Here is a 71,421-nt window from a genome sequence, read left to right as displayed (position 1 = left end):
ATGGTGCCATTTTAAACACTTGAAATAAAATGGAAGAATGGCAATCAAATTTTTAAAAGAGTAAAACTGGACAAGGCTGGATTGCATAAAGTGGCAGTAAATTTAATCTAGATCTAGATTAAAAATGATCTCCAGATTAAAATTATTCCCACCCATGTACCAAAGCCCAGGTTTACAAAGGTCCACTCAACTATCTCTTTTCTTTTTAAATCCGTACCGATAACTCATCTTACACTAGACTTTGGAAGAATCATTTTTCCCCCTTTAAAACCCACAAACCAGTTATCTAGAAAAAGGGTGTTTTGGGAAGATATTCCATTATCTTTTAACTGTCTCCCTCCTCCTGTTACAATAACCAAAGCTGTCTTTGCACGCTTGTATAAGCATTAGATAATTAGCCAGCAGTTGGCAAATTAAAACACACAGAGGTAGAAAACAAAGATGGGAAACTCTAAATGGCTACAAATTCACTAGAACAGGAGAATTAAATGGCAGCCTTTATTACAACATAATCTTCTGAGATGGATGAGTTTATCACTCATCAAATCTTCCTGCATAGATTCAGTGGCTTATGATAATTAAGCTCCAGACCTGCTGATGAAGCTCCCCTTTAATAAGAAACAGTGTAATTCAAAGAGTTCCTCTGAGGATGTAGCGACCGCTAACCTCTTAATTTAATTTTGCTCAAGTTTTGCCCATCAGCAGAAATGGTTATTAACCTTCCTCTGCAACCGGCCAGCCCCCTATTTCTTCTTCCTTTTTTGCCAATCTCTCAGATTTACAAGCCACCACCTGCAATATTATTTAATCTACCCTGTGACCTTAGCTCAATAAATTGGGTTTAATCTCCCTCAATAATCTCGTAATATCGCTCAACAAAAAAAAAACCCGACAAATGACGGCACTCCAGATAAGACGTGAAATAATGAAGAAATAATTTGCCATCAAAATGCGGGTTGAATTTTCATTGTGAACGGGCTGTTCTTCAGAAGAAGGAAGCGGCTTTTATATTAATCAGACAATAAAATGTATCCTTTGACATCAATGAAATCTAAGTTGGTCATTCTGGTGTAATTGATTTAAGGGAGTCGAAGCATGATTAAGTCTGAATCCAATATATCTTGTCTGTTTCTCTTTCCAATACACTTCTAAAGCCTCATTTTCTTTTGCAAGATGGGCCTTTTTCTCCCCCCCCCCCACTCCCCTCAGTCACAGAATGCCTTAAAAATGCATTTATTTTCTTGTTGGGAAACAAGAACGTTGCTGGTTTTATGTTTCTTTTTTAAAAAAAAATATGGACCTTTCCTCCGGAAGTCTTCTCTTAAAATTTAAATTAAGAGGCAAGCAGATACCATTGCAAACCACAGAAAGGACAATTAGATATTGAAAATTGAATACTGACTTTATACCTTTGAGCTTCTTATATCTAAGAATTTTGTGTCTGCCCACAATTAACACCTCTGATTCCTATTTGGAGGGGGGGGAATCAAACAAGTGAAAATGACTTCTTTTCCATCAAACTAAATGGGTTTTCTCTGCAAAAAAAACAAAACCCGAAAAATAAAATTTCTGCAGAGCGCCTCTTTGTTCAGTGTATTTAGTGTGATTAAATCTTGAACTGATTCCAGTAACTCATTTCCAAACTTTTTTTTTTCTCTCCCCCATTTTAGGTGCCATTCACCACTTTCAGAAAACTTGCCGGAGGACGAGAAACCAAAATGCCAGCCTTACTGGCAGGACAACGATCCCAGTATGCCATTACCTTTCAATCTTGATGATATAATATTTGAACTACAGACAATTCTGGAAGAATAGAAACGCTTTATCAGAAGCTGGGTGGAATTCCACTGCTAAGAAGCAACAAAGAAGAATAATGAAAGCAAAGAAGCCTGTTGACTAATTGTAGATTTGCAGCTGGTTCCAAAGGGCCAGCGCACCCACAGAGAAAGCCCTCCACCTGGGTGTTATCCACCGGCAATCTTTTACCGGCGGTACCCTGAGGAGACCCTCCCTGTGGGAGCGCACAGGACGAAGGGAGCTCGATGCCGGCAGCAGGTGTTCCCTCAGATATCCTGGACCCAAGCCATTTAGGGCTTTATAGGCCATCACCAGCACCTTGAATCTCACCCGGAGGGCAACCGGAAGCCAATGCAGCTCGCGGAGCAGAGGTGTTACATGGGAATATCGGGAAACCCCCATCACAACCCGCGCGGCTGCATTCTGCACCAGTTGAAGCCTCCGAGTGGTCCTCAAGGGCAGCCCCATGTAGAGAGCGTTGCAGTAGTCCAATCGGGAGGTCACGAGTGCATGAGTGACTGTGCGCAGGGCATCTCGGTCCAGGTAGGGCCGCAACTGGCGTACCAGGCGAACCTGGTACGCCAGTGAAATTATATTTTGGCCCAGCAATACTGGGTCACACCTTATTGTGGTCTTTACTGGGAATAGGTAGTTAGAAGAAGTTCTCCCCTTGGTTGTTCTCTTTCCCTTGACCAACCACAAACAGGATTTTGTAGGTCAGAGTGTGGGCTGCATCATCACGCAGCAAAGCACAACGATTAAGCAATTTGGGCTCCACCAAACCATGGCACTGCATATGCCATATGTCTTTCCTGATGAAGACCGAAACTTCCATAAGGAGAACCAGGATCAGATGGCGGACTCCTCTTTTCCCATGATTTTACAGAATTGCAATTGGTACCTTTAGCAAAATCCTGTTTCTGGACTTCGCCCGCATTTAATTTTTCATCATTTCCTGCTGGACAAATGGCAGGGAAATGGCGCACACACAGCCCTTGTGCGTGTGTGTCAAGCTAAATGGATTACTGAAGATACAGATCTGTTTGCCTGTCTGCACTTGCCTTTAGACAATATTCATCAGTTCTACAAAAAGCTCTTGATTAAACAGAGAAGCCAAAGAAATGTCAAGGTTCAAAGCAAAAGGTCCTTTGTCCCTATCTCACAATCCTCAAATCGGACTGAAAGTTGACTTTGCATTAGCAGTAAGTAATTGTCGGCAGAAATTAAATCAGCTCGGGGCTCTGACGATAGGAGAGCTGACAAGGTTGGCAAGGGAAACCTCTCATTTTACTTTTAGAATACAAAACAAAGTTGGAAGGGACCTTGGAGGTCTTCTAGTCCAACTCCCTGCTAAACAGGAGACTCTACTGGAGAAATGGCTGTCCAATTTCTTGAAATCCCCCAGTGATGGAGCACCTATAACGTTTGGAGGCAAGTCGTTCCAATGATAGATTGTTCTCACTGTCAGTAAATTTCTAGGTTGGATCTGTCTCCAATGAAGAAGAAGGAGAAGAGGAGGAGGTGGTCAACTTATTTTCCAAAGCACCAGAAGACAAGACATGAAACAATGGATGGAAACTAATCAAGAAGAGAAACAAACTGGAATTAAGGAGAAACTTCCTAACAGTGAGGACAATTAACCAGTGGAACAGAAGTTGCCTCCAGAAGTTGTAGGGGCTTCATCGCTGGAGGTTTTTAAGAAGAGACTGGACAGCCACTTGTCTCAAATTGTATAGGATCTCCTGCCTGAACAGGGGGTTGGACTAGAAAACCTCCAAGGTCCCTACCAGCTCTATTCTGATGGATTGACCTTCCATCTGTTACTTCTTGCCCTGCCTGCAGAGAATACATTTCGGCTGGGCAACTCCACAAGTCTGCCAAGATTGGACAACCCTGGTTTAGAACATCGCTGGTTTATGAAGGATGGAAAAGACTTAGAACAGGCTTCCTATTAAGTAAGGGACCCGTGGGAGAGGGTTGTTCCTTCTTTTGCCTGTCCATAGCTCACACAGGGCAGCAGTCCTTCTTTTCACGCTGTCGTGGTCTCTGGTTCAAAGTTTCTTCTGCCACTCTGGCTAATGGGGTCAGAGCAATTCTTTTCCTAATAGATTGCCGGTCCCTTGTGTAGCCAGAGTTTTGAAAGACAGGTCAGAACGAGAGGGACTGGCTGTTAAAGAACATTTGATGCCGCTCAGGGGAATGATAATTACAGCAGTTTAGTTAGGATGATTCACGGGTGTAAGAGGCGCATTCCTTCCAGAGGCAGGCTCAGCCCTGACCTTTTGCGAGGAAGTGGGGTCAAAAACCCATCCATTGTCTCTGAAGTTGGCATCTCGGGTCACCTCGGTAAGGTGGGGAAAAGGAGCAGAGGGTAGATAGATGGGGCTTATTCAATCACACCTCCGAAAAAAACAGATTCATGCGGTGATGAGTGAAAGGTAGCAGGAGGCAGTTGAGCCTGTACAATATCAGCCAGACTTGTCCAAGGAGTCCCATAAAAGAAATATCTTGCATCCCGTGGCCCCAGGAAGGTGAGGTGATCTTCCCCAGCTCTTGTTTGAGACCAGTCAAGTAGGGCAGCCTTTCTCCTCCTCCTCCACTCCGCAAACCCCGTCCCCTTCTGTTATTGATGATGTTACCTAGTTTACTAATGAAGTACCTGCAAGAAAACCACGAAGCTTAGAGAGCACCAAGGAGCCCACAGTCATCGTCGTCGTCGTCGTCGTCCTCCTCCTCCTCCTCCTCCTCCTCCCAATCTCATTCTTCTCCACTCTGCAAACCCCGTCCCCTTCTGTTACTGATAATGTTACCTAGTTTACTAATGAAGTGTCTGCAAGAAAACCACGAAGCTTAGAGAGCACCAAAGGAGCCCACAGTCTTCCTCCTCCTCCTCTTCCTCCTCCTCCTCCTCTTCCTCCTCCTCCCAATCTTCTTCTCCACTCCGCAAACCCCGTCTCCTTCTGTTACTGATAATGTTACTTAGTTTACTACTGAAGTGTCTGCAAGAAAACCACGAAGCTTAGAGAGCAATTGGGCTTAACTGTAGTTATAAGTTCAGGTCTACGGTGCCTGCATTGTCTGAAGAGCAAGGATGAGTTCAAAACACCTTATAATAGATTGAAACAAATAATTGAGATATCAAATGCTTCATTTGAAGCTCAGTCATCACACGGACTGTCAGAAAGATCTCGCTTGTCGATTTCGTATTGAAGATCGAAATATCACGATTAGCCATTACCAACTAGCTATTCTCTCTGGTAATTAGAAGAATCGCTACGAAAAAAATGTAATTCCATCTATTTATCGAAGGCAGAATCTTTATGCTAATTTCCAAGGAGAATCCATTAGCTTCTTAAGGCAAACCACTGAAAAGACAGGATAGATCAAATGGCTAGAATTACTATTTAATACTTATTTATATTACACATTTCTAGGGATACCTCGGAGGTGCTTTTTTTTTTTTTTTTAAAAAAAAGGCCTCTGAAAGAACAAACATTTCTGTATTAAAGAGAAATGAAAATATATATTCCCCTGGTCTGTTTTAATGTTTTTCAATATTAGCTCCTCTCTTTATTTTTATTTTTTGATAGGGAGCTACAGCATCCTATGCAAAATAAAATAGAATTTTGATTAAGAAGTCAACAAAGAAGAACAAGGTATATTTTGAAGGAAGGAAGACGCACAATAACCATGTTTTGAAATCTCCCCTCCCGTGAATCTCTGAAGACAAATCCAGACCAAGTGGAGCAAAATTCCAAGTTTCCGTGTTATATGTCAGGGCTGAGGATGACTTGACAGTTCCTCCAATGTCAGGTTTAATCTTTAAAAATGACAGGCAATTTGTTCAGGGAACTGTGCAGAATGACAAGATAGAGAAGGATTGTAAAACATGGCGCCTGTGTGGAAGGCTTCTTTTTTGAGGGCATCAAAGTCTGTTGTTTTCTTTTGCTATTAGTCCAGTGATGCTGAACAATTGAGCAGAAGGACTTCAGCTTGGTGGTTAGAGTAGCTGTTCTGTACGCAGAGAATCCTTGGTTTGCTTTGAGCTAAGAAAATACTCAGTCTAAAACCTCGGAGAGATCAGGCGACAGGAATTATGTGATCCTAAGATTTCCCCAAAGTCCCCTGTACCACATCACCATAGATGTGACATTCTCCCACCTCTTCTGGTGGGAAATGGGTGGGAGTGTTTTGTAAACCTTCCAAAGGCATGGAAGAGATCAGAGGAATATCCAGCGTTAAGGATCAGGACCATACATTGAGACTTCTCTTGGCATAAGATGGGCAGCCAATAAATGTTATAAATAAATAAATAAGTTGCAGGTGAGAAGATCTATTGCTCATGCCTATGCACAGGAATCTAGTCAACTAATGGTCAGTCCTAAATTGGCACTAGATAAAAGTCAACAGAATTCAAAAGGGGTTGGACTAGGATCGCTTGCAGTGACGTAACAACTCCAGACTGATTCCTCTCTTGACTCCAACCCAGCCTCTGCCACTTCTTCTCCTACAGGAAGAATGAAAAAGAAATCCACAGGATACCTTCTGCACCTTCTAAATATCCTGGAAAAATTAAACATCTAATGATCTAAGAACCTGGCAGTCCATTTTAAGGCCTACCCAACCAAAGCTTTAGCCGTTGTCAGATTCCTATACAAATAAAATAAACTCGATACAAATTCAAGAATTGAAATGGCAAGATCGGATCCAAAAAAACGTAACTGGAGACTCAAAGATAAGAAGAATCTCTGAGGCTCAGAAAAAGGGATGCAGCTTTGAACATCTGGTGGCTGCTACCATCTTGCCTTTTTCTAACTGCCTTGTGGATGCCCCAATGTACAATCTTTCATGTGCTGTTCCCAAATCAAGGCAAAACTCTCCTCCCCCCCTTTTTTCTCTTTGTTGTTGTTTTTTCTACTCTTCTATTAATATTTAGTTGTCTCACTCAATTAATGTTTCATGACAGAATCCAATTCAAGCAGGAATGGAATCTTTGCAATATAGGAAACAGCTGCAGGTAAAATTGGCACTTTATTTATTTTTCATTCATCTCTGAGTTGTAGTCATCTCGGCTCCAATTGGAAGGTTAGTAGCAGAGCTGAAAATGCCTGCAGGCTATTGTAGCTGAAGCTGGTGTGGTGGCTCACAGTCCCTCACTGCCAGGCGTGCTCGGGAAGAGCGGCATGGTTTGGAGCATTATAAAAATGAAGGGGGAATTAAAAAACAAAGGCTCTGGACTTCAGCTGGGTTGTCCATGTGTCGTTCTTGGTACATGCGCTGCTTTTTTAAGCGGGCCAAGGCATATTTTATTTGCGATGTTTGTAAACTTGGAGGCCTGCTATGGAAGCTAGGCAATCCGCCCAACTTAGGCAGCTGATACCTTTTAGAAATCATGGGGTCCTCGGTGCTCTCTAAGCTTGGTGTTTTTCTTGCTGACGTTTCGTTACCCAGCTAGGTAACATCATCAGCGCACCAATGTAATGTCTGCAAGAAAATCACCAAGCTCAGAGATCACCAAGGACCCCAAAGAGTTCAACCCTGAGCTACAAATATTCTCTTCTTGTTGATTTCGGAAATAATTTAAGAGGGGAATCCACAAATTGGGGATCAAATCCCAATGAGATCAAACGGTGGTCTAATGGACCTTGTTTTAGCATATGTTGCTAAGTCTAACATTTAGCCTGCAGACTCATTATTTGTCCAATCGATGCCGTTTAGTAGACTTAGGTTAGTTGAATCTGCCTCCTTCAGAAGAACTTTGCCATCTTAAACCAGCTTATGCTTCTCTGTGTGAGGCAGGCCTCAGAGTTTAGATGGGCTTTTATACACCTGGGAGGGGGGGAAATGGAGTTTTGGAACATTGGTAAACTGTCTTTGATGGATCAGTGTAATGAGCTATTTGCTTTTTCTTTACATGTCTTTGCTTGTCGTCTTATAGAAGAATATTCCATGTAAATGCCCGAGAGGCAGTCCTCTTTTGTCCACATTATTATCATTTGATGTACTTGCTGGAATCCATCTGGGTCATCCCCTATAATTTGGGATGCTGGATTTGGGAGTTGAGGGAGTGCAACGGCTCAGAAGTTAAAGATGCTGAGCTTCTCAGCTGGAAAGCTGACAGCCCGAGTTTGAGACTCGAGCACTGCATGACGGGATGAGCTCCCGTCCCTTGCTCCAGCTCCTGCCCACCTAGTAGTTCCAAAGCATGAAAATGAGAGTAGATAAATAGGTATCACTTTGGTGGGAAATTTAACAGCATTCCATGTACCTTGGCCTATGGTCATGCTGGCCACAGGACCATGGAATTTGTCTTCAGGCAATGCTGGCTCCCTCAGCTAAGAAACAAAGAAGAGCACCACCAGCTAGATTCAGACACCACTGTACAGGAAACCTTTAGCTTTATTTGAGAGTTGGAGTGAAACTGACTAGTGTTCTGACAGTTTCTCCTTCCAGCTCAGGAATAACAGTTGGGAATGCAGACAGCACTTTTTAAGCCAGCTCCCACATTGGTAATTGTTCTTTAATGCTACCATACAAAAAAAAAAGCCCACGTTTTGAGAACTTTTCATTTTATTTATCCAGGCAGTGATGGGAGATCTGTGCATTGGGAAGCTTCCCATGTCTTCAGTAATTAGCATAGGGGGAAAAAATCACGGAGAGGTGGATCTAAATATTGAGAATGATCTAGCAGTATGTTGCTTTCGAGTCCTACCAGTCTTTTAGGAAGCCAATCAAACTGGTTTTATTTGTTTTTGTTTTAATGATCAAACAAGTTTTTGTTCATTTCTTAAAAAGTGTCAAATGTTACACATCTGAAACTGTCATCTCAAATTCAAAAGCAGAGTGGGAAACTGATGTTTGATCTGTGTTGGAGTCAAACACTAAATTAAACGCAACTTGCAAATTTATTTAGATGTCATCGTTACACCCATGGAAAATGTGGTTTGGGGTGCAGGTAAGCAAAATTAGAACAGTGATAATTGTCGTTATTTTTATGTGGTATACTAAGCGATTAGACACTCCTTATTACCGTTTTCCCCTTCTATAGTTAGTTAAGGAAGTGCTGTTTGCGTGTTGTTTCTGTGCCTTCTTAAGATAATTCCTTTTTCATTTCCTGCCCCTCTCGAAGAAATCAAAAGAATAGCTGTCAAAATATTGGCCAGATAGCAGCTTTACAAATTAATCCCCTAGCTTGATACCTGCAAACAAAGGTTTGAACTCCATAATTGGCACTTGAAATGGTAATTAACTGATTAAGAAAGCACCAGCAGTTTGTGTGTGCAAAAACGGCACCAGGTGTGCAAGAATCATTAGACGTTCTTTGCATCAAACACACCGTTGAGTTGTTACCTCTTTAGGGTCGCATTGCCAACTGCCAATTTGATTGGTTAAGTAGTTGTATGTGGTTTGGGAGGGGAGGGAAGAAAAAGGAGGAGGGGGAGAGAAATCACACAATATTCTTTGTTTAGGATTGATGTGTTTATTACTTTTTGTGACAGAGTTTCCCAAGGCAGATGTTCAATATAGGAACAAGCTGCTTGAGAATGAAGCAAGCGGAGAGGGGTGTTGCGAAAGCCGGAAATTGAGAAAGTTATCATAAGCACAAAATTGTTATTGAAGATTTTGCTCCGAGCATTTGTAACGCTTGTGTTATATATACTCTTCCACAGACAGTAATCTAACAGGGAATTACAGAAAGCGGACTGCCAATATCTATAAATTGCATTGTATGCTCAGGAGCTGCCTCCCAACAGGCCAAGTTCACGCCTTAGGGAGGAGGAAAGGATTCCTCAGTGGGGCTCTTTCTGCCTGCCAGTTGGAAAAAAAAGAAGCCAGAAACTGGAGGAAAAAGAAAAAAAGCTTGGCATCTTCTCCTTTTTTAGACGATTCTTTAGCAGAAAGAATCATGGCCCATGCAGGGCTCACCTGGATGTGAGAAAAGTGGCATCTGCTGAATGCAGGGGGGGGGTTGCACTCATGTCAGGAGCACCGAGGCACATCCAGGTTGAAAGGATTAGCCAGTGATATCACTGTTGCACTAGGTGTCAAGGTACTGACTGACGAATCCAACCAAGCAAACACCTTCGAGATGTTCCAATCTCTTAATGTAAAACTTTATTGAGTACATCACTTTGGCACTAATGAAAGCGAAACCATCTCTGGCAAGACCGCTCCCAAACCCATATAGTAAAAGCATTGAATTCTCCCTCCTCCCTCTGTGTCAGGTCACATTGTCCAATCGAGTAGAAAAATATTGTTATGAGAAGTATACCTGGGTCTAGCCAGATACCTGGTGTAACATCCTTGAGTCTCATGGTCTGGCTTCTTAATCTTTGAAGTCTGCATTCCAAACCTCTTCCCTTCCCCCCAAGGTTGTAGGCAAGCTGAGATGCAATCATTGTTGCACCAGCAAAACCTTGCTTCAAAGCTTGACACTAGGGATGCCCACTTGGTGGCTCCTTTCATGTCCCCAGCAGGAGCAGGAGTGAAGGATGAGTGCTCAACCCTGCCCCATGGCAGCTCTTGGGTCTTGAACGTGGGCTCATTAACCTCCTGTCCAGCTTTCCAACCTGATCAATGTGGGTAGGGCAAGGGTACTGGTCAATAGCCAGGGGCGATCTGTTGGCATATTGTTGATGCAAGAGACGCGAGTTCTTGACAAATTAACCCTGTGCAATTTGATTTGACCCATTTGACCCATACATGAGCGCCAACACAAACACTTGGCTCCTTTCTCCAAAACTCAAATCTCTAATCTTTCTCTTGGTCTTTCCAGTTCCTAACAAAATATTACGGACCTCTCCGGCTTACCTCTATCAGCTCCGGGATCTTTTGACCTTTCTGTCTGGAAGGAAGCCCAGACTTTTCATAATATTATTTCTTGCCTGGTGCAAGAGTTAGAAATATTGTTTAGAGCTATCAATTTTTCAGGTTTTTTTTTGGGGGGGGACAACGTGCCTTTTATATAGCTGTTTAATGTAAGCAATATTCTTCCTGGCCTGTGATGAAATAAAGCAGCCCATTTTCTTGGCCAGGCATAAATTGAGGCTGTGTCACCAAGGGTCATTAATGGACTTAGGAGTGTCAACACCAAAGCAGTGAAGTTCCCACCCGCTTAATATTAAGCAGTGTCCTTAGTGTATCAAGGCCCTTTGGAAGACTGAGAAGAGACGAGGAGGTGTGTTTAAGCTTTAAGGTGGCTCCGTTGATGATAGAGTTTGCTTCTCTATGCTTCCAAAAAAAACCTGATACTTGGAGTTGCAGGTCAAAAAGGCTGCCAGCAAGCAATAGAAGCCCTGAAGGCTAGGTTTTCCCTTTTTTATATCTTTATAATAAAATATATTTATAATATAAGATGTATTTATAGTATATTTTATTCATTCCAGTTTTGGATGAGAAGAACAGAGCAGCAGGAAACTCAGTTATTATTTTTCATTTCGTTTCTTGCAGAATCCATGTTGGGATCATTACTTAATACTACCTTTTGAAAATTGAGGTTCATAGGTTTTTTTTTATATAATAATAATTTTAGCAACTGGGACCTTGCATAGGTTTGAACTTACGTATTTTAGGTCCCCGGTTACGAACTCAGACTCTCATCTGGTTCTGACGGTCCCCCCCATTTTTTTACTCCAATATTTCCTGATATTTTTGATCTACATTGGGCTGTTTAATTTTCCTTGCCTTTTCTTTATATTTTTGGGTATTTCTGCAGACTGCAGGATTCCTCTGTTTTCCATCTTGGAAATCCCACCCTGATTTTACCTTTTCTCTTTGTTTGTTTGTTTAACGCTTACTCTCTGCATTTTGCACTTTGCATCTATCTCTGCAGTTTTTTTTAAAGAAAAAGACAGGGCAAAATAAAAGGGACGAAGGGAAAATCTTCTGCCTTCAGCCCCAAAGAGGCTGATGCCAGACATGAACCATCAAGACTAGATGAGATACTGTAGAAAAAAGATCTATCTTAATATTACGTATAAATCAATGTATCCATGTTGTTGTTGTTGTTGTTGTTGTTGTTAGCTGCGAAGTCGTGTCCGACCCATCGCGACCCTATGGACAATGTTCCTCCAGGCCTTCCTGTCCTCTACCAATGTATCCATACCAACTGCAAAAGAGTTAAGTCTTTCAAATCACAAAAGACTCTAGGAAATACTTCTTTTAAAGACCTTTTTCCTGGTTTTGATTTTTTTTTCTTTTTTGCTGAAAAATAGTGGAGAATGCCAGAAAAAAAATTGTTCACAGTTGATCTGAGCATCCCCCACTCTTGTCTTGTCACTCCGTTGCTTTTTCAAAATAAAAGTATGTTTTGCATCAGCTCCACACATTCCTCCAATTTGCCTGGCACTAGAGTTACTAAGTCTGCATTTGCTTAGAGTTTTGATATGCCATAATTGTTCCCAGATCTGACAGTCCAATTTGGATCCATCACTAAATGACTTAATCAATGATTCTAAATTAATGGGGAAACTGAGCTTTGACACCATGTTCCTTCTTTATGGTTTTCATTTTCAATAAACGTTGAAATGCCTTTAGTGGTCTTGGGGGGGGAAAGGGTGCCTTATGAAAATAATTTTCATAATCAGCAATATTTTACATTAAGGTGTGACAAACCCCCCACCCCCTCCACGTTCCTCTTCCGCGATTCTTCACCAAAGTGTCAGCGGAGCCTATAATCTCTTGATTGACACTCGCCAAATAGCTTTCCATATTTGCCGTGGAATAATTGAGATGTCAAATAACGTCAAGCCTGGTTCATTGATTCCATAAGGGACCTTGAATAAATATTTTGAATATTTGAAGGGAATGGGGCAGTATACATTGAGGGAGGAAAGGAAGATTAATTCTCTTTGCTGGAAAAAATAGAAAAGCTGGGGGAAAAAAAAATCTGGGTTGGGATCTGTCTCCGGCAAAGAAGACTCTGACTCTGACTTTGGTTGAAATGGCGCAAATGTTCAAAAAAATGAGGGACTGGAATTTGTAAGTCACCACCTTATTTCCACATTGGCCAGCAGGTCTGAAAAGACCTCAGGCAAGGAGCAAAGGCCAACATCCCTTTTACGCTGGTGTCCCACATAATCCCATAAACTCTTGAACTTACAGAAGACAAAAAGAGAAAATAATCAAAGAGACTTGCCATTCCCCTCAGAACTGCAACAATTTGGACTTCAGCTTGGTACGTTTCTGCTATTACAAGACTTTTAGGAACAAACTATGAAAGCTCTGAATTCAATCAATCAGAAGAGAACTGGAAGGGACCTTGGAGGTCTTCTAGTCCAACCCCCTGCTCAGGCAGGAAGCCCTATACAATTTGAGACAAGTGGCTATCCAGTCTCTCCTTAAACACCTCCAGTGATGAAGCACACCCACAACTTCTGGAGGGAAGGAAGCTGTTCCACTTTCTCCTTAGTTCCAGGTTGCTTCTCTCCTTGGTCATTTTTCATCCATTGCTTCTTGTCCTGCCTTTCCGTGCTTTGGAAAATAGGTTGATTTCCCCCTCTTTTTGGGGGGGGGGGCAGGCCCTCCCATTCCATGGGTCGAATTAACCAGATAATTTTTGGCGTTAACCTCAGATTTCTACAGCTCGCGTTGACCTTTGCTAAGCCTCAGTGAGTTTGCATCCAGCCAGCTTTTAGCATCTTTGTATTTTGATTTTCTTTAAATAGCAGAGGCGGAGTTTTTCCACACTAGGCTTTTAGCAGGTATCCGATATTTAAACTTCAGAGCAAATGCTTTCTCGCTTTGCAAGAGCTCTCTTTCAACCCTGTTCCCACTTCACTTCGTAAAAACCACTCAGGGCTTGAAATTGCAATTTGGGATGCAGAGAAATTCACAGCGTCAACAATGCAGAAACAAAGCAAAGAAAAGAAAAAAGAAAAAAACCAAGGAAAGCATCCCAGATCTTGTTTTTTTCCCCTCTCCTTTCATATCAGAGATGTATCTCAAGGATAAACTGGTCTGCGGTGAAAATTAGGTAGGAAACACTGAATCGAATTGACCAGAAGTGCAGGAAAAATAGCAGTAAGGGCCATTTTTAGTATTTAGAGCAGGGGTAGGCAACCCTGGCTCTTTTATGACTCGTGGACTTCAACTCCCAGAATTCCTGAGCCAGCATGGTTCAGTAAGGAAACTTCTCCGTTTCTCCTCAGCATGGCTGGCTCAGGAATTCTGGAAGCTGAAGCCCACGAGTCATAAAAGAGCCAAGGTTGCTTACCCCTGATTATTTATTATTTATTTATTTTATTTTAATTCCATTTATATCCCGCCCTTCTCCGAAGACTCAGGGCGGCTTACAAGCTTAGCAGTAGCCTTCATTCTATGTATATGCCTGCTTTCATACACTTCATTCTATGTATATGCCGGCTTTCATACACCCCCAAGCGGCATTATTACAAAGTCAGCTTAATTGCCCCCAACAATCTGGGTCCTCATTTTACCTACCTCGGAAGGATGGAAGGCTGAGTCAACCTTGAGCCTGGTGGGACTCGAACCTGCACTAATTGCAGGCAGCTGGTGTTACTTAGGGAGGCATTAGCCCACTGCTCCACCAAGGCTTAGATTAGAGCAATCAGTAAATGCAGGTAATCCTCGGCTTAACAACAGTTCGTTTAGTGACCATTCAAGGTTACAATGGCATTTCAAAAAGTGACTTGTGACTATTTTTCACAGTTATAATCTTTGCAGCCTCTTTGTGGCTCACGTGATCAAAATTCAGACGCTGGGCAACTGGCATGTACTTAAAGACGGTTGTGGTGTCCCTGGGTCATGTGATCCCCTTGGGCGACCTTCTGATGAGCAAAGTCAAGGGGAAAGCCAGATTCCTTTAACAACCGTGTCACTAACTTCACCACCACAGCGATTCACCTAACAACTAGGGCAAGCAAGGTTGTAAAATGGGGCATTTGGGTCAAGGGCTAGCCGCACTTGGAGCAATCAGTAAATCATCCTAGCAATCTTCCATTTGAAATTAGGTGTAGAGGAAGAATGTCGAAAAGGCTAGCTAGCAGCCACAATCATGTCTGATTGAAACTGCATGTATTTGCACATGTATTAGGCATGATTGCAGCTGCCGTTTTGACTTTTTTGATAGCTTCCCCCCCCCCTCCAAACACCCCTGGTTATAATTGCCTAAAGCTAACAATAATATAAAAAATATGCAAGGGATCATGTCACCCCTAGTCCTTCTTTTCATGTCTAGTCTAACGAAGAGAAGGGCGAGGGGTGATATGATAGCAGAGTTCCAGTATCTCAGGGCTTGCCCCAAAGAAGAGGGGGTCAATTTATTCTTCAAAGCCCCAGAGGGCAGGACAAGAAGCAACGGATGGAAACTAAGCAAGGAGAAAACCAGCCTAGAACTAAGGAGAAATTTCCCAACAGGGAGAACAATTAATCTGTGGAACCACCTGCCTCCAGACGTTGTGAATGATCCAACACTGCAGGTTTCTAAGAAGAGACTGGACAGGCATTTGTCTGAAATGGTATAGGGTTTCCTGCCTGAGCAGTGGGTTGGACTAGATGACCTCCAAGGTCCCTTCCAATTCTGTTACATTTTGTTATATTCTGTCCTTCCAGAAATCAGTGACGGCAACTCCCTACAACAAAGACGTATCAACTTGTACGATTGTCGTGCAAAGCAAGGCTGAATTACGATTTTCCTTCAATTAACTTTCAGCGCCCATGTCCAACCGCTGCTCCGTTAATGGCTTTCTGCCAATACTGTAAAAATGCTAACCTGCCTTTACATCTGATCAATGCTAAAACGAGTCTTCATCTAAAGGGCTTCTCCTTTTTCATTTTATTTTATTTTTTTAAAAAGCAATCCCGCTGGATCGAACCGTTCAGGCTGTCGTCGTTCTTTAAAAAAAAAGAAAAGAAGAAAAAGAAAAAAGAGAGCCAAAATACAGTAGTTAATTTTGAGCTGGTACGCAATGAAGGGGTTGGTCTTGATATTTTCTTCATCACCTTTAAAAAAAAGGTATTGACAATCAATGTTTCAGTTTGCTAACATCCATCTTCATAGAGTAATAAATTAAGTAAGACGTATTGATAGTTTTGACCGAGCTTTTAAAATTTACATACTAATGACAGTTGGACCTTGGTGACATTTTGATTTCTGTTGTTGTTTACTGTTAGTGACTAGATGGGACTTTCTGCCACCCGGGAACCATATTTTTATGCTCCAAAGGGGGGGAGGCATTTCTCCATTAAATATTCCATGTAAGCTCTTTAGTTGTTCAGTGCATTTCCACTGATTAGAAGAGAGACACACCTTATTGTCACTTGTTAAAAGCAGTTTATGCTTAGAAAGCGGTTGGGCAATTATAGCGTATTAAAAAAAAACACAACTCCATTTCCAGGCATGGATTAAAACTTCACAATATATACAAGGCTTAAAATATAGTTCAAAACATATGTCTCCACTTTGGTGATGTTGGGAATGAGAACACAACTCTTCAAATTCCCCATTGCCAGCTGGGAATTCTGAGAGTTATTTTCTCAAGACTTCTGGAGGACACCAAGTTGAAGAGGTCAACCTGAAAACAATGCAAGCCTACAATGCAATTAAAACCTGAGCGCCAACAGGGGACCAAACAACTAAGAGGACAGTAACCTCGGATGACTTTTAGAGTTCAGGATTCCATAAAATTGCAGCTGGCCTATCATAAAATATTGCGAGACATTTGGGCAAGTCATGTTTTTCTGGCCATCAGAATAAGATGTACAGGTGGTCCTCAACTTACAACATTCGTTAAGTGACTGAAGTTACAGCGACATTGAAAAAAAAGTGTCTTATCACTGTTTTTCACATGACTGTTGCAGCATCCCCATGGCCATGTAGGAGGAGGAAGAGAAGGAGGAGAGGAGAAGAAGGAGAGGAGGAGGAGAATTCTCCAGTAAAGAAGTCAGAAGTAAATAATGGTGATGATGATGATGATGATGATGATGACGACGACAAGAAAAGAAGACATTTCCCTTTAAAGCAGGCAAGTGATGGCCACACAGCTGTGATATTGTGCACAGTTCAGGAACATCCTGAGAGTGTGTTAAAATTAGCTCTCCCTTTTGTTGAACCAATCCTGGGATCGCGTATAGAGAATTAGGATATTAGGGACAGCGTCTGGCCTGTCTCCCTCCTGCCTGGATCGGCTCCTTTAGAACAAACCCGGCGAGGTGAAGAGGAAGTGTTCTCCCACAGTCTGTTTTTTTTCGAGAAAAGGAAAGCGGAGAGGTGTGGAGATGGACAGGTTTTTCATCAAGGTATCAGTTTCCTTCCAGAACGGCAGGAGGGAGCCCCAACACGACTGGGTTACACACCCCGCACACACAAGCCGGCCTTGTTCCACATTGAATTGCAGTGGGGCCTCTCTGCGCCTCCCTCTGCTTTCCGAATCGAGAGGACTCTTCGAAGAGGAATTGCTAAATTTCATAAGAGGAAGATAATAATATTTCCCCATCGGAGCTCCTGGCCATTTGGATGGTTGGCATCGCTTTGATTTATCTCTCTCTCTCTCTCTCTCTCTCTCTCTCTCTCTCTCTCTCTCTCTCTCTCTCTCTCTCTCTCTCTCTCTCTCTCTCTCTCTCTCTCTCTCAACAAAACAGTGAGCTGGAGCGTGGGAGTGTGCGTGTGTGTCTTCAGGGAGCAGGACAGCCAGCAACCCCCCCCTTTCTTTCCTTTTTTAAAAAAAATCTCTATTCTTCTCTGCTGCCTTCGTTCAAAGACATGCACATACAGTAAGGCACGCTGTCACCTCTGTTTGCTTGTGACTTCGGAAGGTAATTGTGGCTTTTTGGTGCTGCGCTGGAAGCCTCGGATGCCTCACTCAATATTTCGCGGCAGCCTAGCAACTTTACCGACCGACCCCCTCTTTATTAGTTAGCTAGATCATAAACAACGTGAAAATACATTCATCGTAACAGATGTTCTCCTAGGTATGAAATCTGAAGTGAGGTGGCATATTTCCCCCTCGTCTCTCCCCCCCTCCCGCCGCCAGCCTATGCCCACATACCATTACAGAGGTTAACCAGGTCAGTGAGCAGGGAGGATCTGTAGAATGGAGTCAAAATTCAAGGCGATGGCCGCTGGCTCTTCTCCGTCTGGATTTTGTGTGTGCACCTAACCGCTTGAAGTGTCCCTAGGATGGGGCTCCTTTCACCCTTCAAACTTCCTTAAAAAGAAAAAGAAAAAGTTCACAGTGGAAAGGCTTCCTCCCAGTCCTTTGCCGACTGATCTCAGCTGCTGCTGAGGCTCACTGGCAAGCTGACAAGATGACTTTTATAATAGCAGAACGTTTAAGGTTATAGAAATAAAAGGAAAACGATCAGATCGCCGCGTTGATCTTCGCCTGCAGGCTTTCTCAGCTAACTCAAGAGCTCCAGCAATTATTTCTGCCTTCTTTGGCTCCCTCCCTCCCTCACCCTCGTTTTTTCTCTCTCTCGCCTTAAAAAAAATAAAATAGAAATTTAAAAAACCCGTTCTGTTTGAAATGAAGCAGAACTTCACGTGGGCAGCTTATCAGCAGCTGTTCCCTGACAGGGTGAAACTCACACCTGCTTTTACTTCTTTTTTTCTCAGACCTCTTTATGCCACTGAAGAATGTCAATTTTTGTTCTTATGATGTGCAAAGATTCATTTATTTCACCTTTTGAACTTGGCAGAGTCTGTCTCGTTTGAGAGGAGTTTCTCTGGATATTTGGCGCTCTCTTGTCTGTCGTTCCAGCCCTGGGCACTTCTTGGCGAATGAACGTAAGCAGCCAGGATGATCTGAAAAGCTGTTCAAGGAGGAGGAGGAGAAGGAGAAGAAGAAGGAGAAGAAGAAGAAGAAGAAGAAGAAGAAGAAGAAGAAGAAGAAGAAGAAGAAGAAGAAGAAGAAGAAGAAGAAGAAGAAGAAGAAGAAGAAGAAGAAGAAGAAGAAGAAGAAGAAGAAGAAGAAGAAGAAGTATTGTTCTGGGACTTTAGCATTCAAACAGACAAGCACCTGCCACATACTGTAACACCCTGGACTTAAGAATTCTCAATAAGAAAGACAAAGTCTGGATAGTGGACGTGGCAGTGCCTGGAGACAGCAGAAGAGAAGAGAAAGAACTGGAGAAGATAACAAAATACAAAGATACAAAATGCAAAATACAAATAGCAAATAGTGGCAAAGGCGAGCAAGGGTAGTACCAATAGTAATAGGGACAATTTTGGGTGCAATCCCAAAACAGCTGGAGAACCACTTGAACACCATCATCGGCATCGACAAATTCGCCATTGGTCAATTGCAAAAGGCGGCCTTACTAGGAACTGCTTCCATCCTGCGATGAGATCTGTAATACCATCAAACATCCACATCTGTCTATCCCAGGTCCTTGGTAAGGACTCGAAAGGTAGACAAAAATGCCAAATCCAGACAGAACATCTGGCTGACTGTGCTATGATCAATAATAATAATCATGGGGAAAAAGAGAGATCGTTCCAAAGTTGGCAGGATGCTGGATTCACCCAAAACACCTAACTCTAAGGCCGACAATCGAAGAGTAATTGATAAGTTCAGACTGAATGATGTCCAAGCAAATACACTACATTGTACTGGAGAGAGGAGTGTAAAATGGATGGAGCTGGAATCCTGTGACACCCGTCATTGTTTGTTCTGTGTTGTTCTCCTCCAAATGCATGGCCGCAAAACTCTTATCCTCTTGCATTTTTGGAAATTTTGGAGAGAGGTGAAATATTAAAGTGGGTGAAGAGACAGGCAGCTTGCCTAAAACTAGCAAATTCTCTTCCAACTAGATCTTGGCTCCACCCAGTTTTGTCATGGAGCCTTTGGCCCTTACGCCGATAGAGATTTCACATTGTTAACTTCAGGGGATGCCCCAATGGAAGATATAACATGCCTGGACAAGGAGTGGATTTCCCAAAACACTGACCCACAAAATATAAATCTTGTTTTAGCCTAGCTTTGTGAATCGGCTAATCCATGGAAGATTTCTAGCAATCCAAATCTTGGAAGAATCTGAGCTTCTAGTGTAAAGTACTAAATAGAAAGTCTGCAGTTTCTGGGAGAGAGAACCTTACCTGCTCACACACCTAGAGAATATGTTCTTCCTCCTTAATGTCTATGGGGATTCTCAGTCATCCAGGTTACAGCTGTCCCAAAGGTGCTTTTTCAATAGGCAAGCGGACTTTGTTTTTCCTTGAATACCTTTCACTTCTAATCCAAGAAATAAAGAAACGTCTTGGATGAGAAGCAAAACAGCTTCAAGGAAAAAGAAAATCCAGGCGTTCTAGCTCCTGTCTGCTGGGATCTAAGATACATGCTCAAAAGATTGTGTCCATTGTCTCAATCAAAAGGCAAGTTATTCTCCACTAGATGCTTTTATGGACACACCGAAACTTTAGCACCTGGGTCAGCTTTCCACACGTTAGACTTCCCATATACTGGCAGATCCCTTATTCTAATTATAGACTTCTACAGATGATGGGCATCATGGACTCCTAATATGGAAGAAGACCTCTGAAATTCTGAGGCCAGCCAGTGTTGTAGCTGGCTGGTGCAGCCTATGGTGGTTGGCTGAATAATATATTTCTATGCACCAGGAGATGAATTGTGCAATGAATATTTATCATATCTCATTACAGTGAAATGTTCAAGCCCAGAGAACTGTCCTACCGATTATATTACTGCTGTGTTTTTATTTGTTACTATTTCCCCACTTTTAGAAGCAATCAAATGCCTCGTCTTTCAGTTGATAAGAGGTCCTGTAAAAGCCAACGAGAAATAAAGCTGAAATCAGCAGTAAATGTAAATGAAATAATAACAATGAAAATGAAATGCCAGGCGCAACACCACTAGAATATAGGGCTGGAGAGAACTGTGGAAATTCTGCCTCTGTTTATCTCCATGTTAAAGCAAACCACGGAAATCTGAGGTTATACAGTCTCAGAAGCTTAGAATGCCAGATCAAAGGCGAAGATAAACTGAGGGTCACAGAGAACATATCACGAACAAATTTGGAGTGTTTGGGTACGGTTAGGAGGGAAATGACTTTTCTAGGCTGCCCTATCTATGTTCCCTTGTAAAATACATGGGAAAATCCCACTGGAGGAAAATTCCACTTAGGGTTAGGACACCATGAACTCATACAGGAAAATGGACATCGCCAACAAACTCGGAGTGCTTGGGTATGGTTAGGAGGGCACTGACTTTTCTAGGCTGCCCTATCTATGTTTCCTGGTAAAATACATAGGAAAATGCCATTGGAGGAAAATTCCACTTAGGGTTAGGGTTAGGTCACCATGAACTCATACAGGAAAATAGACATCGCCAACAAACTCGGAGTGCTTGGGTATGGTTAGGAGGGCACTGACTTTTCTAGGCTGCCCTATCTATGTTTCCTGGTAAAATACATAGGAAAATCCCATTGGAGGAAAATACACTGGAAAATCCCATTGGAGGAAAATTCCACTTAGGGTTAGGGTTAGGACACCATGAACTCATACAGGAAAATGGACATCGCCAACAAACTCGGAGTGCTTGGGTATGGTTAGGAGGGCACTGACGTTTCTAGGCTGCCTTATCTATCTTTCCTGGTAAAATACATGGGAAAATCCCATTGGAGGAAAATTCTAGTTAGATCATCTGACTCATCTAAGGTACTCCTTGGTTAGTCCTACTTTACTATATCAAAAACCTTTGCTTAAAAAGAAAATTAAGGTTGGAAACAGGTGACAACCTCTAGATAACCAGCAAATATCTTTTGTGTAGGGGGTACAACACAAGTTCCTTCAAGGCTGGTAGTAACATCTCCTGGCAGAGGGGAAAGCCCCTCCAGTTACACAAAGAAGCTTTGAAGGTCATAAGTTCTGACAGCAGAATGCCTTGCAAGACATTGTCACAGGCACCGCTCTAGAACCCGCCAACGATTTAAGCAGCTGGAGATTTGGGGAAAATTCAGGCTTACAGATGAACTAATTCTCCCTTAGCTTTTCCTGCAAGGCACAATCGCCAGAGGTTTATCAGCCACAGAAGGCTTAGCGTTCATTGAAATCCAAAAAACCAGCTTGTTATTTCCAGGATTCAAATTATGCCTTGTTAGAGAATAAAGCAAAAACCCAACATTGAGTAAAGCAAAGAGCAAAGACAGCCAATTTGGCCGCATAGTTAAAGCGCCAGGCTAGAAAGCAGGAGACTGTGAGTTCAGATCCTGAATTAGGCATGAAAGCTGGCTGGGTGACTTTGGGTCAATCACCAGGAGATGGTGAGTTCTAATTCCATCTTACGTATGAAAGCCAGCTGGGTGACTTTGGGTCAATCACCAGGAGATGGTTAATTCTGGTGCTACCTTAGGCTTGAAAGCCTGCTGTATGACATTGGGCCAATCATCAGGAGACTGTGAGTTCTAATCCTGCCTTAGGCAGGAAAGCTGGCTGGGTGGCTTTGGGTCAATCACCAGGAGATGGTGAGTTCTAGTCCCACCTTGCCTATGAAAGCCAGCTGGGTGACTGAGCCAGTCACTCTTTCCCAGCCCAACTCACTTCACAGGGTATTTTGTTGTGGGGAAAATAGGCGGCAGAGGAGGAAAATGTGTTCAATAAGTTCATTGCCTTGAGTTATTTTTGAACATAATCAAGGCGGGATAAATGAATTTGGATTTAGTTATTTCTAGTTTAAATTTTTAAAAGATGCCCGATTTGTGCTCTTGTTATGCCTCGGAATGAACGCGTTGACATTCATCGGGGTGTTTGCAATCCCACGTGCACCACGATTGGTAGAGAAGTGCTTTGGATGATGTACATCAAATGGATTTTTCTGTAATTCTGCTAGGCTGCCTCTAAGCGTCTCTGCAGTTCACCATCTCCTCCAAATTAGCCAAGCAGGAATAATGCAAGAGAAGAAATGAGTCATTGCAATTTATTGGTGTCATCTTGACTTTTCTTTCTCCTTCCTCCTCTGCTTATAATGTCTTTCGCTGTTCTTCTTTTTTTTCTTTAAAAAAAAAAGGCTATCGCCGATTGAAAACAAGGAAGAATCAAGTGTCCCAGTTGTGTTTTCAAGGAAGTAAATCTTGAAAAAAATGATTGCCAAGCAGATGTTAAATAAATGATTTGGAGTTAAGATCTGTGACAGGAGGCTGCATCAAGGGAATCTCTTTAATACTAAAGGAAGAGGGAAACGAATGGAGGGGAGTAGGTAGGCCTTCCCTTCTGTGAATTCAGCTGAACGGAAAGCAAAGCAAACCCAGATGGATTTGCTAGGAAAGCATGGAATTATAATTTAATGAAGGCATGTTTGAAGACAATAACAGTTACATTTTGGTGAGGCTTTTGAACCGTGCTTTATTGTCAAGACCCTTAAAAACTAAAGGTTCATCAAAACCAAGATGAATTGCCTTAATAAATAAATCTGTAGGAAAGCTACATGGTGGCCATGGATGCGAGTAAACAGTTCCCTTTCTACTTCTTTATGTCTCCTTCTTGGTCCCTCTTTCCACCTTTCCTTCCTTCCTTCCTTCCTTCCTTCCTTCCTTCCTTCCTTCCTTCCTTCCTTCCTTCCTTCCTTCCTTCCTTCCTTCCTTCTCAACTCTACTGTAGTAGGCCACTGAGAGGGAGGAGATCACTCGGACGGAATTCAGAAATTTGTCACCTATTGGTAGTTCTTGAAAGTAGACCAAGAGAAATTGCATTGAGGTCTACAGATGGTTTGCTACTTGGGACATAAGTTAAATCCTTCCCACTTTCTCTTGGTTTTAAGGTTTTCTACAACCTCAGCAGAATGAACAGGCATTCTGGAAAGGCATCTGCTACATCAAGACGTGGGCTATGAGAGCTTGTAAAGTGGAAACGTTCAGAAGGGGGACAAAACAAGAACCACTTCATCCCCGAGCAAGTTGATCCTTGCCCAACGATCATCTCAAGCGATGCCTATTTCTAGACCGCATCATGTTTCTTGAGCTGTACATGGTAGAAAAGAATGAAAGACACCTCTTTATCCATCCCCTTTTTCAGAGCTCCGGGGGGTGGGGGGGGGTGGAGGGAAGGGAGCTTTGAAAAATAAAACTGAAAAATGTATGTTTTCCTGAGGGGTATTGTCAGTGGGGTTTGAGCAGGGGGGAAAAATGGAGGTCTTCCTCCCCCCCATTTCAATCTTTAATCTGAACTGAAGGATAATTTGAAGGTTCAAAAACTTCTTTGATGGTTAGCTTAATAAATCCAGTTTGTATTTGGTGGGGAATGTGGAAGTCTTCTGTGAAACGTCAGTTGAAAATATTCAGTGAACTAATTTACTGGCTATTATCTGCAGGTACTTAAAGTTTTATCTCAGCCCAGCGATGCCTAACAGACAGACATTCCAGGCATGGTTTCCTACTGACTATTATAAAAAGACGTCTGATTGCCACAAAGATGATCTGTATTACCGATCTGCATTATTTAAGAAAATCCACCTGACACATTTTAATCTGATATTTTCAAAATCCTTCCAGGACTCATTATGTGTACTTGAAATGTTCGTGAAGCCTGTGGTGTTTCTGAGGCTGCATTCTAAGTTTCTGACACACAGTGAATGAAAGTAATACATGGGGGCCATTTTGCGCATCTCATTCTCTCTTTCTCTCGTTCCCTTTCATCACACAGGGAATAAAGAGCACAAAAATAAAATTATAAGCCTTGCTATATGGAATTTTAATAAGATGGGGAAAGGTGTCAGAATCGCTTCTAATGAGAACCCCAGGCCGGTGAAATTTTCCTCAGCCTAAGTCCTCATGTTCTGGAAGAGATGGGGAGTTTTGCCTCTTTTCCAAAACGTTTCTATCATTCAATACATAATTATGCCAGAAACATCACTTCTGAAAACCTCATTTGAAAATGATGAAGCTGGTTACGAATACTTTCATGATTTCAAAAGCTTCTTATAATATAAATATTATTGGGAACACTAGAGAGAAAGGAAGGTGTGCCAGCATTTTTTTAAAAAACAAGTGTGAAATAGATGTTTAATCAAAAATGGTTGGTTTCCACAATCAATCAAAGACCCCATATTCACGGTGGAGGGATAGACAACCCAGCCTCTCTACAAGTGATAACATTATTGTCCTCAGGAACATCAAGAGAAGGAGTCAGAAATTCAAAACTGTGGTCCCAATTAGTCCACTGATGCTCCATCCTGTCATTTATATTCTTCTCAACCACCATCTTGAATCTTCCCTTCTGCTTCTGATTGGCATCTGTGTTTCATTTCAAGACCTATGGAAGGCTTGGCCTCAAACATCGTCATGTAGAACTTGTTTTGCTCAAATGTAGAGGTGACCTTCATGGCTGAGTCAATGAAATGTATCATGATTTGAAACATGGATCTCTGAGTCCATCTGTTTGGTAGAAACCGAAGCATAGCAACATGATTTGTTTTAGTTTCTTAGTTGATTCGTTTTCTAGATTTTTCAGAGTGTTTGCATCAAAAAAAAAAGGTAAAAGAGTCCCTGCAGATTGTACCCTGCTAGTTGTTGCCAACTATAGGGGGCAGCACTCGTCTCCGTTTAAAGACCATTGAACTGTCCAAAGACATTTCTGCGGTCATGTGGCCAGCATGATATCATGAAGCGTTATTACCTTCCCATCACAGTGGTACCTATTTATCTATTCCCATTTGCATACTTTTGAACTGCTAGGTTGGCAGGATTTGAGGCGAGGACGGGAGCTCACCCATTGTGCGGTGCTCGGGTCTCGAACCCGGGCTGCTGGCTTTCCAGTTGACAAGCCCAGCTTCTTAACTGCTGAGCTACTGCACACCACCTCTCATAATAAGTGTAATATGCTCTAAACAATCTTAAGGAACAAGAGAAAGAGCAGTTGATGTCCAACATTTTCAAGTTGTCAAGATTGAGAAACGCTAGGGTAGACCCATTGTCTCTTGAATTTTCACGGTCCAAACAGCTCAACTTAAATTGGGGTCCACAAGAAGATTCAGAAGAGCAGAAGAGTAAAGGCATTTGATGCAATTCAAAGACCTTTCTCTTCGAAAAATAAGGGGAAAAGAAGAAAATCAAAAACACATTCATTAAACCCACCCCTCTGTGTGTCAAGAAATGAATAATTTACAGTGGAGTTTAAAAAAATATATTAGATGTCCCCAAAGAACCTTTAATTGCTTCTTTGTCCATTCTGGGCCTCTTGCTTTTAATACATCTGACTTTAATCATTCTGTCAAAACTTTGGTGATTGCTTTGAAAGTCAGCCTTCAACTATGTTCTGTATCCTTTCTTCTTTGCATCTCACAAGTAGCTTTTACAGGCTCATTTAAGCAAGACGTACCTCTCGTTTCCTCACGCTTCTTCAGTCTGCATTAGATTGCTGGTGCTCTGATTTTCATCTGGGCCGCTTTGTGTTTCAAAGTGTTCACTTTCTACAACATGTCCTTAACTTGGGGCAGAGCAAATGTTGGAGAACTGCCCTAAAAATGAAAAATATAAAATAAATAAGCAATTTAAAGCTCTTGTCTGAATCCTAAAAGAAAGTCAATGAACCATTGGCAATGCAGCAGATAGCAAATGAAGTGTTCTCGATTCTGATTGATTCAGAAGTAATCAATGCTGTTCATCAACCAACAGAGAAAAACCAATAAATGCTGATATCGGTGTGTTATTGTTGTCAAAACAAAATGACTTAGTATTCACTCTTGACTGTTGCCCATTTGCAGATAAAGAAATTTGGGGCTTAACTGTGGTCATATGTCAAGGACTACCTGTAGTCCTATGTTTATTAAGTATGCATAGCCTTCTATAAATACAGCTCATCATACTTTAGAATGTTGCTCAAAAAATCAGTGAAAAATAGTGTAGCTTTTTCTGGGAGGAAGGCATTCTGGGAGGAAGGCATTCAGGCATTATCCATAAGAAACCTTTGGCCCATGTAAGCAAGATTTGGTGGCTCTTTCACTGGTGGTCAATCCCTGATCCAACTTCTTTCCAGAACTCATCTTCCACTCACCTGAATTCAGAGCTAGAGCAGATTGTCAGAGCTGAGATTTCAAAGCAAAAAGTGGATTGTAAATATGGGAAGCCCGAAGGGGGTGAGAAGCTGATGATCCATCTGCTGACCTTGTCAAGAAGGTCCACTTCGGCTACTTTGATTGTTAGTTGTTAAGTCAAAAACCTCCCCATATTTTCATTCGGCTTCCATGGAGCAGTGGGTGCAAAATTTGGGGGGAATTTGGCCTGAGCTGCCTTAGATGTCTTGCAGATGTCCAGTCAATTTTGTTTGTTTGTTTTGGAGGTGGGAGGTGACAATGGCCCTTTTAATGACTTCCCTGAGGGGCTAACGCTGTAGTCATGCCTCTCAAAGCTGTCCTCTTTGCTTATTTATGGCAGCTCCCGGTTATCAGAAACCTGGCAGTCCAATTAGCTTAACAATGCGGAGTTCCTCTGCCGGGCGTTAACATTATGCTGTCTCAGAGCAATGTAATCCCTTCTTAATGATATGGTACATTCCAAGCTCGCTATATTAATTTCAAAGGGAAATGTCAGTATGGTATATGGCAAAGAGTCAGCATTCGCTCCACAGGCCTTCAAGTCATTTAACGGTCCCGCTTCTCCTGCAAAAAGGTGTAGGAGAAGAAACGTTCCTTCGTCCTGGCTTCTGTGGATCCTTGTAACAAAGCACTTCCCTGTCAAAGCCATCCACAACTCAGTGGTAAGTCAGTGGCTTCATGCAGAAGTTCTCCTGTTCAAGTGCCGGCATTGGTGGGTAGGTGGGGTAAGGATGGGAAAGAAGCTGGGAAGGAGCGCCATCTTCTCAATTTTTTTCTGAGATGTGCCTTCTCAATCACTTTTCTTCTTCTATGTTCTTCTATGTTGGTCCTGGGTTGTAAGAAGCCCATCAAACATGGGCTTATTTTTCTCATCAGGCTGGAACTGTATGTTGTCTTCCTCTTGCTATTGGGGAATTATGTTGTGTATTTTGCCTTCAAGATGAGGACAATCAACTCAGTTGAGTGGCACATAGATTTCAGCGGTGGCAGATAGAAGGAAGCGCCATACTCATCAGATACGAGGTGGCCTTGTGCGTCACTGCAGCTGACTTAAGCTATTTATTTTGTATCGTTTGGATGATGACATCATGATGCTTATCACATATCCCCCTTGCCCTCGCAAAATGATTCTGGCAGAACAATGGCACAAAATTACAAAAGGTACACAATGGCGTAATCAGACAAATGATATGAGTTACGTTCTTGCAACAGATGCCCTCAGGCAAACCACCTTGGCAACTTTATATGGCTGTGTACATGTTGTCATTTTGGCACCAGCACAGTGTGCTGCAGACAGCGCAGGCACCATCTTCTCACAACAGTCTGGAACAGCATCTGCTTATTATCGTTCTGGTCATCTCGATTCCTCTCAATAGGGACTTGCTTTTTCAGACTTGACATTATTCCTTGGATTCTCTGTAGATCGGACTTTGGTTTTGTTATTAAAAAACACCATTCAGAAACTTCTTGAGGTGAACCTTCAAAAATCATGGTTGCTCCATCACTGAAGGTTTTTAAGAAGAGGCTAGAGAGTCACCTATCTGAAATGGTATAGGTTCTCCTGCTTGAGCAGGGGGCTGGACTAGAAGACCTCCAAGGTCCCTTCCAGCTCTATTCTATTCAATGTTCTCAGGTCTGCTTCAGCCACTCCTTCCTTCCTTCACATGCTGAAATGGATTCTATAAATCTAAGCCTCTTTCTATATAGTGACGAAACCCTCCCCCCTCCCACCCCTGAAATTAGCTGGATTGATGCTCTCCATGCGTAGAAGATCCACATTTGTGGAGAGAAAAGGATCTCCATAAAGGAGTATCTCGCCAAATTCTGCCCAGAGTCAGTTGCTGAGAAGGATGGCTGTAGAAATTCAATAAATAAAAATTTATAGCACTGTCACCCTCCTTTGAAAAAAGAAGCAAAGGATGAACCAGCAACGCCCACCTTCTACGATTTGTTCTCAAATACTCTACTAAAAAAAAAGAAAGAAAAAACTCTCATTTCATCACCTGAGCAAACATCATCTGTATAGATTAATTTTCAAGAAAGGTTTTTTGTTCATTTGTTATTCTGTCTGGTTACTCAGCAGCAGAGACACAAGGGACTCGTATTAAAATTCACTTCAGCCCCTCTTTCAAATTGTGTTAATGCTGAATTTATGCTTTCACAGGGGATAATGATGGTTGTTTAGCACTTCATCCCCATAGGAAATGGTTGTCTGTAAAATTCAGGTAGTGTGCGGGTATGAGTGTGTATTGTGTACCTGGATATAGAGACGCACACATGCATGCATTCACATCCGTATTATACGTATTTCTGCATCTACCGCAGGCATGAACACATTTAAGCTGTTCAAAGGAAAGGAGGAAAGGAGGAGAGATTTATTGAACCATCAAGATAGCCTCCTTCTCTGCTTTGTCTTTTGTTCAATCTAGTCTTAAGACTAGATAAAAGACGATGCAGATTTCAGAACCTCTTTCTTTTGCTTTGAGCATATAATGCAGGTAGTCCTCAACTTACAAACATTCATTGAGTGCCTGTTCAAATTTATAACAGCACTCAAAATACAGCCAGTCCTTTCAGGCTTCTTCAAAAAATCCAAATTACTTGCCAGCCTAGGGTGAAAAAAAGTAACACAATATTAAAATCCCATCAAACAATAATGAAAAGCAGCATATTGCATTTGTTGATTTTTTTTTCATATGGTAAGTATAACCCCTACAAACAAACAAAAACAAAAAAGGCTTTTGGGGGTCCTCTATCAGTTTTTGAAAGGGGAAAGAGTTCTGAGATAAAAAGAAGTCTAAGAAACGCTGCTTTAATAGATTTCTTCCACTTGTACTAGTCAATGTTTTTTGCAATGGGGAGTCACTAATCTGGTGGGGGAAAAAAACTCTTTTCTAGGATCAGAGATGCAATAATAATAATAATAATAATAATAATAATAATAATAATAATAATAATAATAATAATAATAATAATAATAATAATAATAATAATAATAATAATAATAATAAATTTTTTTTACAGTTTTATTTCTACTTTGCTACCAGCCAACACCGCGGGTTAAAGACCCATTTATTTGAACAAGCTGGCCTGGCCTGATGGGGAATCACTTAGGGTTTTAATATTTATATATATTTTTTATTGTTTTTATTGTGGGCAATAATTTAATTCTTTTTTAACTTTTGTACTTTTGTAGTTTTAAGATATGCCCTGTTCACCGCCCTGAGTCCTTCGGGAGAAGGGCGGTATAAAAATTTAATTAAATAAATAAATAAAATAAATAAACACACCTGGACTATCTCTCCTTCCATCATTTTTTCCCCTCTGGGAATAGACTGTTGATTACATATATGCATGATTTATTGCAGTAAGGAATCTATTTCTATAGGTGTTGATCAACCCACCCTAGATGTTTAGAAAGAAGACATCACATAAAGCCTGACACCCAGAGACAACAGCAAAGAAACCTTGCATGTTTAAATAGAATAATAGCGAAAAAGCTCCTAGTTATTCAAGGATTGGTTGTAAGTCTCTTTTTTTGGTTGTATGACCACGGAGACGTCCTCGGACAAGCGCTGGCTCTTCGGCTTTGAAACGGAGATGAGCACCGGCCCCTAGAGTCGGAAACGACTAGCAAGCGTGTGCGTGGGAACCTTAATCGCTTAGTATACCACATTAAAAATAACGACAATTATCACTTTTCTAATTTTGCTTACCTGCATAAAGCCTGACACCCAGAGACAACAGCAAAGAAACCTTGCATGTTTAAATAGAATAATAGCGAAAAAGCTCCTAGTTATTCAAGGATTGGTTGTAAGTCTCTTTTTTTCAGTGCAGTTGAATGAATGATTGTAAGTCAAGGACTATTTGTATTCAAGTTCCATTTTTTTAAGTGCTCACAGAACCCTCCTTTGAAACTAGCATTGGCTTGTACAGGTAGCCCTTGACTAAAACAGCTCAGTTAGTGATTGTTTGAAGTTACAATGATGCTGAAAAAAGTGACTTATGACCATTTTCCATACTTATGAGCATTGCTATGGTGAGTTGGCCAAGGTGAGTTGGCCATTGCAAGTTGGCCGTGGCGAGTTGGCCATGGTGAATTGGCCATTGCAAGTTGGCCATGGCAAATTGTCATAAACCCTCTCAGCCTGCACATTGCATCTTGGTAAATCATAGAGACTAAATTGTCCAAATTTTGAGGGTTAGCCATCTCATGAAAAACACCACTGATTACAAACAGGTATTCATATCTCTGATAAAAATTGCTCTGAGTTCCCCGAAAAAGGAATGCAACATATTTAAGGAATTTTCTGCATATTAATACTTCTATTATTTTTCTGGATAAGGGAGCTGTATTCCTGACAGGTCAATTCATCTCTGTGGTCCTGGAGATTATCATCTGTCAGCGTTCTGTCCTAAAATGGAGATGGGAAAAACCACTGTCGTTCAAGAGGCAGTGAATATACCTTGCTTGGGGGTCCTTAATGAGCATCACGCTAAGCAAATCTCCTGGATGGGACTAGCAGTTATTGCAAGGAATTTCCAGGATATGGTTGATATGTTTTGATCAAATTCAACTCAGATTATTTAGCCTAATGTGGGCTGAGCATCTACGATCTGTAAATCATTAGACTGGGATTTTCAGGTAGCCATTGATGGGAATAAGACTATCTTCACAACGTGTAGGCTACTGGTGCCATTTCTTCTGCAAATTGGCTTCTCTTATAATGCTTCAAGATTAGTTTATGTCCTGGTTTGCTGATGCTTCTGCAAATCATTTGTCACAATGAGACACAATGGTGGTGAAACATGTTCTTTGTTGAGAGTATTCTCCTTCTTCTCCTTCTCTTTCTTCTTCTCCTTTCCTCCTCCTCCTCCTCCTCCTCCTCCTCCTCCTCCTCCTCCTCCTCCTCCTCCTGTTATCAACTTTGAGGAGATTCCACCATCAAGGGATGCTAGAAGTTGTCATTTAGGAATGCTTGGAGGATTGAAGTTTTCCCCTCCCTCCTTTTAAGCTCTTCTTCCACTTTGATTTCTATTTCTTTGGCTTATCCTCCTTTACAGCCATCCATGGGCATCATCACCTAATCCAGGGGTGTCAAACTGCTGGCCCACGGGCTGGAGCATCACGGAGAAACCACGCCCATCCCATTGTCGGCAATGGGAAAAAGTTGATTGATTGATTGATTGATTGATTGATTTTTTACTATATGTTTTTTAATTTTTATTGTTGTGAGCCGCCCTGAGTCCTCAGGGAGAAGGGCGGCATATAAATTTAATAAAATCAATCAATCGATCAATATCATCTAGGAGAGCAGATCTGAGCAACAGCCTCAAGATTGGACAAAGTGTTTGCATGTGGCTGTAGAAAAGAAAAATTTCAGAACCTTATTTTTGGTCTCCTCAGAAGCTCAAACCAAAAGGGCATTTCTTGGGTTGTACCTGCGATGTGCTGATACCTCAGGCAGAGTTTTAGCTTGATATGAATACCGGCATGTTTCTTACTGAGTGTAAGTAAGGTTTGAGAGATTTGGTCTCAAGGCCATTGATAACGTTGTGGTCTCTGGGATTTTGAAAGGGAAAACCAAGTGCTTATTAAACACTCGGCTTCTAAAAGTTAACCCTGTAGTGAAATACTATTATTTGTCTTTGGCTTCCTCCCATGACTAAACTTTGAAGTTTGGAAAGCTTTTGGAGCCAGGAAAGATGTAGTAGCTTCTCAATAAATATGACTTATAAGGATCTAAGCCCTGGCCCAGCCTTTTGATGGCTGTTGTAACCCTGTAATTTTCAGGAATTGATAAATCCTATATCTATATATGGGATGTGGTGGCTCAGTGGGTTAGGACGCTGAGCTTGTTGATCAGAAGGTCGGCAGTTTGGCGGGTCGAATCCCGAGTGCCGCGTAGCAGAGTGAGCACCTGTTACTCGTCCCAGCTTCTGCCAACCTAGCAGTTCGAAAGCACGTAAAAATGCAAGTAGAAAAATAGGGACCACCACGGTGGGAAGGGAACAGCGTTCTATGTGCCTTTGGCGTCTAGTCATGCCGGCCACATGACCATGGAGACGTCCTCGGACAAGCGCTGGCTCTTCGGCTTTGAAATGGAGATGAGCACCGGCCCCTAGAGTTGGAAACGACTAGCACGCATGTGCGGGGGAACCTTTACCTTTTACCTTTATATTTATATATAGAGAGAGAGACATTTCCTCATGGCTGACACTTGGTGTACCATAACAATGGAGGGATATTGTCTTTAAAAATAAAATCTGTTTTGACATGAGGTTAATAGGACTGGTGCATTACAAATAAAAGTCAGTGAGATTTTGTTGTCGAGCGGGAAATTGCTTTCTAAGGAGGTAAATTACCTGTTTCTGTCATGACTATTAAAGAAGAAGAAAAGGTTGCAAGCAGGGCTGGGATGGCATTTATTTCTGAATATTTTTGTGTTGGTTAACAATGTAAGTTCTATTCTTCCCAAGTGGTTGGAGAATATTTATGTGACAGCTAGTATTACCAAGAAGTTCTTAACCTTTGTGGAAAGTAGATTCCCCAGGTCATAAACTGTTCATTAGATCTCATTGTTTGAACCCTTCTTATCTGATTGTCATCCTGACTTTAGGACAGGAACTGCCTTAGCTGCCCTGGGGGATAACTTTCATTAAGAGATGTAACCTGTTCTTTCTCTTCTAGCCCTGTGCCTCCTCTGTTCCTAGTCCAAGTACAGGGGGAAAAAACCCACTGAACAATGTAGGCCTCCTCAGCTCTTAAAAGATCTATTGTAATCAGAGACAAGATAGAAGAAAGGATTACAAAACACAAGAGCTGCAAGTGAAAGAAGATATTGTCGTGGTAAAATTCCATGCATGATGAACAGTAATTGTTCAGTAACTTTTTATGTGCTCTTAAGAATCTCGGAGTGGTGAAGGGTTCTTATCTGTTAGACTATCCTTAAGAGTTCCTGAATTTTTAGCAGTGGCTGGTTTCCTTCTGTATCTAGAAAGCAAAAATAAAGATGAGATTCCGGGGTTTGTTTGTTTGTTTTAGTAAATCTCAATTCCCTGGAGCCTTTACGGTACAGGGATGTAAGATAAAGCAGCTTGAAACCAATATAAATGTATAGCGTAGGTAAGATCTTAGGTCCCAAAGGTGCTTTTCAAAAGGCATCTGGACTTCCTTTGTTTTTGTCCTTGAAGATGTTTTGTTTCTCCTCCAAGAAGCTTCTTCAGTCCTGACTGAATGATGGGAAATGGAAGGATTTATATTCTGTCGTCTGGTTATTAGCACTCTGAAAGTCGGTTGTTAGTTTGGAGCCCTTGAGGCCACTGAGGGGTTTGCCTGCACGCTGAGGGTCACTTGAAGGAGACTGCAAATGGGTGTGAAAACTTCTTGGGACTTTTGTTGTACACAAGAGATTGTGTCCCTCCCCTTCTGTTGAGACTGGGCTGCTCAACTGTCTTCAAGGGGCGGGGGGGGGGAAACAAGGAAAGTCTACTTGCCTTTTGCAAAGCACCTTTGGGTCAACCATGACCTCATGACTGAGAATCTAGATAGATACCAAGTTCTCGGGTCTTTCTAATAGTGCTACATTCCCCTCTATTTCAAATTTGTTAAGCAAACCCTGAGACCAACAATTAAAAGTAGCAATAAATTAATAAATTAATAAATAAAAACCAGGGTACGAAACCCTGTATGTAATCTAGCATCTCTGTTTCTGAGCACTAGGGGGGAGAGAGAGAGAGAGAGAGAGAGAGAGAGAGAGAGAGAGAGAGAGAGAGAGAGAGAGAGAGAGAGAGAGAGAGAGATATCTTAGAATGCTTGAATTGGCCGTTAAATAAGCATGACTGACTTGTGTTGTGTTTGAGGCTAACAACTAATTCTTAAACCAAACTGGGTAACTGCTGGGTGTACCTTCGGAAGAGCTGGTAAATGGATACCCTGGTATCTGCGCAAACAAACTTATTGAAACAACATGGGGAAGTTTAAAAGCTGAGAAAGGGAACAGCAATCAGAGCCGCGTTTCATGCTGACATTAACCCAGTCAAAGATATCCATCTGCAGCTTTCGTTTATTTATAACTGAGGCCATAAATCATACAACTGGATTTGATGACCAGAATGCCAACCTTAAATGTTAGCTCCGCCACAATGCAACTCCTGTACAAAGAAGGAACATCATGTACTTAATATGCCAGCTTTGCCAGGATTGGCATCTAATTGGGGGAAGAACTTGGCTGTGGGGTTTGAAGTGGCTCGCCCAAAACAAAACAGAAAGATTGGAAGGAGAAGAACGAAAGAGTCTAGAGTAGCAACCCAATTTTTAGAGTCAGCTAGCAAGGCTGGCATTTTGAAGCAACGTCAAGGCTGTGCTCGCCTTTTCTCGTAAACCACTAACTGGAGTTTTCCTTGTGTCCTGTCCTTGCCATACAATGCCAGGATTTATATGAGCTTTACAAATCAAGGTAGGACCTAGGCTGAGTCAAAGGAATTGTGTGGGGAGGTCCAGATAAGGGCTTTCTTACCTGGTGCTGTTGCTTCTTCAGTGACAGTGGAAATTACAGTAGAAATATTTTTTCCTCCCCTGAGGACTCCTTGCCATTTAGATTACACTGAATCCTGATAGCTGTCTACAAACTCCCGAGAAGCAAAGAGCATCAAATGTTGCTCTAACAATTGCTTGAGGCTAGCAGTAAGTTGAGATAATTTTGGAGACAGAAGGGTATCCGAGCTTCAACTCAATCTATTATCTCTGGGAGGGAAGTGCAATCCTTCTTAACTGCCTTGGGGATCTTTGTTGTAGACCTTTGGAGACCCACAAATACCTCCACAGCATTTGCTTCTGTCACACAAAGAAGAGCACTCAGGAGACTGGAGTCCAGTGCTCTGTTCTTGCTGATTATGATAGAAAGGTTCAAGAGAATCCCACAGATGGGAGTATCTCTGCATTTGCTCAGAGGTTGCTGTTGAGTTAATTGCTCAGGCTACATTCTCCTGTCTCTTCTGTTGTATTTGGCAGGCAGCCCTCCTACTCCCGTTCCTTGCAAATATGATCCCAAATAGAAGCTGCCACGTCCTACTCTCAAGTTCAAGAGCAAGTTAACCAAGCTCGTGGAAGCAAGTCATAAATAGTCTTCCATCTCTAAAAGAATACGAGAACCTTTGGTGCAGTTCCTGTCAATCAAGTTGGGATACTCCTCAAAGCACTGAGGCAGTACATCCTCTGTAAGACTCCTTTAAGAGAGTCCCAGGGTTTTGGGTTTTTTTTCCCATGTATGCTTGTCTAGACACATTTGTCTTGGGACTTTGAGTGAAATGAAATGGCTTTGCAAGCATGTTGGTGCAGAGATGATCTGGGAAAACCTTGGAAGTGCCTTCATTGAGCATGGAAGACGTTGCTGTTTCAGTGTTTGGAGGAACACCCATCTGAAGCTTTGCATAGCCCCAGTTTCTAGTGAAACGTGGAATCTGCAATCATCTGGATTTGTGGATGATATCTTAATTCTTCATTGGTTGCATATTGAAGCTCAAACCACATACTTGTCCTGTTGACACAGGAAGCCAAGCTATCTCTTTTCCCAATGAGTTTGTTTCGACCTTGTCAGACTCCCAAATCCATGGATGGTTTAGTTCAGAACTTTCCTGGGCTGTCGGTGAGTACAAAAGGAAGGGGTAAAAATACAATTGTATACAAAGATGGAGTGCTTAGAGCAGCCCTGTTTTGGAGGCACATATTTAGGACATTGTCTTTTAAATCATGGATATTGGAAGGGACAGTTAATCCTCCAACAATTTGGTTGGGTTTTTTTTTTTTGACTCAGAAAGAAGTTAGCTTAAGTGCAAACAAATGGAATTTATTTGAGCTTGCATGGCATTCTCACCCACTTCATGACCCATTTAAACATGTTGTGTAAACAGAGCCGAATTCATTTCAGTGCTCAAAACACATAGTCAGTTCCAATAAAATGATAAATGGAAGATCAGCGAAACAGCGAAAGAGAAGAAACATAAAAACATAACAAAGAAAAGTCATGGTCTGCGACTGTTTGTTTTGTCAAACAATTCATTCTTTTATTGGTACTTCAGTGTGTGTGTGTGTGTGTGTGTTTAAACCTGTGTGAGTTTGTGTAGTGTGGGTGCACTCAGATCTAGAATACAGCAAAAGAATCAAATAGAGGTAATCTTAAAGAAAGAAAAGCTGGAATTTTATCATGGCGCTTTTCTATGACAAACGGTGGAAGAAGTTGCTTAAGTTTATAGGGTACTAAAGTATTTTTGCAAGCGAAGACAAATGATTTAAAACAGTGTGTTTAGTTCAAACAACATGGTAAACAGTTTCATAGCTGTATAACCTATAAAAAAGTGACATTTTAAAAAATAAGATGTTCTCAACTCCAACTTCTTACTTTTTTTAAAAAATATTGTGCATGGTAATTTTACACTAATTAAATTCATTTGGGCAGTTGGAGTGCTGCAACAAGCATTTCTGAAAACTCCATTTTATTTGGTTTACTGTTTAATCAAGAACGCCGCAAAAGCGCAAAGGAAGCTGGTCCATCTGGTTAACAATTGCATTAGGCAATCTGGCATCATCCCTGAGGTTTTGGAAACCCACACCTCAAAACTTTGGGGCATTGCTATATTTCTTATCCCTGGTCATCATGGTTGATTTGTCTTTCCCTCCAACTTCTAACCTATGAGCAAAACTCCTCCAGCTCTTGAACATAGAGCTGGAAGGGACCTCGGAGGTCTTCTAGTCCAACCCCCTGCTCAAGGCAGGAGTCTTACACTGTCCCAGCCAATGGTTGTCCAGTCTATGTTTGGCAACCTCCAGTGAAGGAGCACCCACAACTCCAGGAGACAAGTTGTTCTATTGATCGATTGTTCTCTCAGGAAATTTCTCCTTACTTCTAGGTTGGTTCTCTGAGGATCTTCCACCCATTACTTCTGGTCCTTCCCTCAGGTGCTTTGGAGAATCAGTTGACGCCCTCTTCTCTGTGACAGTCCCTCAAGTACTGGAAGACATCTATCACATCCCCTGTAATCCTTCCTTGATTAGGAAGTCATTCCTCCAGCAGTTTTATCCCTTTTTCTGCATTTTATTAAAGAGGAATTTGGGAAAAGTGTAAGTGTTTCTTTGCCTGCCCTTCCCTTCCTATTTCACAGCTTAATCCCTTTTGCATCTGTGCTGGATTTTGCAGAAGCAATAAAGGGTAGACTTGTATTATCCTATAGCAAAGCATTCAGAAACCTAGTGTGGATGGCAGTAAAGCAACACCAGTGCAATACGGAAAGTTGTTTTCCAATTTAACATGTTAAGAAAGGAAAAAAAAATACTTCAACAAAGACCAAGCAATTTAAAGAGAGCTCTTTGTCTTTTGAATTTATGTCTGTGTGCATATTATCTCAGGAATATCTATAAATTCCAAGTGTGGTTGCTGAGGCAAGGAAGAATGTGTGCATTTATGCCTCACCAAAACCACAAAAAAAAATTAAAATAAATTCATCTTCAGAAAAAAAAAGAATGGATGAAGTAATCATGATGTAACATTGCCAGACAGCTAATTTAAGTCACAGTGCAAATGTGGAAACAATAACTATTAACTGAAATAGAAAAGGGATCAATCTCCCTATTACGGGAAAAAACTAAATTGAAATCTGAAACCAGATATGATGGGCTAATGGGCAACTTTCTGGATTTTGCCTTTTTAAGGTTCTCATTTTAAAAAAACCAACAACATAATTTTGTTTGAGTGGTGTCTTTAATGGGCAATTGGTTTAATCTTGCTTGGATGCCCTATGCTTTCTGAATGGTTTATAAGCTAAGCCTGCATGTATACATTTACCTATATATCTGCACAGATCAGAATAGACTAGCACTGATAATGTTACCTAGTTGGGTAATGAAATGTCTACAAGAAAGCAATCAAGCTCAGAGCACACCAAGGGCCCCTCAGAATAGGATGTATTTGACATAGTAGCCTAATTTACACCGAATTTTAAACTACAATCATCATGCATGCTAATAAGCCAATGCAATGGATGCCTGAAGCTAAACCACATTAAAAGTCATCATGTGGTTGGTTGAGTTTTGATGAATGAACATTATGGTTTGCAAGCCACGGTGTATGTCCTAATATGAGGTGTGAATCCAAATCATTGAGACTTATTCAACATTACATTATTTTAATGAAGCAGTCCATATATGGATCTATCTGCAAGATCTCACCACTGTATCAGAGGTGTAATCTTAAAATGCAATAATTATTATTGGATCATCTAGAAGTGACAATCGGCTTCTCAAATTGTGTTTATTTCTACAGATGAAAGCACAAAAACTAACCTTTCTAACCATGGTTAATACATTATATTTGGTGAAAGTTTCCTTGACTTTTGGAGAGAGAGAATCTCATGGGGATAACAGCACCATTCAGTTTATCAAAGGAATCGAAGGAAGAAAATAAACTTTTTGATGTAGGCGCCAACAATCCAGAACTGATTTGGACTAAGTGACATTACTCACTTAGTGGAAGAGACCACGCTTAATGTAATAACTTGAGTGTCTTAATGATACAGAAGCTCTGACATGGTTCTAATTATCAGCGTTTTTAACTTGACCATCTTTCCAGAGGAGGTGACAGATAATAGAAAGAAATCCGATACGTTAAAAATATACTTAGTTTTAATGGCAACCAGACACTTAACTTGTCAGCCAACCAATTATTAATCAGTTTAATGGACTTTCTCTCATCCTCCCCATCCTGTGGACAATTGATTTAATTTATGTCTAATGCATAGTGAGTAAGGTTTTTACATGCTGTGGAATCCTAAATACAAATGAGAATTGAAAAAAATAACCCAAGAGTAACCATAGCAATAGATCACTAAGACATTGGCTACTGTCAAGATTCAAGATGTTTAGGGTTAGGCCTGTGGTTTCTGGTCTACAAGTGGTCATCTAGGAGAATTAGAGGACCCATCTGTAGCCTAGCACTGGCAAAAGTCAGTAACTGGATCTTTAAAACAAGGTCCCAGAAATGAGAGATGGATGCTTAGAAAGATAGGGAAGCTACCATATGCTAGGTGGAACATAGGTCAACTATTAATATGGATCTACCATGGTTGAGAATGTTTACAGCTCTAGCTAGAAATTCCAAGGATTGATCTGGATCTTCTGGATGCAACATACGTGTTTTACTCATTGAGGTACAGCCAATCTTATAGGCAGAGTCAAACAGAAGAATAGAGTTTGAAGGGACCTTGGAGGTCTTCTAGTCCAACCCCCTGCTCATTTCAGACAAATGGTTGCCCAGTCTCTTTTTGAAAGCCTCCAGTGATAAAGCACCCACAACATCTGGAGGCAAGTTGTTCCACTGATTAATTGTTCTAACTGTCAGGAAGTTTCTCCTTAGCTCTAGGTTGCTTCTCTCCTTGACTAGTTTCCATCCATTGCTTCTTGTCCTGCCTTCAGGTGCTTGACTCCCTCTTCTTTGGGGCAGCCCCTGAGATATTGGAAGACTGCTATCATGTCACCCTAGTCCTCCTTCTCATTAAACTGGACATAGCCAATTCCTGCAACTATATTTCATATGTTTTAGCTTCCAGTTCCCTAATGATAACTGGAAGTAATTATAAGAGTCTTTTTTAACATCAGGATTTTCTCTTTCCTTTTTTGGACTCCTGAACCTTAAACATAAACTCCATTTTAATGTGCATCAAGCAAGAATCAAATCCGGGGTGGACCTTTTTAATGTACATTTTAGACTACATAAATTTGTGTCATTTGAAGGTTTGTTTATGACTGTCTCTATTTTTTTTTAATGGGAGGGAGGGAGAAAGAACCAGATCAAGCCACCTTAAAAAAAGCATTCTAGGTTTCCAGATAACATTCTATGCATTCATGAGAAATTCATTTCAAGTAGTACAAATAAGTTCTTTAGTAATACCCAGGAGTCATAATGTCTGTGCCATAACGAACCCTTCTAAATTACAGCCTACACTAATTAGATCAGCCATTGCTGCATTCCTGTCTCTGAAACAATTTGCTCAAAGTAGTAGTTACCTTTAATGAAAAGGCACATAACTGAAAATGTCAGCAACCTTTTCAATTCGTCATGACTGATTAGAAGGAATCTGTTGGGTCCCAAAGACTGTAGCCACATTGTTGCATCCAAGCAGGGCTGATGTTCCCATAAAAAGAAAGGCAAAATGGTTTGTGGTGTCTAAAACGTACAATATTTATTTTATTAAATGTATATGCTGCCCATCCCATTGACAAGTGACTTTGGGCAGCAGACACATTTTCCCAGATGTGACTCTTTCATCATCATCCCATTTTTAAGTACTCCCGTTAGTATTTTATTTTTATTTTTTTAAAAAAAGCTTTAATTCTGACATTCCCTTGAATGCATTTGAACGGAATTTCTTTTTTATGCCATGCACGGGTCTCTTTTTGCTTTTCTTCCAGTAAAATTTCACGTCTTCCTTCTTTTCTTTTCTTTTTTTTCAGGAGAGGACTATCAATTGATTGGCCAAGAAAGCCCCTCCCCCTCCCATAATTTATCATAATTTGATGCATATCTCACATTAGTTTGGAACTCCCGGAGGATAAGGCCAAATTCCTATTCACCAAAGTAGCCATAACTTTCTAAAACTGAAACGGTGATTTATTAAATCCCTGTCTCTTGTTTATAAGATTAGCTACCGAAATTCACCAGGCTGCTTTCACCTGGAAAGTAACGGATGCAAGGCTTGGCGGATGATGCAACCGGATGAGTCATCTGTTGGATGGAAGGGAACAGCCACTTCTGTACATGACATCTTCCCAACTATTATTTTGGCTTGTGGCTCCAGATCTGCTAGAACAGGTTGTGTCATGAAGCTGAAATGTGCAGGAGCGAGAAAAGAATTTCAGCCCTAGTGCAACTTAGTCCCACAAGGCTTCCCAGGGAGATATTTCAGAAGGTCTTGGCTGAAGTTTTCCAAAGCCAAAATATGGAGGAGTTTCTGCCACTGGACTCCTACGCTCTTCTGAACTGCCAGGGATCAAGTTGATTGATCAGAGTCGTGGGCTTTCCTGCAGGTAAACATTTTTAAATATTCAGGATGAGAGGGTAAAAAGGAATCCCTGTGGATTTTACTCTGCTTGTCGTTGCCGACTCTACAGGGCGGAGCTCATCTCTGTTTTGAGCCTACTGAGCCAGCGCTATCCGAAGATGTTTCTGCGGTCATGTGGCCAGCATGACATCACAGAGCACTGTGTTACCTTCCCACCAAAGTGGTACCTATTTATCTACTCATATATGAATGCTTTCTGACTGACAGACTGGCAGGACCTGAGGTGAGAACGAGAGCTCATCCGTGATGTCGTACGTGGATCTCAAACCTGGGCTGTCACCTTTCCAGCTGACCAGCTCAGCGTCTTAACCACTGAGGCAACTTGCTGCCCATTCGGGATGGAACCAAGCAGACAAATAGTATTACTTATGGATTCATGGCCGACATTGGGATGCAGGGAGAGAGGTGATAACATGAAGGGATGCATTTTATTTATTAAACATACAGAGCCACCCATCTCATTTGTGGGGAACAATTACAGCCGAGCAAAACAATCGGTATAATTTATCCCTTAAAAGGGTGAAAAAAAAACCCATTAAACTCTAATAACAAGAAGACAGAGAAGAGGGCAAACCCAAGTTGTACCACTGAATAGGACACATTCTTCCATGGGATCCTCAGGCCTGATGACAAAACCAGAGTTTGAGGGTCTTCCGGAAAGCCAGCAGAGTTGGGACCAACTCACCTGGGAGAAATGATGTTGCATAGGGCAGGGGCCCTGGGGAGAAAAGGCTCATCTCCTGAGTCCTATTAGATGGAGCTTCTTAGCAGATGGGATCCATAACATGTCTCTCCTGTTGGACCTGGTGGGATGGGTGGATGTAATCATGGAGAGGAGATACTTCAAATAACCTGGCCACATACCATACAAAGCTCTAAATTGGACTCAGAAGCAAACTGGTAACCAACGCAGCTTGCAGAGCAAAGGTGTAACATGTGCCATTCTTGGGACACACTTAGCTGTCTGCACTGCCATATTACATACAGCTTCCAGATAGTCTTCAAGGGCAGCCCCATGTAGTCCCCTCAGGAGGCGATTAGGGCATACGTGGCTGGGTGCAGGCAGGTTAGCATCGTTGAAATTTAAAGTGGACACCACTGATTCAAGATATAGGGGGTGGTCCAAGGGAATGTTTTTCTACTGCTGTGCTAAATATTAGTGGAAAAAGCCTAGCAGATATTCGGATATTCCAAATTCCAGCATGGAAGATACTCCAAAGTGCATCTTTGACGCGCAAAACATTTTTTGGGAGGAAGGATGGCTTTGGATTGGGGGAAGAGACGCTTGGAGGAAAGTCTCTGAAAAGAGCCTTACGCTGCTGATTTTATTTTAAGAGTACTTTCCCACCCCCAAGCCCATTCTTCTTCCTGATTGATCAGTTCCTGTGGAGACCCACGGTGAAACAAAACAAAATGAAACAGAGCATAAATGAAAGATAATATACAGTACATTCTCAGCCTGCAGTGCATTCTCCAGGCTTTCTGTTGGAAGAGTGGCTGAAATTTTATAATTTTCTTCTTTTCCTTGGGAGACCAAATAAATAAATAAATAGAAAGAAAAGGAAGGAAGGAAAGAAAGAAAGAAAGAAAGAAAGAAAGAAAGAAAGAAAGAAAGAAAGAAAAAGAAAGAAAGAAAGATCGAACTGTCAAGCTGTTTCTCAGGGTAAGAAAACCTCAACTGTCTAGATCTGCCAAGGATTCTGATTGAGTATCCTTTGAAGTTAGGATAGCTATCATTTAAAGCAACAGTTGCCATATTTTCATCTCCCTACTGCTTCTCTTCCCATGTCAGCCCTTTACTGTTAAAAAAACAACAACCAACAACCTTAAAACCTCCTGAAAAATAATCATGGCTAGGCTTTAACGTTCAAGAAAGACCTTTAAAGGTTCTGCCTCTAATTGCCATCATATGTAGCTAATATTGCAAACATAACTGGCTAATGAGAAGGTTACTCTACGACATTTCTTGACAGAGGAAAGGTAAATTATAAGGAGATGCACTGAAGCGCCCCTTTCTGGCCTCCTCTGGGTTGGCTTGCTGACGCAAATCTTTTGAAAAGAAGGTGTTTCTAATTAACGTCATTTTCCTTCCCCCAAATGATGATTCTGGAGGCCTGGCGTCAGACGAACACAAATTAAAAGAGAAAAATGCAGCAAGCTGGTTCCAGAAAGTTCTGGATTGTGAAATTCATCAGTTATCCTCTTGCCTGGTGAACTTTTGGCCCCGTTGGAGGTGTCTCGCCTCTAAGTCTGTTTGTGTGGCACTGGAAGATCCCAAATTTGAGTCCTGATAGACTCGCTGGAGCTGTGAGTGCTCTGTCGCTGGAGGTTTGAAAGAAAAGACTGGGCAACCATTTGTGGGGGACGGAAGAAGGACTCCTGTCATGGCTGGGAGGTTGGACTGGAAGACCTCCGAGTCCCTTCCAGCCCTAGGACTCTATGATTCTATCATTGACTCCATGATGGATTCTAGGATTCCATTCCAGGACTAGTTGGAGAATTCAGTGATTCAGTAGTTATCTATCCCATCTCCCACTCCACAAATATACCATCTTCATACAGCCATACTTTTCCTCCAAAATGGGACCATGACAGGAGGAGGAGGAGGAGGAGGAGGAGCCCTTCTCTTGGCAAGGAGCTTGAACGTTCATAAGGATATAAATTATGGAGTCATTCATCAGATGCATGTTGAGTGCTGGTTTCAGTTAATTATCCAGAAATGCCTGCATACACAAGCTACTTCCCCCCCCAAAAAAAAAGCCTGTCTCATTAGACTGAAAATGTCTTTATGGTATAATTAGATTTTTATTTAACTGGTGAATAACGTTTATGTATGCATGAAAGTTTTAACACTTCCCAGAATCCTAGAGGCCACACGAATCAGGTCGGAGTTGCTCCAGGACGAGAGCTGTAAAGACTTGTTTCATTGTGTTTTGTTAGTAAAGCTACAGCCTTGTGGCAATTTGGCAGACGCCTTCAACTTCTCTGTATTCAAGAAATTCTACATAAATGTAGTATCTAATGGTCCTGGGCTGAAGTCATCCTAGCTCTCTGTTCCATATAAACTATAAATGGTCTGCCTCAGTTATATCTTACACAGCTATTTTCTCTGCCTAAAGTGAAATGTTGCACAGAAGCTGCACAACTGGTCCTCACCATCTCTTCAGAAGTTAGGACGATCACAGATTTGACACAGGGCTGATGATGTTACCAAGTTTGGGCCATGAAACATCTGCAAGAAACAACCCAGCTCAGAGAGCACCAAGGATTGCACAGTTTCCTCCTCCTCCTCCTCCTCCTCCTCCTCCTCCTCCTCCTCCTCCTCCTCCTCCTCCTCCTCCCTTCTAGCTCTGATGATGTTACCTAGTGTTGGTAATGAAACATCTGCAAGAAAATCACCAGGCTCAGAGAGCACCAAGGACCTTGCAGTCCTCCTCTTCTTCCTCCCATTCTCCTTTTTCGTTTTGCAAACCCCATCCCCTTCCGTCACTGATGACGTTACCTAATTGGGTCACGAAACGTCTGCAAGAAAACCACCAGGCTCAGAGAGCTCCAAGGAGCCCTCATTTCAAGCCTGAGCTACAAATGTTCTCCTTTATTGGAATCGCAAATGTCCCATCGTCAAAAGGAGAGGACCTCCCAACTAGACGGGACAGCAAAGGAGAGAAGGCATCCTCTGCAGCATCCAAACCTTTCTTCTCCATGGAGCCCCAAATTACTCTTGCTAAAACTCATGGGAGTTTTGCCCTCTTTTAGAGCCTTTCTTGCTGTAAAAGTGAACCTCTGCAGTGAAGTCAGTAACACAGGTGCTACTCATGGTTGTTCATCAGGTGACCACGGGAGTAGGCAACTGTCCCAAGTGTGAAAAATGGTCATAAGTCACTTTTTTTCAGCACCACTGTGACTTCAAATGGTCACTAAACGAATGGTTGTAAGTCAAGGACCACCTGCGTAGGGTGTCCTGCTCGAGCAGGACTAAAAGACCTCTGGGGTCCCGTCCAGGTCCATTCCATTGTCCATTAAATGATCGAGCCCAGTTCCATTCTCCACCATCCATCAGAGCTGAAGAAGCTTCTTGGATAAGAAGCAAAAGGTCTTCCGAGAGAAACAAGACAGTCCGGTTGACTCTTCAAAGGGCACCTTTGAAACTACAAGGTTCCCCGTCCCCTTTCAGATGGGATCAGTGGCAAGGATCTTGGTAGGGTTAGGACCAGGCGGAGACAAACGAAACGAAGCAAAACAAAACAAAAAAAAACCCCACTCCCCCCCGGGACAAGTCTCCCCCATTTCTGTTCAGATCCATCTCCTCTAGCAGCTGAGATGGCAGCCCGTCAAGACCTCGTTCCCCCTTGGGAAAGCAACACCTAGCGATGAAGTCAGCTGCCGGAGGAAAGCCAAAAACACGGGAGCCTTCCCTCTTGACAATCCTCGCTTGGCTCCTTCAAAAGCTGGATTGTTTTCTCCCCAGCCCTCCCCAGCCCTCCCTTCCTCTCGAAACTGCCTGCAAAGAATTCCGAACGTGAGACCTTTCACTTGGGGGCGCAGACCTTATCGGGAGAGGATCGCAGCCTTTCCTGGCCCGAAGGGTTGACTTATTGCATCAAGCTGTTGCTGGAGACCCCACCTGCAATAAGAGCCGGTGCAGAAGCGCTCTGAGGCCTTCACCTGCGGAAGTTGGCAAGGAAGGCCCTTCCTTCCCATGAACGACACAAACAAGCACAAATCGGGGAGGAGGAAGCACGTAGACTTCATTCTGTCTCGTAGGCTGTTCCCGTCCACCATCTTAAAAGCTCAAACATACCCACCCTTTCTCTCCTGGGGTTCCTTCCTTGACATCCTCTCTTAGAAATTGACTCTGTGCCAGTCCTACCGCAATCCAGGGACATGAGGTAAGTCCTCGACTTAATGACCACAGCCAAGCCCAAAATTTCTGTTGCTAAGCAAGACAGTTGTTAAGTCACTTTTGGCCCCTTTGATGGCCTTCCTTGACCCATTGTGAATCACTGCAGTTGTTCAGTTAGGGGCACGTTTGTTGACCGAATCTCACCTCCCCACTGACTTGGCTGGACAGAAGTTTGAAAAAGTTGATCAGGTGACCCTGGGACGCTGCAACCGTCATAAATATGAGTCGGTTGCCGACCTTCCCAGTTTTGATCCTGCGACCATGGGGATGCAACAGTGGTCCTAAGTGTGAAAAATGGTCATAAATCGCTTGTCTCAGGGCTGTTGTAACTTTGAATGATCGCTAAAGGAATTGTTGTGAGTTGAAGGTTATCTGTATAAGTATTCAACTAGGTTGAACTTCAGGGCATGATCAGATCTTAAGTTAGTTAAGTTAGTAACATGTTTTTTTAGGCGAATATGGCTTCCCCCCCCCCCCCCGCATTGACGTTGCTTGTCAGAAGGTCGCAAAAGGGGATCCTGTGGCCCCCAGGATGCTGCAACTGTCGTAAGTACACGACAGTTGCCAAAGCATCTGAATTTTGATGACATGACTATGGGGAATGCTGCAATGATTGTAAGTGTGCAAAACCGCCATAAGTTACTTTTTTGTCAGTGATGTTGTAACTTCAAAGAGTCACTAAATGACCTGTTGTAAGTTGAAAACTACCTGTATTTTTCATTCTCTCCGCCATTGGATAGCTCACAATGCAAGGGCTGCCCCATTCGGCAGCTGATGTTTCGTGGATTTTAATATATATTAAACCGGCGGTTGCTTTATATTAAATATACATATGCAACATATGGCACCACAGCATGGCGGATTTATGACAAATACTTGAAATAAGTAAGTATTAAGGTTTTTTTCTCCTCCTCCTGCCCCTCCTGTAAAATGCTTGGGGAAAAAATCATTTGGAAATTTCAAATTCCCCCCCCCACCCTTCTTTCAGAGTTGTAATATAGATTCTCTCTCACACACACACCCCGACCCCGACCCCCCATCTTAGCATTTGGCTAATTATCCTATGATTTGAAGATTTCTAGCTGTTTGTTTGGGGATCTGTAGCCTTGTCCAGAGATTTTATTATATTTTTTTTAGAAGAATTTAGCTACTTTGGCCAATTCCTTCTCTTTAGCAAGACAGAATGTCGTCTTTTTCACAGGCTGCTCCGACATTCTCAGTGGTGGTGCTAAATAATAGATGAAGGTGTAAAAAGATCGCTCTGTTTACTTGGCTCTGTGCTGCAAAGACAAAAAAAGAAAAATAGCCGCCTGTTTATCTGAAGGAGGTCTGCGTAGATAAGGGACACCAAAGGAGCAAGCAGCTACAGCCAGAAACTGGTCAGATTGACACCAATTTGCCCGAATCGGTCAATTCCGTGGGGTCATGCATAAATCATGAAGTTTCTTTCGGGCAAAATTAGGCCAAAAATGCCAGTGGTTTTTTTCCCCCAGAATTCATCACACAGCTCCATCATGAAAAACTAAATATCAGGAAGCAAAAATATCGTGGGCCAGCGTGGACGGAAGCTCAGAGAACAACAAGGATCCTACACCTACAAATGTTCTTTTCTGCTGGAACTTTTCATCTCTATGTCAGATGACTTTCTCCACCTGGGATAATACCTTGATCGTGAGAGTGATGGTCACTAAGCTACTGATAGATATAACCTCTGTCACTTTCCCAGGTCCTTCTGATGGTTTAAATCAAAGCGGTGGTCATCCTTCTACCTTTGAAAGCAAAGTTTACAAGTGAACAGCGTGTCTCCTGTCAATTAGCTTCATCATTGACCGTACATGAGCGAAGGAATGATGACCTTCTCTGGGCTGGGGAGCTAAGCAGGATTGGCCCTAGCTTGTCTTTGGATAGGTGATTACTTCTCCAAGCAAGACAGGGAAGTGAGGGATCCTTGATGCTCTCTGAGTTTGATTGTTTTCCTGCAAATGTTTCATTGCTCAAACTTCATCAGTGCTAGAAGGGACTGACTGGAGTTTGCTCTGCATGTTATCTAGTTGGGTAATGAAATGTCTGCAAGAAAACAACCAAGCTCAGAGAGCACCAAGGATCCCTCATGAAAAGATTCCTTCTTCATGCTTGGCAGGAACCCCAGTGAGGGTCCCAACCCCAAGGACTCTTCATTTCAGTCCTGAGCTACAAATATTATCCTTTATTGGTAAGAGTGGGAAGTTGAAAACAACATCTCAGAATGTCTATGGAGATTCTCGGTCATCCAGGTCATGGTTGCCTCAAAGATGCTTTTTCAAGAGGCAACGGGACTTTCTTGTTTTTCTTTGAAGACTTTTTGCTTCTCATCCAAGAAGAAGAAGAAGCAGAAGCTGAGGAATCTTCTTGGATGAGAAGCAAAACGTCTTCAGAGAAAAAGAAGAAAGTCCCATTGCCTCTTGAAAAAGCACCTCTGAGACAATATCTCAGAAGAAGACAATAACCAAGATTTCTGTACTGTTGCCGAGACAGATACTGTATGTGGATGGGTTCATGAAGACTCCATGACTCAAACTCAACTCCAAAATTTTACTTTACCTTCTTTGGCATTGTGCAGCCTCTTTTTCATTCATGACTCTTCGCATTTCGCCCTTGTTTGTGTCACTCATTGAAGCAGTATAGATAAACTGTGGCAAGCATTGGATTCTTCACCATCGTTCCCTTACCATCACCAAACCGTTCCTCTTACTGACTAGTAGGTCATCCATATGGAAAAGAAAGGAGGCCTTGTCTCTCCCATCTTCTATTATTATTATTGTTATTGTTATTGTTGTTGTTGTTATTATTATTATTATTATTATTATTATTATTATTATTATTATTAATCATTATCACACAGTCAGCCAGATGTTCAGACTGGATTTGGCATTTTTGTCTACCTTTTGAGTCCTTACCAAGGACCTGGGATAGGCAGATGTGAATGTTTGATGGTATTACAGATATCGTTGCAGGATGGAAGCAGTTCCTAGTAAGGCTGCCTTTTGCAATTGACTGATGGAGAATTTGTCAATGCCGATGATGGTGTTCAAGTAGTTCTCCAGTTGTTTTGGGATTGTACCCAAGGCGCCTATTACTATTGGATGATGATGATGATGATGATGGTTGTTGTTGTTATTGTGAAGAAATCATGTCCTTCACTTGAGCCGTTCTGCTTAAAAATAGAATTTTATTTTGAGGCATGAAAATGTGGCAGAAGCTGGCACAGAATGCCTGGGTTTAATTGTGAACCCATCTTTGCAAGCTGGCATACTGACACGCATTCCCACTGCTGCTAAAAATAATGAGGAATTCAAATGACTCTCCTAATGGCTCCGAGTCCCATCCCTTTCCTTGACCTATTTGATCGCAGTTCTGCACCCCTGGAGTGCTTTGCATAACCAGCCTAGACAGTAGGAACATTTCCAGGCTGATTGATTGACATATTTTATGTCTACCTTTAAGCTTAATCATGGGGAAGAAATGATTCATGTACACCTTACAGATTTTGGGGGGGAACTTGACACAACAGGAACCGATCTGTGAGCACCTTTGCCGAACAAGACAAGGGCTCCTTTGGTGCAAAGCTGCAAATATAGATATTATAAGCAATATAAAAGTGAGTTAGTTGACTTATTGAATCTGTTCAGGAGGATGAACAAAAAGAGATTCAGGAGCAGCCCAAATTTCTTACCACGATACAAGACAAAGAGATAACATTGCAAATTAAACGTCCGGAACTTAATCTGAGCAAACCTTTCCGGCATTTTATTGCATCAAATATATCCAATGTTCACTCTTCACTGCTATTCAGCCCTGAAATGGATGAAATTAAGAAAAGAAAACCCATAGAATATGTACAGATTGGTTTCTGACTGGCTTCTAAAAAGTCTAAAACGATCGTGTGTTTTTTTTAATAAAATGTGTTGGTTGGAAGAAGTGGCTAAAAGTTCTGATTTTTGGCACCTCAGTCTGACATGGCTAGTCTAAACGGTGAGTGGCCCTAAAATATGTCTTTCTGTTTATGACTTGCTCTATAGATGTGCTTAAAACAGGCCAGTACAGGTAGTCCTCGCATTACAATGGTTCATTTAGTGACCATTCAAAGTTACAGCGGTGCTGAAAAAAAAAGTGTCACGTGACCATTTTTCATACTTATGGCCGTTGCTGCACCCCGTATTCCCGTGATCAAAATTCGGACGCCTGGCCACTGACTCATACTTACAATGGCTGCAGCACCCAGGCCTCGTGCGATCCCCTTTTTACGACCTTCTGACCAGCAAAGTCAACGGGGGTGGGTCGGTGGGTGGCAGGGTAGGAAGTCAGATTCACGTCACAACCAGGTGACTAACTTCCCAACTGCAATGATTCGCTTAACAACTGCAGCAAGAAAAGTCATAAAAATGGGGCAAAACTCACTTAGTGACATAAATATTGGGCTCCGTTGCGGTCGTGAGCCGAGGACTAACCTGTATCTCTTCTTTCCACTTGGCATTCAAAGCGTTCAGCTAAAAAAGAACCCTTGATATCTTGATTGTTTTTTTTTCTCAGATTAAAAAGCAATCAGACTATAAGCCTTAATTCTCTGATAGCTGTTTGTTAACAGAGGGTGATAAGGCATCGCAAATCGCTTGATTAAGAGGGGCTGCCTTTGTAATATCCCGGGCATGGTTTGAGGTGCCTGCATTTCTTTATTAGATTTATCAGTCTTCACTTGTTGCATTTATTCTGCCCCTGATTGGAATCACGGCTTTTCTTTTGTGACTACAAGCCCCAAACCTAAAACAAAATAAAATGTAAAACCCAGTGGGGCATGAAAATGTACATTATTTAAATGGTATTTTCCATATGGTTCACCCTTGGCTATATCTTTTTTTTTTTTTTGCTTTTGGAGACACACATAAAATAAGTTTTGCAAACGCAGCTCATAGTCATGTTATGATGTACCATTAATTTAAGTGCTAATCCTTAAAAGAAAAAAGAAAAACCTCAAACGGCAGAAAGCTAGAATTATACGGGGCCACTTAAGACCATCAAGAGCAACCATGAAAATATACGTAAATTAAAGCATCCTGACCTGGTCTTCACTTGAAGGCATTTAATAAAGAAAAACCCATCAAATGCTGGATTAAGTGGCTCCGCTTTTGAGTTGCTCTTAAAAAGATTTTCTTTTGCATTCAGATAAAATCTGGGTCCCAGTCTCTTTACAATAATCCCTGCTTCTACGTATTTCTTGCTTTCTGGAGCGAAAGAAACTGGGATATGGATCTTGACTTTCTTCTAGGTGACATCCGTTTGGATGGTCAAAGAGATTGCTGACCACTTCTCTCCTCCTCCTCCTCCTCCTCCTCCTCCTCCTCCTCCAAGCTCCACACTCATTTCTCGGTCTTTCCATATTATCCTGTAAATCGCTCAGGTTGGCCAAGGACAACCCAATCAATCTTGCAGTAAGCAGAATAACCAGAAGCGATTGCTTCACAAAATACGACATGGTTCTGGCATGTGTGAGTCACGTAACACAGTCACAATAGTGACGCCCTTTAGTTTGTGAAGAAACGTCTGGGGAGACTACATGCTTCTAACCCACCAACGAACACCACCGAAAGTTGACTGTCACTCCCAGGCAAACTCATAGACCAGAAACATCCCCAAACAGAGCACGATAAATTTTGGCTTAGAAAAAAATAATAATAGCATCAGGTTAATCCGCTTTCTTTGTCTTTTGTTGGGCGGTTTCCTTTGCCCCTTCATGCTATGAATAAATAACAAGAGGGTGTTCAGAATTAAGAGAATATAGGTGGTCTTCAACAAATGATCACAGCTGAGCCCCAAATTTCTCTTGCTAAGCAAGACAGGGGTTAAGTGAATTTTGCCCCAGCACCACGAGACAGCCATAACACGCAATGCCCAAATAAATTATAATGGGAAGGTCGGATTCACATAATGTGCTAAATCAATGGATGGAGTCTTATCACTTGCCCAATCCAACTGTAAGTTACCCAACTCTAAGCTGGCATATGAGAATAGAATAACAGAGTTAGAAGGGACTTTGGAGGTCTTCTAGTCCAACCCCCTGCTCAGGCAGGAAACCCCATACCATTTCAGACAAATGGCTGTCCAGTCTCTTCTTAAAAACTTCCCGTGATGGAGCATTCACAACCTCTGGAGGTGAGTTGTTCCACTGGTTAATTGTTCTCACTGTCAGGAATTTTTTTTCTTAATTCTAAGTTGCTTCTCTCCTTGATTAGTTTCCATCCATGTTCTAAGAACACAACCAAAGAATGCTGAGCATGCCCCATTGGCCACAAAATAATAGGGATGGGAAGACGGACAATTGTTTTGCAAAGCACAGGAGAGAAGAGAAAGGAATGATTCTGAATTGAGGACCTGTAGATGTGTCAATCTCCGGTTCCCATCAGACCCATATCCAATAACGATCCTAGTTGGGGTGAGGTGAGTTGTGTTCTGATGTACCTGAAGAAAAACAGTTGGGAAGGTTGAAGGTCCTCAAAGAAGTGAAGGTGGGCTGGTTTGAACCACGGTTGGGGTCTTCTCACCCAACAAGATGACTTTGTCTCCCGATTTCATTATATATTCCTCCTCCACATGGGCTTTGAGGTTTCTCCCCCCCCAAGCTTCTCTGTTTAATCGCATTTTTAAATAAACGTTCTCAAGAAGACTGATGAAGAGTGAGCCCTTGCTATCCCAAATGGAAGCAATACGTTGGCAAATAAATGAGAGAAGGAAGTGGTGATAGGCTGCAAATCTTCCTGGTCCTGGCTGTGGACCTCTATTTTGAACAACCCTAACCCTAACCCTTGTCAATCTGAAGGTCTCAATCCCTCGCTAGTCCTCCCTTGCCCTCATCCCCTGTCCTTCCTCTTTCTCTCCAGGAGCTTCATATAAGCAAGGAGCTGATTACATCAATCAGTGTCAAGTCCAGGCTCTGTGATTTATGAATATGCATAATGAGCTCTCACCTTTGAAAAGGACCAGCTAGGAAAATAATTGATTGGACAGGGAAAGAGCAGCCAAGAAAACAACGTAAGGGAGGCAGGTTTTTTTTGGCTAGCTAGGGTTAACCATCAAGGAGAGAATTCCAGATTCTCAGGTCGAAAGCAGAAGCATAAATCCCAGGGGATAAATATTCACAGCCACCCTTTGAAAATGTGAGGGAACTCCCAACCAGGAGAACATCGGCAGCCGAGATTCCAGGATAAGAGCCACTAGAAGATGGAGCCATTGTAAGATGGTCACTCATACTCCACCCTTGGGCAGTCCTAAGGCCAGTGGTCAGAAGGAGGCATTGCATGATTGCTTGTGATTTGTAACACAATACCTTGCTGCCCGCTCAATTCCTTAGCCTGGCCACAACTGCATTTATCCATTTAATGGTGGGCCTTCCGAGGTGGCTTCAACCACTTTACTTCATGATCATCTGGTGTCCACCTAGAGCCTCTGATGTGGGTACAAATTTAGCCCTAAATGATGGCTAAATTCTAGGGCTTAAAATCTCCTTGCAATTCTGGTATTATTCTGGTATTATTCTGTATCAGTACAACCAACTGTTTCCTTCCTTCCTTCCTTCCTTCCTTCCTTCCTTCCTTCCTTCCTTCCTTCCTTCCTTCCTTCCTTCCCTCTCTCTTTCTCTCTTTCTCAAGCGAAGAATTATGCACACATCACCTCTCAAGCATAAACCTTGGCATGTGCTAACCAGTTCCTAATTCAGGATGCTTCAAAATGCTACTTTGGGATCAAATCTTGATCATCTAAGCTGAGATCGAAAGAAAAACGGAAAATGAAAAGCCAAGAAAACCCTCTGCCAGCATCAATATTGTAAGCAATACACCAGAGATCAACAACATTGCCCCACAGTCCTTACTCAGGGCAGATTCTTCTGCAACGTTAAGTTCAGGAGAACACCAGAGAAGTCCTAGAATGGCAGTGAAGATGAATTAAGGATTTTTTACCTTTAAAAACAGGCAAACAGTTTTCAATTTCTGTCTCCCAGGCTCCAGCTACATACAAAACCAGAAAGAACTTGCAGAAATTCAGATTTTTCAGGTATGTTAAGCTCACACCCTATAGTAAATCTTTAAGAGGAGAAAAAAAAAAACCAACGGAAGAATTCATCTAGTTTTACAAAACTTGAGGAATTTTCAGAGGTGGTTTATCAGTCTCTTGCAACCCGGCCTATAAATAATACATTGCTATCACCATGACCTCAAAATGTCAATACTGCCACCCCACCGCATTTGCATAACTTGCACTGTCTAAACTTGAAGCGTGTCAGCCTAGGAGCTCCAGTCTCTTAGCCTTATCTCTTACAATCTAGCAAGCCTTTTCACTTCTATAAAAGACGCATTGATGCTTCTGTGCAACTCTGTGCGCTTTTGGAATTTATGGGAGAGAACTCTCCCTTGTCCTCCAAATAACCAGCCTTTCCCATTGCCCGCTTTCTGCAATGTGGGACTGCAGAACCCCTCAACCTCAAACAAATATCTTTCTATCTCTTAAAAATAGCTTCCTCTCCCCTCCCCTCCCCTCCTCACCTTCTCCCCTCCTCTCTTCTCCCTTCTCCTCTCCTCTCCTGCCTCTTGTCCCTTCTCCTCTCCTCTTTTGCCTTCTCTCCTCTCCTGCCTCCTCTCCTCTCTTTTGCCTTCTCTCCTCTCCACTCCTCTCCTGCCTCCTCTTCCTTCTCCTCTCCTCTCTTTTGCCTTCTCTCCTCTCCTGCCTCCTCTCCTCTCTTTTGCCTTGTCTTCTCTCCTCTCCTCTCCACTTCTCTCCTGCCTCCTCTTCCTTCTCCTCTCCTCTCTTTTGCCTTCTCTCCTCTCCTCTCCACTCCCTTCCTCTCTCCTCTTCCTTCTCCTCTCCTCTCCTCTCCTCTCCTGCCTCCTCTTCCTTCTCCTCTCCACTCCTCTCTCCTCCCCTCCCCTGCCTCCTCTCTCATCTTCAATTTCTAGTCATCACTAGAAACAGTGTTTCTCAACCTTGGCAACTTTTAAGACTTCAGCTCCCAGAACTCTACAGCCAACATGGCTGGCTGAGGAATTTGGGGAGTTGAAGTCCACCCATTTTAAAACGGTCAAGAGAGATGCCGCCGGCCAGGGAATTCTGGGAGTTGAAGTCCACACATCATAATGTTGCCAAGATAGAAAAATTATTTCAGAGTTGGGGTGCTGGTAATATTTTAGAACAGCCTTTTCCAACTGAATGCTCATCAGAAATGCAATTCTACCAGAATTCCTTCTTTTAACATAAGGGAATGTGGCAATCATTTATCTAGATGATAAATGCACGGTTTTAGCGTTACAGTTCAGGCCACTGAACTTGTGCCCTAACCTTTTGAGGTCCATCATAATTCATGAACCAAATCCATATCATCGATAGGTTCTTCAAGGGTAAAATACATGTGTGCTTTGCTACATCCGTGCATTTCTTCCTTTGCAATGATCCCGTTCAAAAGTTGGAGCAAGCTGGGCACATTCAAGGAAATTGTACTGCGTCTTTGTCATCCCTGAACAAAACCTGCATGGAGGGCTTCTATTAATTAATTTCACTGTATTGCCAACTACTAGGGGGATCAGTGCTACTTCATGAAACCTGAAACCAAACGTTGAACTAAAGCAGTGGTCAACCACCATAAAAAACAATGCAGAACATTTAGACTGATTTGCAAGAAACCAACCAACATTAGGTCTGGGCAATTAGCGCTTTGAAATCGAGAGGTGAAAAGCTGCACCTAAAGCAAAACCTTTCATTTTTGCCTTTTCAAGGAGGAAAAAAGTTAGACCTTGGTTCAGTTTTGGGGTGCTGGTAACATTTTAGATCAGCCTTTTCCAACAGGAGGCTCACCAGAATTGCATTTCTTCCAGAATTCCTTCTCAAGACATAAGGAAAGGCAGCAGTCAGAATTCCTTATTAACATAAACCAGACATGTCAAACACAAGGCCCGGGGGCCGGATCCAGCCCGCGAAGTGGTTTCATGTGGCCCGCGAAGCAGTGGAAACAGTGAGGGAACGGCCCCCACTGCCTTGGCCCTGGCCCAGAGGCCCTCCTTCTGCCAGAGACCCTCAGATCTGTCCCCACTCCTGCCCAGGCCCCCATAGGCACCCTTGATGCGAATGATGTAGAGCTGGCCATGCCCACCCAGTAGGCCATACGCACTCTAGCCACGCCCACCCAGTAGGCCACGCCCACCCTGGCCACGCCCACCCGGCCCCTTGAGGGCAACCGCAATGCTGATGCGGCCCTCAATGAAATTGAGTTTGACACCCCTGACATAAACCATCAAAAAAAAAAACCCTCCAGAAAAAAGCCAGACCACCCCCTTGCCCCCATCAATCCTGGCATATCTAAAGATCCAGCAAGCCCCATTTCCCTTCACACCGATTCAGTGGTGGGATTCAAATAGCTGAACAACCGGTTCTCTGTGTGGATGCTGCTTCCAGAAGTCCGTTCTGGGCCTGGTCAACAAAAAAATGAGCTACCGGTTCTGCCGAAGTGGTGCAAACTGGCTGAATCCCACTTCTGCGGTGATAACGCTAACCGGCCTGAAAATGAACCTTCTCCAAGAAAACAGTCAAGCTCAGACAGAGAGCAGGAATTCAAGAAAACAGGATTTGCCTTGGAAATCCTGGGAATCCAGTCTCCCAGATCTTCTGGAAGAGTTCTGGCTGAGAAAGATTTCTTCTAGCAAACTCGTTCCCTTGAAAAGGAAATGTAGCTGACAAAAACGAGGTTTCCTCAACTTCCCATGATGCTTCAGCTCACTAACCAACCAAGTTAGACCAAGAGCCAGCAGGGTCCACAAGCACAAGCATTTGAAGCAAGACACCTTCAAACGATGTCTACACTCAATGAGTTGTTGTGGCAATCACAACCGTGGCAAGAAAAGGTCATCAAATGAGGCCAAATTCACTTAGCAACTGTCTCACTTTAGTGACTGAAATGTGGGGCCCCACTGTGGTCATAAACCCTAACCCTGCCAGTGTTAATAGGGGAAGAGGTTTTTCTCCTTGGTACTTCCAAGGACCCAGGGACCAAAAGGACTCCTCTCCAGCTACCAACACCCAGATAAGCAGGGATTAACACTAGACAAACAAACAGAAAACAATATCCAATTTTTTTTAAAAAAAACCTACCAGGAAGAAAATTACACTTCTGCCAACATTGGCAGGGCAAGCTACTGTTTACAAGCAGTGCAAACTCCACACTCTCAGGCCCTGATAATGTAACCTAGCTGGGTAATGCAGCGTCTGCAAGCAAACAGAGAGCACCAAGGACCCCCACAGTTCAACACACACACACACCCAGCTGCCCAGATGCTCTCCTGCTGGAGACTAAGAAAAGTCAGCAGCCAAACTTTCTTGGCTGGGGGAAAGACACACACACACACACACACCTTCCCGTCTCCAGCTTTTGCAAGGACAGATTAATACTCCTCTTTAAAACATCAAATCGCCAGAGAGATTAAAATGTGTGGTGAAGAAAGTCAATAGCCAACAAACACCGAATAATAGGGTCCTTGGGGCTTCGGGGCTCAGATCGGAGCGAATTTAATTTCCAACCACCACCACCCCATCAGCCCCCACCCCACCAACCCGGCGTTTCCCCCCCCCCCCAAGCCCTCCCTCCCTGCCCTTGCTTTTCCACGCTTCCCTCCCGCTGGCAGAAGTGCAACGGGGATGGTGTGTTGGGGTGTGTGTGTGTGTGTCTAACTGGCTTTCTTTGCATCGCAAAACCCCTCCCCTGAAAAAAAAATCCTTCTCAAAGGGGCGCCCCTATGCAATTGGGGGGGGGAGGGAGGGAACGGAAGTGGGCTCAAGGGGAAACTGCTCTTTGGAAACCAACGCGGTCGGGCAAACTTACCTGGGCATCCTTTGCCGTCTGGAATCGGTGAGCCTTTACTTCCGAGTAAACGCGGCCGGCTGCGAGGCAGAGGAAGAACTGTCTCCCCCGCCCCCCCCGGCCTCCATCCCGGGGCCAAGGAGGTGTGCCGTTTGTCGCCTGCAGAGGGCGCTCCGGATCCAGGTTTTCAATCTCCAAAGTCAGAAGTAAGTCCAGGACTGTAGCGAATTCCAAATCGGCCTTTCACTTTCGCAGCTTCTTTCGCCTTCCTCCCCCACCCCCATTTCTTTTTCTCTCTCTCTCCCCCCCCCCCAATAAATAAATAAAAACGCTTGGCTAAATGGACGTAAAGTAATCGCAGGAGAGCACGATCTCCTGGCGCAGCCCCACCACAAAACCGGGTCTGCGGGTCGCTGCGCTCTTCGCGCAGACCCTTTCCGAAGAGTGGCGGGGTGGGGCGGGGCGGGGGGGCAGGGGAGGGGGGGAGACCCAAAAGGAAGAGCCTGACTTTCTCTCTTTCCCCCCCCCGCTCCGAACCCCCCCCTCCGCTCCCTCCTCCCTCCCCGAGAGACCTGGCGTCTTCCTTAGCTGTAGAGACCCCCCCCTCCCCGCCGCCCTCCCAGCCGGGTTTGGGACTCCCGATCCAACAACCGCTCCGCACCTGGGGGTGGGGTGGGGGTGCGAAACCTGGGGGACGCGCGCGCCTGGCCTTGCACAGACACCCCTCCCCTCCTCAAAATGCTTGGCTTACTAGAAGCGGGTGGCACCTGGGCCCACGCAGGAAACTTAATTGCACCCATCCCCACGTTTGCAAAAAAATAAAATAAAAAGTTCAGTTCAGGATCAGCCCTAGCGATCCTCAAGGCGGTCGGGTCGTTTAAAGGCAAGGGATCCCCAATTCTGAAACGCCTGCCCCAAATTACAAGAAAGACGCCCCCCCAGCGCTCTCTCTCTCTCTCTCTCTCTCTCTCTCTCTCTCTGTCTGTCTCTCTCTCTCTGTCTCTCTCTCTGTCTCTCTCTCTCTGTCTCTCTGTCTCTCTCCTTTCTTTCCCACAAAGCCGTGACGGATATTTCTCTGAGAATAGCACGGCAGGTCTTCTCCAAGTGAATGGAGCTTTCCTCCCCCATCAAAATAAAAGCAAATTCCAGTTCCAGCTGGTATCAGAAAAAGCGTAGTCACAGTGGCAACAGTTTATTAGCCAAAAATATATACTTTTCTTGTACAGTTTTGTTCGCAGTTATGTACATTTGCGCGTGTGTGTGCACGCTGAGGCGCGCGTTTTTTTTACTCTATATACAAAAACAAAGCAAAGCAAAACAAAAACACGAAGGTCTTTAATTCCTCACCAGGTTTCACCAAAAAAAAAAAAAAACTTCACGAATTCAGCTAATCCAGATGATTGAACAGATTCCTGCCCCCCCCTTCTTTCTCTCTCACACACAAACACACTCCTTTGTTTCATTTAATACACAGACATGCGTACAAGCTGTAACTATACAGATAATTTTATTTTACAACCATTGGAACAATAATTAAAAAAAATTAACTATGATGATGACAACGCCGATAGAACCATAGCAGCATCGAGTTGGTTCTGAGGCCTAGAAGAAAAGGGGATACAGAAAAATTCAGATTTGGGTCTGTAGGTGTTGGTTAAATAGCAATATTTGCTCGTGGTTTGAGCTTAAACCAATATGCGAAATGCTAATCAAGGTTTCCTGAGATACACAGAGTTATTTTTTTTTAATTTAAATTTATTGTGGAAGGGGAAGAGTGAGATCTCCCTTGGCCCTTGAGTCATAAAAATAAAACCAGGGTCCAGCCTTTAAGGTGTTGGAATGCTTTTAATTAATTCCGCAGTACCAGATTAATAGGCCTTCTGCACTTTTACAGGGGGCCCAATGTATTCTGGACCAAATCCTTCATTTTAAAATTATTTTAATTACAAAAAATGCAGAATGCCACACAATTTGCAAGCCGCCTTTTGACTTCCCACTTTTTCCATTATTCTCTGTGTATACCTGCATTTCTCCTTTCTGTTTTCAAGAGATCCATGAAAAATACCTCCCAATTCAGTTTTCTGATTTCAGTGAGCTAAAACATGCTGAATTCTCTTGTATTTGTGCGTATATTGTACGTACGTAGACACAGAAGTAAAAAAAATAAAATAAAAAATAAACACATATTTGGGAGCTTAGAAAAAGGGCAGGAGCCAAAATGTTTTCGTTTTTAGACTTTTAGACTTTGGTTTCCTTACTCCTGCTAATTTATATTTATGGTTTGAGTGGTTAATTATAATCTAGTAGTCTAATAGCTTCTTTCTCTACCCACATACTTTATAACCCAGTGCCAAATCTTTATCTATCAAACCACTATTTAAATACAACCCATTTTGAACTGCATTACGAAGGGGGGGGTGTTTAATGGAGAGCTTCATCTTGCAGTGTATTCTAACAACAAGGGAAATAAAACCCAGGCCATACAGACATATTCACACAGTGAGAGACAACTGTTGGTCTGAAACAACTCTATATCTCCCCAGTAGAGCTTTTTTTTTAATAGCTCAGGAGACAGGAGACTGTCAAAATTATTTGACAGTAATTATACTTAAAAACCACAAAATACAAACTAAAGTACTCAACTTGGTGAGGAGGACAAAGTGCCCCTTTATCAATCATTCCCTAATCCCTAATATAATCTTGATTCAACTTTCATCAATTTGCTTGGAAGTAACTTGCAACAGGGCTTCAGGGAGGTTTACTTTGGTGAAATGACCAATTCAATTCCAAATAAAACCGACTTCTAAGCCAGTGCTTCCCCCTCCCCTCTCCCCTCCACACACACCCATTAACTTTCCCTTTTCATACATCAGCTAATCTAGGAATAGATGAGGTCTTACCGCCTCTGAACTGGCTGGAAAGCGGTCTTTATTAACTTTTTCTCTACATCCAAGGCACTAGATCGATCTAAAACAAACGAAAGCAAAACAAAAAAGAGAGAAAACCTTTTTTTGTTGTTGTCTGGTTGCAAAGCACCTTGGATGTTCTTCTGATCGGTCTCTGAAATTCCTCTCCTCCTTCAGAACTTAATTCGGTGGCGCGTTGGCCAAACCAATCAAGGCAACAGCCACCATCACAATAACATCTGCTCCACAGTTCCCAAGTCTTTTCCACTTTCTTCCTCCTCTGCATTCCCTGAGCTCCTACCTCCTTCTTCCCACTTCAAGGCCTTACTCCTGAGTAAGTAGTGAGGAAGGGAGTGAAGGCTTCAGGAGCCCCTAGACCTCCCAAACCACCGTGTGACGTGGACGAAAACCAATACAGACCCCTTTCAGGTGCAGAACAGAGAAGGCATAATAAGCAAAAAGGTTTGCTGAATCCACGGAGGGTGTGTGTGTGTGCGGAAGGAACGGTTGGGCTCTGCAAACCGTCATCAGCAAGGGAAAAATTGCTTTTTGAGTACAGCAGCCCGCCTCTGCTTCCCACCCCCGTTTGGGAACTGGCTGGGGGCTTCTTCAATCCCGTTTCGCTTTAATTGCTGCGGGAAACCCAAAGGATTCTCTCCCACTCGCGGGAAAACTTCTGCAACAGACTAGAAGCTGGCTCTAAGGAAACCTCAGGGGTTCCCTTTTCTCATACTTTAGGGAGGCGAATGAGCTAATCTGCTTTTAGGAGAGTTTCACCCGCAAAGATTCTTCTCGGGGTTTTCAACCCCACCCCCCCCCCATCCCAGAAGAAAAATCAGAAATAGGTTTATTCGTATTCTCTCTCTCTGTCTCTCTCTCTCTCACTCACACGTTCAGTAGCTGCCGCGGGGTTTCAAATCCCCGAGCTCTTCCTTTCCTCTTCTTCAAACCATCTTCTGCAATTTTCCGCACTCCCCGTTTTTTTTTAACCCGTTAACACGTTTATTGGGGATACCTTTTGCTCTTTCACACCTCAATTTCTGGGTACTGAATTACGTTCACCGATTCGCCCCTTAACTGAAGTCCTGGCTGGTTGGCTTCGCACGACCCACTTGCCCGCCCTGACCCCAACTGAGGTTCCTGGCTCTTCTTCACAAATTCTCCAGTCTTGTCCGACCGACAGAAACCCCCCCCCCCAGCCAGCCCAGACCTGGATCCGCACATCAAGCTAAGATAAGGGAGGAATAACTGTTTGGGGGGGGGGGCTCAGCAGGTCGTGGGAGCGCAGCCGCCGAGAACCCCGAGTTCAAACGCGTTTGCCCCCTCCAAAAAGCCCTCCGCGGGCTATTAAACCGGGCATTAAGTCCAACGTCCCATCTTCTAGGCCCCCCCCCGCCCGCAACTTCCTCCGACCCCCAAATCTACTTCGATCCGGCTGAGAGGAAAAGGACGAAAGGTTGGCTTGCCCGCAGAGACCCAAGAGGATCTCCACCCCCCCCCCCAACCGCTCTGCCCCAACAAAGCATCTTTTCAGCTTGTTCCCCCCCTCCCATCCGGCGGCTTGCCAATCCCCCCCCCCAACCCATCCAGTGGTTACCTGTTCCGGAGGCTTCCGCGCTCGGCGCCTGGTCCGCCTGTCTGGAAAAAGCCGCCAGCGCCGCCGCCGCCGCGGGCCCCGTGTTGGCGTTGCCCCCCGCCAGTCCCAAGAGATGGGGAGTGTTCAGCAAGGTCAGCGGGTGGGAGGCGTGCGGGGGGGCGGCCGAGAAGGGCCGGCCTGACCAGCCGGCGAACTTGCCCAGCGGGCAGGCGGAGACCAGTCTGTGTGCGGCGGCGGCGCCCGGGGCGGGCTGCGGGTTCGGGCCCAGAGGAAGGCACGGGGGGCCAGCCGGGGGGGACCCCCCTCCTCCTCCTCCTGCTCCTCCTCCGCCAGGGGGCGATTTGCGCGAGGGGTTATCCGGGCTGGTGGCCGTCTCTGCCAAGGACCAGATCTTGGGCTTGGGCGCCTGGACGGGCTGCTGAACCGGGCTGGGGCTGCGGAGAGGCGGCGGGGAGCCCGGGGGTCCCGTCGAGGCGCGCCGCCGCGCTTCCACCGCCTTCAGGAAGCGCTGCTGAGCCAGCTCCTCGAAGCCGTCGGAACTCTCCGCCTCTTCCTCCTCCTCCTCCTCCTCCTCTTCGTCTTCCGACGTGTCGCTGCCCCCGTGGGGCTCCAGGGGGGAAGAAGGAAGGCGCAGAGCCCCCGCCGTCGGCTGGCCGCCCTCCTGGTCCGCCCGCTCGTCCTCTCCGACGTGCAGGAGCAGCTGCCCGGCTTGGCCTCCAGCTCCGTCCCGGGCAGCAGCGGCGGCGGCGGCGCCCTCGAAAGGCTCGGCGTCGCTGTTCTCCAGGTCGATCTCTTCGTCGTCCGGGTCGCGCTTGTCCGTCTCGCCGTCCTCGCTGCCGTCGGCCGTGCCTTCCTCGTCCTCGCTGCGGCTGCGGGGCGCCCAGGTCATCTTGTTCTCCTTCTTGAGGCGGCGCCGGGCGTTGGCGAACCAGGTGGAGACCTGGGTGAGGGTCATCTTGGTGATGATGGCCAGCATGATCTTCTCGCCCTTGGTCGGGTAGGGGTTCTTGCGGTGCTCGCTCAGCCAGGCCTTCAGCGTGCTGGTGCTCTCGCGGGTGGCGTTTTTCGGCCGGGAGGGGTCGCCGAACTGGTACTGGCCGTAGGGGTAGAAAGCCGGGTGAGGGGGCGGGAAGGCCGGCCCTTGGACGCCGGGACTGTCCTTCAGCTCATACTGGGTGCCCTTGGAGCCACGGCAGGGAGAGAGGGAGAGAGGGGGTTAGAAGCAGGAATGGGGAACCCCCCCCCTCCGCCACTTGCTTGAAAAGAAAAAGAAACCCCCCCCCCAAACACTGAAGGTCTATGGAGAATCCAACAGCCATACGAGAGTTGTCCGAAAGATGGTTTTTTTTGTTTCAACGAGGCAACTGAACTTTCTTCCATTCCCCGCTGGACTTTCTTGCTTTTCTTTGAAGGCGTTTCGCTTCTCATCCCGAGAGGCTTCTTCAGCTCTGACTGGATGGTGGAGCTGAAGAAGCTGCTCGGATGTGAGAAGCGAAACGTCTTCAAAGAAAAAAAAGAAAAAAAAAAGAAGAAGAAAGCCCGGTGGGGCAAGTTGGGAAGGGCTGAACGTCCATTTGCACCGCGCTCAGGTGACCCTGAGGACACAGATAAACTTCCAAGGGGCCTCAATGATCCTCTAAAAAGGATGCAAATGACCAGCGGTCTGCCAGGAGTATAAATCCTTCCCTTCCTCACCATCCGGTCAGAGCTGAAGAAGCTGCTGGGATGAGAAGCGAAACGTCTTCAAAGACAAACAAACAAAAAACCCCCCCAAGAAAGTCCATTTGCCTCCGGAGGGGTGGGGGGTGGGGAAGTATCTTTGGTGCTTTTGGACACGACAAAGTCACTTATCTGAAAGTAACTGCAGTGGAATTTGGGGCTGCCTTCCCATAACCCCCAGATTTGACCGACTTCTTGGAGTCAGCCATCCCCCCCCCAGTTGGTTTAATGCATCCAGCAGTAAACTAAAGCAGGGAGGGGGCTGGCTTCGCAAGGCATCTAATCCCCTCCCTGCAAAAGGAAAAAAAAACACCCAAAGCCTAAAATGATGGCCGATAACTTTAGCCAATAACACAAAAAGAGTCAGCAGGATCCTGTCGCGGACGGAGGCCAAGTGGGTTAATACGAAAGACGCTTTTTACCAGGGAATCCTCAGGGATAAAGAGATTCTGTCATAGGTATGGGTCTCCAGGTGGGATAGGTTTGGCTGGAGGGAGAGAGGGAATTTTTTAAAAAAAAGCTTCCCAATCTTAAATCGCCCCCTTACCCCCCCCAGACCTTTCAAAAGGGTTTTCCCCCCCCCTGAAACTCGTGAGGTCTTTTTCTCATTTTACATTCTTTTCCTGGTGGAAAGACACTATTTTCTAAAAAAAGAAAAGAAAAAAGTAGGCTTGGTTTTTCTCTGCAGAAAAAGTAGGGTGGGGGGTGGGGAGCCTGGACTGGAAAAAATGAGGGTGAAAACCCTCCGTGCACCAGGATATGAATTTAAAAAGGAGAAAGCAGCCCTGGGAAGGTTAGAAATTATTATTATTATTTTAAAAAGCTGTTTTCAATTTCTGCAGGAATAAAAGGGGGATCACACAGTCTGAATCTGTCAGAAGTCTAAGTATGCTGCTTTCTTTTGGGGGAAAAAAACCCCTTCCCCTCTTTTGCATATTGGAGGGGCCCGGGGATAAATTCTATTAAAGCTGCCCAACAATGCTAGGAGCTGTCAATCAAAACCTCCAGATCTGCACCTTCTGTCTGCTTCCTGTAGATGTGTAACTAAGGGCGATGGCACATAGGTGATCGGATTTTTCTTTCTGCAGAGCCGTCCTAGGCCGCTAAATCTCTCTTCTCCCCCCCCCCCCTTCTTTCTTTCGAGCCTTTGAAAAGCATTTTGAGCAAATAAAACAAGCCGCTCTCCAACTTTTCTTCCCCACGTTCTGTTGGGGGGGGGGAAATCAAATTCACCCGCTCTTCTCCTCTTTAATGTTATTTCCTTTCGCGTTCCTAAAGGGGGCTCTTCCTATTATTATTTTTTTAAAAAAATAAAATAAAATAAAATATGCCATTTATTCGTTGATATTTGAAGGTAATAAATCCGGGATGTTAAAAAGTTTGGCCAAACTCTTCAACGGCCAAGCCTTTTGCCTGGTAGTTAAGAAGGGATTGAAAAACCCGGACACCCGACCCCTCCGGGCCTTTTTCCTTGCCGGCTGCTTGAGCGGGAAAGCAGCCGAACTTTTCCGGGGAGCGCCCGAAGGTGGGTCTTCCCCTTCTTCCTAGGACACCCCCTCCCCAATCTGCTCCCCCCCTCCCCCTGCTCAGAGAAGTCGAAGAAGCGCAGAAAGATTCCCCGCCTGGGAAGGACTTTTAAAATAAAAAATAAAGCCCCAGCAACAACTATCTGCTTGAAGATCCCCCGGCTGCTATTTTTTTTTAAAAAAAAAAGCCGAGAAGAGGGAAAGAAAAAAAAGAGAGAGAGAGAGACTGGGGCTTTTTTTCTTTTTGCACTAAAAAAAGAGGGAGAGAGAGAGGAGTGGGGGGAAAAAAGGCAAATTCTCTCCAGCGGCTGGCTTGTCTGGCGGCGGCGGCGGAGCAAAGGGGAATCGGGTCCCCGCGCAAAGCTTTCCAGCCTTGCCCGGCTTGAAGTCTCGGGGTCCCGGCCTTTGCAAGTTGCAAAGGGAAGGTGGGGAGGGGGAAAAAAGGTCGGGGTTCGGGGGAAGAGTTCGGGAGGGAAGAGGCGGCGCGTAAGTTTCCTTACCAGCTGCGGGAAGATGGGAAGCTCGGCCGCGTAAGGCAGGAAGGCCCCGTAGCCCTGAGCGGCCGCGGCTGCCGCGTAAGGCGCGCCGTACATGGACGATAAGACGCCGCAGAGCGAGCCGGCCGGGCTGAGCTCGGTCCCGGGGCGGGAGCTGCCGCCGCCGCCGCCGCCGCCGCCGCTGCTCCCTTGGCCGTCCGTCGGGTAGAGAGGGCGGATGTACTGGTAGCCCAACTGGGAAAATGCCATGGCGGGGAGGGGTGGGGGGGCTGGGGGGGGAGGAAGGGGGAGAAGGGGGGGGAAGGAGAGAGAGGGGAGGAGGAGGAGGAGGAGGAGGAGGAAAGGAGGCGCCGAGGAGAAGCGCGGAGAGAGGCGAGAAAGTTGCGGCCGGACAGCTTCGCCGCTCGCCCCGCTGCGCGCTTTTAGCGGCGCCGCGCAGAAAGTCTGCCCGACATTGGCGAGGCCGGGCTGGGAGGGAGGGGGGGATGAAGGGGGTGGGAAGGGGAGAGGGTGGGGGGAGAGACCAGCAAGGTCTGGGGTGGGGTGGGGTGGGGGTTTCTGCTGCTGCCTTCCCCTCTTTTTCTTCTCCTTCTTCCTCCTCCTCTTCCTCCTCCTCCTCCTCCTCCTCCTCTTCTTTCTCCTTCTCTCGCTTTTCCCACCGGCGCCCGCCGCGCCAAAAGCTCCCTCTCGCCGCCTTCCCTCCTTTGCCTATTGATCTGGGATGGACTGCGGGTCAGGTCCGCGCAAGATTGCGGGCGACTTGGTGGAACTCCCCGCCTTTGATTGACAAGCCGGAGTCGCGGCCTTAGGCCCCGCCTCTTTCTTTTCAGCCCGACTGGCTGGCTCGGCTCGCTCGCTGAGTCTTCCTCTCCCGCCCCCCCCCCGCCTTTCCTTTCGTGACGTCGCCGCCTTTGATTGGAGCGCCTTTCAAAAATCGGGCTCGAGCCGCGCCAATCGGCTCGCCGGTTTGCCGAGCTTCAGCCCTGCCCCGGAATCGGGACTCCGCATAATAACAATAATCTTACCTTATTATTATTATTATTATTATTATTATTATTATTATTATTATTATTATTATTATTATTATTATTATTATTATTATTATTATTATTATTATTATTATATTATTATTATTATTATTATTATTATTATTATTGTTGTTGTTGTTGTTGTTTTGTTGTTTTGTTCTTATATTATATTTATTATATTATATTTATATTTATTATATATAACAACAGCAATAATAATAATAATAATAATAATAATAATAATAATAATAATAATAATAATAATAATAATAATAATAATAACCTCTACTAATAATATTGGCATTATATTATATTATATTTGTTATATATAACAACAGCAATAATAATAATAATAATAATAATAATAATAATAATAATAATAATAATAATAATAATAATAATAATAATAACCTCTACTAATAATATTAGCCCCTTACTGGGAATCGAACTCCGTGTGAAAGAGGAAAGAATAGAATAGAATAGAATAGAATAGAATAGAATAGAATAGAATAGAATAGAATAGAATAGAATAGAATAGAATGGAATGGAATGGAATGGAATGGAATGGAATGGAATGGAATAGAGCTGGAAGGGACCTTGGAGGTCTTCTAGTCCAGCCCCCCTCCCCCCCCTCGCCCGCTCAAGCAGAAGATCCTATACCATTTCAGACGAGTGACTGCCTTGCCTCCTCTTAAAATCTTCCAGTGATGGAGCGCCCAAGAGAACGTGGGGGGGGGGAATTGTGGAGGATGATTTATTGCTAAAGTAAACCTTGGTAATTTGTTTTGTTTTGTTTATTTGTAATAAATATCTAATTCATTCACTGACGTTCCTCTCCCACGCCTCCACCTCCTGATAGAGCTACTCCAGCAGATGTTGTAGTGACTCTCCTGCGACTTGGGTCGCCTCTCCGCTCCTCTGTCTTTCTGTCCCTTTGCGTACCAAAACGTTGGGGCCGTTTTTCGAACGTGGAAAGAATTGACACAATAAGTGATGGAAAAACCTTAAAGGGGAAAAACATAAATCAATCAATGAATGAATAAATAAAGGACGGGAAGCGAAATTCAGCGTCCCTGCCAGTTGAGTTTCCAAGACGGGTGATAGGCTACATTTGAAGGTCAAAAGTGAGAAAAGGCCTCAAATTAAAGACGGGGAGGAAAAAAAAGAGAGAAAGAGAGATATCAAAACAGCTCCGTGGGTCCTTGACAAATACTTCGTACGAAAAAAAACAAAACACCGGTGGGACGGCCATACCCACGCGGGCAGGATGGCTATGGGGCCTCTAAAAAGCTTTGGGGCTTGATGCTCTGTCTTTAATTAAGATCTTTATAAACCGTGTGCGTGTGTGTTTGTGTGTGAAAGGGGGCACAACAGATCCTGCCAGGATTTCGGAAGGACAAGCCTGAAAAATGTATCAATTTATCGGCAGAAAAAGGAATATTCCGAGGGCACAGCTCTTAACTCCGTCTCGCAAAGAGGCGAAACATTTAAGAGCCCTTCCAAGCCGGGGGGCGTTTAATGCGAACCGGAGTCACTCCGAAGCAAGTCCCACGCGTGTTCAGTGGGGCTTTATCGTCCCGCTTACCGGAATCTACGATCGAAGCTTTGTAAAAAAAAACTTGAGCAGAGTCAGCCCCGAAACTTGGAAAAAAATGTCCATAAATTGCCCTGTGGTTCTTTTCACTTCCCCTCGCAAAGCGGCGTCCCTCGAGATTCCTCGCCTTATTGTGGAACTGCGTTTTTGTGTTTTTATGAAAAGAAGCCAGCCTCTTGAATATTCACCGGCCCCCACAGACACACGGCTTTAGATTTCAGCTAGAATATAATTACAGCTACCTAAAATATAGGTCAGGAGGTTTAGCTGCCTTTCCTGGCGTTTCACACACACACACACACACACACACACACACACACACACACACACACACACATGCAGGGAGACGGGGGACGCCCACGCTGGGGGTGCACGTGTAGATAGAGACAAATAGGCGCGTCTTGCTGTGTCTTTCTGTCTGTGTCTTTCCGTAGCTAGTTTCGGGGACTTTATATTCCAGGAAATCGGATGAATGCCCCCCCCCCACCCGCACCCTTCAGAGTTCCCAAGTGGACATATAATTCATCTTCTTTTCTCTTTGTTTATTTTTCTTTCTTTCCAAGTTTTAGTTTTCCCCTCTATCTGATTCCTTCCTTCCTTCCCTCCCTCTCTTCCCTCCTTCCGTTTCTGTCCCTTCCTTCCTTCCTTCCTTCCCTCTCTCACTCCCTTCCTTCCTTCCTTCCTTCCTTCCTTCCCTCTCTCACTCCCTTCCTTCCCTCTCTCACTCCCTTCCTTCCTTCCTTCCTTCCTTCCTTCCTTCCCTCTCTCCCTCCCTCCCTCCCTCCCTCCCATCTGAAACTCCTTCCTTCTTTCCTTCCTAAACTCCTTCTCTCCCTCCCTCCCTCTCTCCCTCCCTCCCTTCCTCTCTTCCTTAACTCCTTCCTTCCCTCCCTCCCTCTCCCTTCCTTCCCTTTCTCCAACACTAACCTTTAATCATCTCTGCCTAGAATGCACCCTTTCCTCATTCTTGTCTGCCTTTTATTTTATAACTTGATTTGTTAAAAAAAATTAAATTCATGTCAGATTAAACTGGTCGAGAAATCGACCTTGATCGCTCTCTCTCATAAAGCACTCTCGTCTTGTAATAAATACGGATTATAGTTCTGATTTTTTTTTAAGCAGCAGCAGCAGCAGCAAAGGCTGGAATTAAAATTCTCGGAATCAATATGAGGAAATTGGGGAGAAACATCTCTAATCGCATTAGGGCTCCTCTCCAAAGCCTTGCCAGCCGGGTCTGCGTGAAGCTGGGCTCAGGCTGTTGCCCACACTTGGCCAGCCCCAATTTTCTGCTCCTAATTTATTTATTTATTTCCCCTCCAATGACCCTCTTGCAAAAAAGATCCTTTTTAAAAAAATTTCAGCTAATCAATACGATGATTGAATTGAGTTCTGGGGTTCTATATAGGGCAGCAACAATTTGCAAAGAGGAAGCAACAAAGGCAGTTTCCTCTCTCTCTCTTTTGCAATTTTCTCTTCCTGGGGTAGGTGGGCAGCGCATACACAAAAACCCGCACAATATTCATTGCATAAACACAATAATGGGGAGACCGATAGAGGGTGGGGGGCAGGTTTGATGTAATGCTCACCTTCAGGTCAGCCTGGGGTTCTTTGGATGACTTGGACTACAATGCCCATCAAGTGGGGAAGGATGAAGGGAGTGGTAGTCCAGTGCTTAGAACATAGAATAACAGAGTTGGAAGGGACCTTGGAGGTCATCTAGTACACACACACACACACACACACACACACACACACAAACACGCAGGAGTAGTGGGAGAGGCTGCCTATATCATTTCATTTGCCTGGAGGGGGGTGGGAAACTGTTTTCTGAAGGAGTTTCTGGATAGAGATAATGAGATTGTTGCAATTAAAG

General features: G+C 43.7%; 2 protein-coding genes and 1 long non-coding RNA gene across 3 annotated transcripts in view; 1 reads left to right on the top strand and 2 right to left on the bottom strand.

Moving 5' to 3' along the window:
• FTO (FTO alpha-ketoglutarate dependent dioxygenase) overlaps positions 1-2,059 on the top strand; it is a 152,927-nt gene extending 150,868 nt beyond the window's left edge. Inside the window, exon 9 of the mRNA XM_081335745.1 lies at positions 1,671-2,059. Coding sequence (XP_081191871.1) covers positions 1,671-1,815 — 145 coding nt within the window. The 3' untranslated portion in view covers positions 1,816-2,059. The remainder of the gene's footprint in view (positions 1-1,670) is intronic.
• A 38,881-nt stretch (positions 2,060-40,940) lies between these two features.
• LOC308672552 lies at positions 40,941-58,822 on the bottom strand. Its single transcript, XR_014027449.1, has 3 exons — positions 58,703-58,822; positions 42,595-42,712; positions 40,941-41,868 (listed from the first exon to the last, which is right to left on the bottom strand). It is a non-coding gene; the product is annotated as an uncharacterized lncRNA (long non-coding RNA).
• An 888-nt stretch (positions 58,823-59,710) lies between these two features.
• IRX3 (iroquois homeobox 3) lies at positions 59,711-67,186 on the bottom strand. The gene is made up of 4 exons (XM_081336187.1): positions 66,930-67,186; positions 63,185-64,364; positions 61,582-61,648; positions 59,711-60,283 (listed from the first exon to the last, which is right to left on the bottom strand). The coding sequence occupies exons 1-4, from the start codon at positions 67,173-67,175 to the stop codon at positions 60,229-60,231; spliced, it is 1,548 nt and encodes a 515-aa protein (XP_081192313.1). The 5' UTR covers positions 67,176-67,186; the 3' UTR covers positions 59,711-60,228.
• Between the last annotated feature and the right edge of the window lie 4,235 nt (positions 67,187-71,421).

This window comes from Vipera berus (assembly GCF_964194415.1).
Source record: "Vipera berus genome assembly, chromosome: 10".
Lineage (NCBI taxonomy): Eukaryota > Metazoa > Chordata > Lepidosauria > Squamata > Viperidae > Vipera > Vipera berus.
Note: the sequence above shows the minus strand (reverse complement) of the source record. Positions and strands in the feature narration are given on the sequence as shown.

Excerpts from the sequence above, each read along its gene's own strand:
- IRX3 (XM_081336187.1), bottom strand. The coding sequence starts at position 67,175 with ATGGCATTTTCCCAGTTGGGCTACCAGTACATCCGCCCTCTCTACCCG. Across the intron at positions 64,365-66,929 it reads TTCCCATCTTCCCGCAGCTG|GGCACCCAGTATGAGCTGAA; the intron begins GTAAGGAAACTT and ends CGTGGCTCCAAG. Across the intron at positions 60,284-61,581 it reads TTCCAGCCAGTTCAGAGGCG|GCCTCAGAACCAACTCGATG; the intron begins GTAAGACCTCAT and ends CTTTTCTTCTAG.